Raw genomic sequence first — 72,089 nt, forward strand, 5'->3', positions numbered from 1 at the left:
CATACAGATGGTTAAGAGAAAAGGATAGAAGAAGGTCAGAATCAGGTACCTGAGGTTCATTTGCATGCAGGACCCAGGCCTCAGGAAGAGCTATACATAGCAAACATTGTAGGGAAAGAATACCAAGAACATCACCTGAATTCTCAGATTCCCTGAGAATTCGGCCTACACCCCATGCACATGGAGGTGGCGGCCCATGGACCTAGCCCAGCTGTCATTTGGAGAATTAAAGGTAAATGCGGAAGGGATTCTCCTGAAGGATCAATGACAGGAGACCTTGTGTTAAGCTGGGGGCCTGTATTAAAGTATGACAAACTTATCTGTCTGAGTATATCATTATTTCCCAGTGAAGTATTGTCCCTGGGGCAAGACTGCTCTGCACAGGGCTAGGAGCAATGGACGTACCCAACCGAGGTAGAGAAAGGAAATCATTGGAAAAGGTAGTTTATCAGTGGGACCAGAGAAGAGCAGAAACAGAGTAGACTAACCCATGAAGGCCCAGGAGGACATGAGAGGCAAAAGGGAATAGTACAAGACCTTCCTACACATGAAGCAAGGGACACAGAGCGTGCATGCTTGCCCACGAGTGCACATCTTATAAAGCAGACTCATCAAGACAGCAACCACATGTTCGCTATCAGATTCCCTTTACCTGGAATCTAGATTTTAATTTTTACGTGTGTGTCTGGTTAGGCACAGGTCATGAAACTAGGAACAAGACCAAGAGAATGGAAAAACAAATCTTAAGGGGAGGGACAGATGGAATAGATACGAAGGTTCACCGGAGGAAGGAGAGGGGCTAGCATGGGAGTAGCAAGGGAACAATGAGGAGAGAAGCAAGGGAAGGAGATGTGTGAAAGCGCTATAATGAAGTCCACTGCTTTACACGCTCAGCAAGTGTCCCGAAGACAGAGTCACCCTTCTATTATTATCATTATTATTATTATTATTCACTCGTTTATTTCTACAACATAGTGTAGACCCCTGAAAATTGTGTTAATTAGTATGCAGGGTCTCATGAGTTCAAGGGTGCCAGGCTACTGCAAACTGAGCAAACAAGAACAAATCAGCTATGGGGTGACAGCTATTCTTAGTTGTCAACCTGACTACATTCAGAATTAACTGAAACTTAAATGATTAGGCACACCTATGAGGTTTTTTTTTTTTTTTTCTTAATTAAATCTTTCGAAGTGGGAAGATCCATTTTTAATCTAGACCACACGATTCTCTGGAAGCCTATATAAATGACATGGAAAAGGTAGCTCTCTCTTTGTTGTTTTTTTTTCCTTTCTCTCTCTGTTTCTCTCTCTCTAGCAAGCCCATTCCTTCAATGGCATTAGATCCTTCTTCTTTTGGAATCTAGTATATACTGAAGAAAGACCAGCTGAGACATTCAGTTTTGTGAACTGAGAAACTACTGGATTCTTGGACCTTCCAGTCATTGTTGAATTAGCCTGTTGGTCATTCTCAGAAACCCGTGAGTGTGTGTGCGTGTGTGTGTGTGTGTGTGTGTGTGTGTGTGTGTGTGTGTGTGTGTTCTGTTATTCTAGAGAACCCTGACTAATATATATGGCTCCCTGGCATTTGGAAGTAGTGTGCTTACACATGGGGTGGCAAGTATTTCGCATGTTTCGATATTCTTCTTTTGAATTAATGGAAGGTTCAAATTATGTCTCTTTTTTTTTTCTCATTTTCAAAACAGAAAGCCAGTCTTAATGAAAGGCAATTACAGAAGAAGCCTATTTGTTATCCGATTAAATCCTAGGAGCAGGGTCATGATATGAATGAACAAAAGGAGGATGCTAGCAGGTACCCATGTGGAGGCACTTAAAGTGTAAAAGACCGAACAGTGCCAGGATTGTCAAAGACATGGTGCAACAGAAAAGCTTACAGGCTAGAGCACAAACCAGTTTCCCCCTGAGGATAATTTGCAACAAGGCAATCATACACCAGGTGGTGTCCTGGTAATTCTACCTTAGGTGCATGTGCAAGAGAAAGTGAGGCTGGGGAGTAGCTCAGTGAGAGTGCTTGCCCAGCATCCATGATGTTATGGGCTCATTTCATATGCTTACAAAATAATCGGCATGTGAGGACTCAGAAGAAACTGCATTTACAATGACCAAATGTATAATTACAGAAGAGAAAAGATTGTGGTACCTTTTATCATGAATATTGTATAACCCTTAAAGATATTATTTTAGGTAGGTATTTGCCTTAAGTATTAGATAAGTACTCATAACATTACAATTTATATTATATATATTCCATTACATAATATAAATAAGAGAACATGGATGAAATGCCAAAATATTACTACAGGATTCCATTTACATAAAGTTAAAGAAACATTGTTCTGAGTATGCTAACTTTCCACTGTTTGGTTTATAGTTTTATTAGGATACAAATATTCACCAAGCTTTACACTGATTCATCTAATTTGTCCTGAAATGGGAAACAAAGTGAAAAATAACAGTAATGTAATATCTATTTGGGTGTTGGAGAGTTTCACAGGAAGCAAAGAAAAGAAATGTCTCCTTGGCTGCTTCAGTTGGGTTTTGCTGCTTGCTCTTGTGGCTCATATGTAGATTTATGTTACATATACAATTCTCATCCTTTCCCTAAGTAAATGGTTCTTCTCCTTAGAATTCCAATAACACTAAGTTAAGACAAGAAGAGTAAAACATACAGCAGAAGTGTCTATCAACTTCTCCAAGCACAAAAATAGCTAACCTCAATAGTAGCGGAAGTATATACCCTATGAGCATACCAGGACAGAGGTGGTTTTCAGTGTCTATTCCTGGTATTCCTGGAAGAATTTCTTGAGATCATATCAAGGACTCAAAGAAAATGGTAAGGATTTAAGGACTTGAATTTCCAGTAATCCCTTTTTAAAACCATCATTATCATCATCACCATCCTCAAGGTTTTGTTTATTTGGTTTTTGTTGTAGTGCTCCTCATCCCCAAGGGATAGACCACAGAAGTCAAGTCAAATAAAAAGAAGGACTTTAAATGACTGGAAAGTGAGTTCACAGGTTCTACACAGAGGACATGAAATAGGAGGGGAAACTGATAGGAAACCGAAGCACAGACCATTTTGCTGATCACCCCTGTCTCTGCCAGGCTTCCCTTCAGATAACTATTATTCTCTTCCCAAAGCTTCCATGGTTGCACACAGAATTGTCATTCAGCATGACCACACTGTCATCCGTGGTATTGTGGCCCCTTCCAATCTATGTGTGGCTCTCCATATGTAAAGAGCTTACTCTTAGCCTTGGTGGGTCTAGTTAGTTATGCCTTTGACACAGTGCTAGGCTTTCAAGATCTGACTTCTGCGCAAATTGTCAGGGGCTACTGAAATGAAGTGTTAAGTTGAACACGGAAATAAAACTTCACAAACCTTTATATAATACTACCAAAGTAAATGTGCATTTCAAAGTCCTTATTTTTTAAATTTCCTTTGCAGACCCCAGGTAAAAATACTTGGGCCTGTAGTTCCAGGTCTGTGGAGGGAAAAAAAAAAAAAAAAACAACATATTCAACCTTTGGCCTTGCTAGCCAGCAAGTTTAGCTTTTCAGTGAGTTCCAAGCTAGTGAAAAAGAGACATTGCTTCAAAAACAAGATAGTTGCCACCTGAGGAAAGACAGCTTTAGTTTTCTCTGGACTCATGTATATGTACACCTGCATACACACATGAAGGTACACAATAACTTGCATATGAACATACACACATATACATGTATGAGATGTATGCAAGAAACAGAAATCTATGAGTAATAAATGTATACACACATATGTATTTAACTATGTGAAATAAGCCAATAAAGAGGATGAATGTTGTATAATTCCTTTTATATGGCATTCCAATGTTATAGAGACAATAAATAGATAATTTGAGGAATGTGGAAGATAGAAGCTATTAAATCAGGTTAAAGCACAGACTTTCTTAGGGTGGTGAAACTTTCCTACACAATAATAATGAACACATGCTATGATGTTTAATCTTAAGTATCAACTTGAGTAGATTTAAAATCACCATGAAAACACATGTCTGGGTATGACTATAGCAGTGTTTCCAGGAAGGTTTATTGTGGGCTGAAGACTCATTCTGAATTTAGGTAGAGCCATCCTTGGGCTGGGTACTAGACTGAATCAAAAGGGAAAGGCAAGCTGAGCACTAGTTTTTATTTCTGTTTTCTTTCCGAATATAGGCACACTGTGACCAGAGGCCTTGTTCTCCTGCCTCATAATTTCCCCACCCATGAGCCAAAAGCCTTCTTCAAGTTGCTTCTGTCAAGTATTTTCTCTTAGCAATGAGAAATATTAACTAATATAAACAATTGGTACTAAGGAGGAAGGTTGTGTGCACTAAGGATGTAAGAAGGAAGACTTGACTGTGTGTTTTATACATTTTTGGAAGTGGTTAGTGAGAAGAATGTGAAAGAGTTTGAATTGTGGGCTAGAAAAGCCCTAAAATGCCATAAGCAGAGCTTAATGGGCCATTCTTTTGAGAGTTTATTTAAAACAGGATAAGAAATGAAATGTAGACAGTGAAGGCCAGGCTTGTGAGGACTCAGAGGAGACTTAGGGCTCCATAGGAAACTGGCTAGATGGTGTTCACACTTAAAATCTGACAAAAGAAAAGTCAGACTTCATTTCTGCTTATATCCTGAGAACCCGAGCAAGGCTGCATACAGGAGGGATTTACTAATTAATCTGATGGAAGAAAGTTTAAGAGAAGATAGCATCCAGGCTACATCACATGGAAGCTGCGCTTTCAGCTTCACTGTGAAAGAGACAGAAAAGTATAAAAATAGGCCATTTGATAAGGAATGAGGTATTGGAAAGTTCAAAAATGATGCAGTTGTGATTGTCAAAGAGATTAGTGTCAGCAAGAAAGAACTTCATGATTTTCACTGGCCAATAGCAAAGACACGGAGAGGGCAAGATTCTACCCAGGGAGGCCTCTAACTCGGGAAAGTACGAATTCATTCAAAAAGAACACTGGTCTGAGAATGCCACTGAAGAGATTTCCTGCTAAAATATAACTCCAAGGCAAACACTTCCTGGGGTTGGTCCCAGAGGCCACTGTGACTGTGGTCCAGAGCAACCAGACTACATCTCAAGCTGTCAGAAGGATTTGGCAGTGCTGTCAATGTGGTACCAGTTTTACAGGCATGAAAGGTACAGGAGTTGGGGCAGTCATAGAAGCTTGCACAAAGGTTTCATATAGCTGTGGACGCCAGGCAACGTTGCAGAATCAAATTTCCTGTGGAGAGAAAAGCCATTGAATGAAGCTGTTAGAGGTAAAAACCTAAGTTGAAACCCTGGCATGTTTGGGACACCTGGACCATGGAATTTTCACTGAGAAAGTTTGTAGTTACGGACTGGAGCCAGCCAAAAAGAGATTATGTGTGCAATAAGTATATTTTTCTTTCTGCAAAGGCATGGGATGTAGCTAAGTGTAGTGTTTGCCAAATAAGAGCAAGGCACTGACAGATTTTTTTCTTTTTTCTTTAATTAATTAATTTAATTAACAATTCGGTCATTAATTCCCAGTACCATAAGGAAATGTGTGTGTGTATGTGTGTGTATGTGTGTGTGTGAGTGTGTGTGTGATTGTGTGTGTGTGTGTAAGAGACTATCAAATAATTGATGTAATTATTCCCTTCCTCAAGAAGATGGAAAGAATGGCCATCACATACTGATTCTTCCTAAAGAAGTTCCAAGTTGTACCTTTTGTATGATGTAATGAGAACATTCCCATTCCTATCATCTTCCATTCCAAACCTGTAACTCGGTCTGATTATCAAGAAAACACCACAGTTACAGTGCCCTCTGGGACCAACCCTAAGGAAGCATTTGACTTGAAGTTATTTTTGAGCAGGGAACCTCTCCAGTGGCATTCTCAGACCAGTATTCCTTTTGAATGCAGTCGTATTTTCACAAGTTAGAGGCTTCCCTGGGTAAAATCTTACCCTCCAGGTGTCTTCGTTATTGGCTAAATGAAGGTTATGAAGTTCTTTCTTAATGACACTGAGCTATTTAACAACTGCATCACTACCAAATAGTAGACTTCTGCCAGAACTCATTGTGCCCCCATCCTACAGGCCCCTCCTACCATGTCCAACCTTCCCAGCCAGTCAAATCCTGCACAACTTTCTCCAGGGTCTAGCTGGCTGACTTTGCCTGTTCCTTCCCTCCTCACATCTGCCCCACTTCCCAAATCTACCACCAACTTCATCTTTGGATCATGTTACTCATCTTTCACACCAGTTCAGTCTCCTCTGCCTCCTTAAGCCCTATGCAATCTCAAGGCCTTAGATGATCCCACATCTTCTCTTTTGCCCTAACCTGTTCTGTCCATGTCAGACACAGAAATAACAGAAAGTCCACATGCCTAACTATCAATACAAAATTACAAGCAATATGAAATATCAAGGCAGTATCTTCCTTCAAAAAGTCAATTTTCCAATGCTAATTACATACCACAACAAAGAATTTAAAAGAATGATGAACTACCTCAAAGAACTGAAGGAGTCTGAAGAAGACACAAAGAAACATCTATATGAAATTAAGAAGAAAGCTTGATTAGAATAATTACAATAAGAATAATCATAATAAATAATAAGAGATTAAGGAAAATAATAATAATAAGGCTGATGGAAATGACAAGGACAATCCTGAACAGAATTCAGTTAGAAGATAAAAGCATTGAAGAGTACTCGAGCTGGAATGAAATGGAATTTACAAATCTAGTCATCCAACATGAAAACTCAGAGGAAAGCCTTACAGGTAGAATGAAGCAAAGAGAAGACAGAATATCAAGATTCAAAGATAAAGTAAAGGATCTATATTTAAAAAGCAAAGAATAGGGAATAGATTCAAACACAGGATAAGAACATTAAAAAATGCAGAACACCATGAAAAGATCAAATAGAAAAGTTATAGGAATTAATTCCAGGGTAATGACATCAAGCAGATCATTAAAAAAAATCATAGAAGTAATCCAACATAAAAAAGGAATAACCATAGATATATAAGAAGCATACAATACACCAAATAGATAAGACCAGAAAATAAACTTCCCACGGCATACCATAGTTAAAACACTAAGCACATATAACAAAGAAAATGTATGAAAAGCCGAAAGAAAATAAAATACAAATCACATAAATTACATCAGAATAGCAGCTGATTTTGCAATGGAAGCTTTGAAATCCAAAAAAGCATAGAAAAATGCTAAAAGACTGGCCAATGAAACAAGCAAACAAACAAAAAACTATTTGTCATAGTTGAAGGAGGAAAAAAATTTCCATGACACAAACAGCTTTAATTTTTTTATACCCACAAAAAAAAAATGCAAAATACAAGAAGCAATATTTTGGACTGAAGAGAAAAGGGAAAGTAGCCAAGAGACTGTAGGAAGAAATACATACATACAAATACATACAAAGCTATAATTATTAAAACACAAATTACCACTGAGAAAATAATCAAAACCAAAAATCAGCAACACAAAGACTGATGTCAACACATATCTTTTAGTAATAACTTTAAATATTAATAATTTCAACTTTCCAATAAAAAGAAATAGAGTGTCTGGATAGATCAAGAAACATAACTCCTTAAAAAAACAAAAAACAACAAAAAAAACATAGCTTTAAAGAGGCACTTCTCTAGAGTGAAAGGATGTTTAAAAAAAACTCAAACAGGACAAAAGGAATAAAAAATAATAATAACAAGTGTTGCTATCCTATTATCAGCCAAAATAGACTTCAACCTAAAACTAATCAGGAATGATAAAGAAGATACTTCATACTAATCAAGAAAAGAGATGAACAAAAAGATGTTACTATCAAACATATATGTAGCAAACTCTAGTGCATCCAATTTCATAAAAATATAATACTTGAATTAAAGACATAGATTAAATCAGGTGTGGTGGTGTGTGTATTTAATTCCAGCACTCAGGAATTAGAGGCAGGAAGATCTTAGTGAATTCAAAGCCAGCCGAATCTACATAGTAATTTGCAGGACAGCCAGGGCTACATAGAAAGATCTTGTCTCAGAACACACAATCAATCAATAAACAAATAAAAAAATAAACAAACAGATTAACATCAACCCATAAATATCAGGTGATTTTAATTCCTGCTTCTTCCCGTAGACAGATCATCTGGGCAGAAAATAAAGCAGGAAAACATCAGAATTAAATGATATCCTACATAAAATATACTCAACAGCTATACCTATAGGATATTCCACCTAAATAACAAGGGATATACATTCTACTCATCAGCAAGTGGTATGATCATGAAACTAGGAAAAAGGGAGGCGTCTAATTAGGGAAAGGAGAGAACGATAAATATAAAAGGATGGAGAAAAGAAAAATAACAGTAAAGATGTCTTTAAAACTAATCAGGAAACATACTATTAAATATTTACCTAAAACTACATAACATATATGAGGCTGTGTGTATACACACACACACACATACACACACACTTTTTTTTTAATGAAATTTTCTTATCTGAGCTAATATCACTCCAACAAAAACTCCAACACCAGGCATAAGCAGCCCCTTCTTTTGAGTCATTGGTCAGAGTTGTCCAAGAGACTTTAAAACATTACCTTCTTTTGCTTTTGCCCTTGGTCCCCCTTACACCCTCGCCACTGCCACCCACAGAAATTGAAAGCAAGCCCCTAATTGCTGAAGGCACAGCATTTTTCAAACACAGGGCCTAGAGGTAACTAAACTGAAACTTACCCAAAAGCCTCCTCCGTGAGGTTTAGCTCTCATTGTACCAGAAGAGGCCACTCAAGCTTCCAAAGAAGTGAGGCAACCAATGCTCCACCCTAAGTATGACACCTATGAGTGACAGCAGAGACTAGCAGAATAGCAATAACCCTATCGTGGTGACAGCCAAGCACTCTTGTACATGAGGCCTACTCAACAGAAGGGAAGTCACTCTTCATACTGGACAACTAGCCAACTTCATAGTGAAAGCCAGCACCAAGGAAGTCATGGATCGTGGAAGAGAGCCCATAACAGCTACTTTACTAAACCATCATAATCCCCAAATACATTGTAAATATTTGTCTTTATGCCCACAGATAAGTACAGTTCTCACCCTTCATCAAGAAAACACCTCTTTGCAAATAGACTAAGACCATTACTAGAAAAGTACAAGTAATCAGAACGCAAGCCTGTGAAGCTCAGTCCGAGCTTCACTATAATACAAATCCTGTACATGAGGCTCAAGGATCAATTCAGGAAAAGTTGGGGGAGATTGTAAAAGCCAGAGAGTTTTCTGTCAGATTGTGTCTCCTAGAAATGTCAGAAAAGCTACCCTTATGAAGTCTTATGTTGGTATACATTATGCGAAGGTATGTCTCTGTATATTCAAATGTTGATTGATAAATCAGAAAAGAGTTAAGTTCTAGCTGGATCTTGTTATTTCTGTGGCCCATCGTCTGTCTCATGTTTTGTTGAGTATTCATCTGTCCTTAATTGTCTAATGGTTGCAATAAGAGCTGATAGCCAATATCTAGGCAGGAAGTGGAGGGAAGAACTTGCAAGAGATGGAGGCTGAAAGAAGAAGGCAAATTCTGGGAATTCGCCAGCAGACATGGCGGTGAATGAACGGACTGCACCCGAGCAGTGGCCATGTGGCAGGACACAATGCCAGGATTAGTCGAGTTAAAATAGGAAGATAGCTGGAGATTACGCAGCAAAAGGCCTAAGCTTTAAACTACATTAAAAGATTCTGTCATTATTTTTACTGCTATCTTATCCAAGACAGTCACACTGTATCTGGTGTACGGACATGGGATGCACGAATTCCTAGCTTAGGTGCAAGAAATTCATGCTTAGGGCCTGAGGAAAGTTCCAGACATGGGAGCCAAATGCGGTTTCCTAGCAGCTGCATGCTGCTCTGTGGTTGCAGCAGCAACATGCTACTCTGTGAGCCGAGGTCAAAGCAGGAGTCATGGTCCCTTTAAAAGCCCCTGCCACACAGGCACAGCAAGACTAGCCAGCAGGTACTTAGTCTGTAAGAGGCAGCATTCCTGGCAAAAGGCAGGTCCCATAAGACAACATGGTTGCCTGAGGAACCTCTACCCCTGCATTGACCAAGTGCTTTCCCAGAGCAGTGGTATGATTGAGAAGCTTGAGTTCCAAACCTCTGATCAGGTAATGTATGCTTGAAATGTGCACTCCCCAGAAAAAGGAGATACTTAGGTACAGAAATAAATACTAAAAGTTTGAAAGCAGTATAAGAGACAAATAGGTAGAATTGTTGGTGTATGTGCAGACACTAGCGAAAGGAGAAAAAATGAGTATAGAAAGAAATACTAAGTTTAAATAACAAAGTGAAGTCTCTGAAAGAAGAGAGTTAGCGAGATTAAAAAGAAAAGTATTTCCATGTTAAAATTAAAAAAAACCCACTATGGCAGAAGGCGTATAATTTTCATTGTATTATTTTTCATTTTGTTCATATAATATAAATTTGTTTCAATTACCAGCATAGAAATAATTATATGTTCGGTAATAATTGCAATTTTCTATGTCCTCCTTAAGGAAGATCAAACTAAAGCAGACTTAGATAAGGAGAAGGTTAAAAGATGGAATGCCAGATTATGTGCTATAGAACAGAAATTAGAAGATTCATTGGGTCAAAATGAATTCTTTTCAAGTTAACTCAGAAGAACCCAATCTAAAGTGTATGACACCACCTTCTCATGAGATTGCAGGATGGTAACCCATACAGATGCTAGACCTAAAGAGATTTAAAGAGGCTTCAGCTATGGAGGAACATAGTAAGACTAGATATATTTATATTGTCAAGAATCAATGCTAGCTAAAGGACATGGTAAGAACACAGATTCGGGGAGGCGTATTGGTCTGGTTCTGTGCATTCTTTTTTTTAATTAAGTTTTTATTTTTATATTAATCACAATTTATTCACTTTGTATCCCAGCTGTAGCCCCCTCTCTCATTCCTTCCCAATCCCATCCTCCCTCATCTCCTCCTATGCCCCTCTCCAAATCCACTGATAGGGGAGGTCCTCCTCCCCTTCCATCTGACCCTAGCTTTTCAGGTCTTATCAGGACTGGTGCTGTGTACTCTAATGCTAATCACTGGTCCTCAAGATCTGCTTGCCACCCAGGCAAACACATTCTCATGTATACCTGTCTTTGTTGTGTAAACTTTGCTTTACCTCATTCAAAGTAAATTGGATAATAAAGATGCTGAAGCCAGTGACTGGGCAGGTATCAACCCCCTAAGCTATTTTGCTGTTTCCATGTTACTTGCCTTAATCGGTCCTGACTGAGATGCTTCTATTCTATCAGGCCAACTCTCATGGCCACATGCTCATAGTCCATATTGCCCCATTCTCCCTGCTTCCTCTTCTCTTGCTACCCTTTCTTCCTCTCTCTCTCTCCCCATCACCTCAGACCCTATACCCAGGGAACCTAAATTCTGCCTACCTCTGACAACTATTTTATTTTTTCTTATTTATTTATTTATTTATTTATTTATTCATTCATTCAATCATTTATTTATTTATTTATTCATTCATTCATTCATTCAGTTATTCACTTTATATCCTGATCGCAGAGCCCTCCCTTATCTCCTCCTGGTACCAATCTCCCTCCTTTTTTCCCCCTTTCCTCTCTCTTATCCTCAGAAAGGAGGAGGCCTCCTTCCCTACCAACTGACTCCAGCTTATCAAGCCTCCTCAGGACTGCCTGCCTCCTCTTCCTCTGTGGCCTGGCAAGGCTGCCCCACCAGGGGGAAGTGATCAAAGAGCAGGCAACAGAGCCCATGTGAGAGACAATCCCTGCTCCCCTTACTAGGGAACCTACATGGAGACTGAGCTGCCTATCAGCTACATCTGAGCAGAGGTCTGGGTCCTCTCCATGCATGGTCCTTGGTTGGTACATCTGCAGCACAGTCCCCACCCACCCACCCACCTCAGCCCAGATTTTTTGACTCTATTGGTCTTCTTGTTGAGCTCCTATCCCATCCGGGTCCTTCTACCCTCCTACTCTTCTGTGAGACTGCCTACACTCTGCCCAAAGTTTGGCTGTGAGTCTCAACATCTGTTTCCATCCCCTGCTGGGGGAAGTCTTTCAGAAGACATCTATGGTATGCTCCAGTCCTGTTCCCTCTCTTCAACAACATCTGGTATCTATTCTATTTGTCCTTCTGAAAATTAAGCATCCTCCATAGGATCCCCCTTGTTACTTAGCTTCTTTAGGTCTGTGGATTGTGGTATGGTTATCCTATATTGTATGATGATTATCCCCTTATGAGTGAGTATACAACATGCATGTCTTTCTGGGTTTATGTTATCCATTTGCCTGCAAATTTTATGATTTCCTTGTTTCTAATAGTATTCCATTGTGTCGCTGTACCACAGTTTCTTTATCCATTCTTCAGCTGAGGGACGTCTGGGTTACTTCCAGTTTCTAGCTATAATGAAAGCCGCTGTGAACATAGTTGAAAAAATATCCTTGTTGTGTGTTGGAGCATCTTTTACGGTGGTATAGTTAGGTCTAGAGGTAGAGCTGTTTCCAATTTTCTGGAAAAATGACAAGTTGATTATACAAGTTTGTACTCACATCAGTAATAGAAAAGGGTTCCCTTTTCTCCATAATCTCACCAGCATATGCTGCTTCTTGAGGTTTTTTTTTTTTTTTTATCTTAGCCATTCTGACAGATGCATGATGGAATCTCAGACTCATTTTGATTTGCATTTCTCTGATGACTAAGGATGTTGAGCAATTCTCAATGTGGTGTTTCTCAGCCATCTGAAATGCCCAAAGAGGATGCATAAAACTGCAATCATCATTGAACCTGTCGTAGCTAACTCCATGACAGTAACAACTAGAACAAAACCACATAAGGACCAAGCTCCCTCTGTTATAGTGATTTTCATCCTTTGAATATTTTTTTTATGCTGCTAACTCTCTCCCTTTTTTTGGAGACTTGACCCTTTATGTACGCTTGTAAAACATCTTTACATATCTCCCTTTAAATCTCCTCCTTCGGAGACTTCATTATTTTTAAACCACACTTTCTTTCTATGACTATCTGTACACAGCTTTCTTTTTTTCTTCAGTGTCCGAGCATATTTTAAAGCATACTGTACCTGTTCAGAGTTTTAGGACTGAGTTCTGCATCCCACACTGTGGGCTATGTTTGCCCCACCTAGGCTAGAGTGTATTCTGCCACCTGTGCTGGATTTCTGTGTCGTACCATGCTAGGCTGAGCTGCCGTTTGTCCTCCTGTGAGAACCTCATGGTTTTGGGACCCGCTAGTGTTGCCCCTATCTGTTGTTCTCCGAGCAGTAGCTCACAGAATAGGGTGGTACCCAAACCTCATTGCTCTTTGGGAGCCCTAAAGCCGTCCTCCTGTCAGGCTCTGAACAGCTGAAAACTGTTGCTTGGGGGAACCTGCCTGCTGATAATCTCGAGCACATGAGGCCTTTTATGCCGGCCTGGGTCTCTCACCATGGTAGGATGGGACAGGACCCTTGATGTTCTTTCACAACCTTTTGCCCAGGGCTCTGCTCCTGGCTGTTAGCCCTCAGCTGCTTTAGCATATAGCCCCTTTCCCTGGAGCTGGCTTCTAAGGATTCTACTAGCCTTTGCATAGCAGGGATTTCTCAAAGGAGCTTGGCTTTTGTATGTTGAGAGCCTATTAGACTGGTATGCCTCTGTGATCCGGATGATCTTCACATTCCTGCCTGCTGCTTCTATGATTACCAGATGCTTGACCCCTCCCTCTGAGGGTGCACAGCTCTGTGAGAGTCAAGCTTGATGGCCGTGAGCAGCAGCCAGGAGCAGTGGTCATGAAATGCCCTGGCCCATGGAAGCATGTATGCCAAGCTAGCGTGGGACCAACCTTTTCTCCTGAAACACACAAGGTCTGGGATTTTTTAAATCTAAGTTTGGGTTTTATGTAAGTTTTTGCTTAACATTAATGTGCCAATATGCTGTAGATGGTGCCACCTTAGAACAATGTCTTATGTGTGTCATTTCGCAGGGTTTGGAAAATTCAAGTATGTGTATGTGTTAATATATCACATAACTGATAACTACTCAAGATTTTAATGGGCTTTTGCCTCGAGTTCTGAAAATGCTGATTCTGTAATAACATTTATTACAAGTGATGGTTATCGTGAGGACACCTTTACAGATTAAAGCTAATGTTGCTATGGCATATGCATTTTTTAAAGCATCATAACATAAAACATGTTACAGGCATACCTTATAATTCTACAGGTCAAGTTATTGTGGGAAGATTTAAATGAACTGCTCATAAAACAAAAGGGAGATATAAGGTCTCCCAGAGATAGATTAAACAATGATTTATTAACTTTAATTTTTTTAAATTGATACAGATAGCACAGACGCTATACACTGGATTTTAGAACACTGAATTAAATTAAATCCTCTATACTTTAAGGATATGTTAACCTCAGAATGGAAGTCAGGAAATGTGTTGCACTGGAGAAGAGGACATGCTCTTGTTTCAACAGGAAAGGAAAACTGTGGATTCCTTCAAAGTTAATCAAGATTAGATTTGACCAGGGGGAACCTCCTGAAAATCTTGGCTCCGGACATGAAAGAAGAGACCTGTAAGAACAACAAAACAGGTGACATGATGGCTGGCCCACTTACATGAAAACAGTTCAAGAAAATGAATGTCTTTGAAAAGCCAATGAATCTTGTTGGCTACAGAGTAGTTATGACTTATGATTACATATAGCATGGAGAGAGATTTATATTCCAATTTGGTTGCAGTCCAAATAGACTTATAAAATTGATACATGCTTTTCACCTGCTCAAACACAGAAGAAAGAATCATCATTAGCTGATTTGTGTTCACCGCATATTCCATACATGGGTTACTGCAAAAATGTGGTACTGGTTTGTTGCAAGAAAAAGTCTACAGTATCCTGTGGTGTCAGTCTGAGCTTTGTACAATCATGCACCATCCACTATGTTACTGTTTAGTGGATGTTGCCTGTAGGCCAAATGCTAAGAAACTAACTAACTCACAGGAGGGTAAATAAGACACAGTAAAGAATTCTGGAAGAGAGAAGATAGGTATGTACACAGGTTTGTGTGTTAAATGTAGCAATACTTCAACCTTCCTGGTATCTCGTAACTTTACAGTCTGTTTCACCTTATTCTCTAATGCCTTAAAAAAACAGACCAACCTTGCAACCATTTTTGGCCTATAGAGTTCAGTAGACTTACCAGTGTGCTAATTCTGAGCCTGTGCCTCAAGGTAATGTGTTTCTTCACTACTTCTTCCTTTTCCCTGGGAACACGCTCAGGCCGCCCTACTAGCAAATGAGAAGTCTGTCGGCCACCCCAGCAACAGATAGCCATAAAAGTGACTGCAACCAAGACCACCAGAGCCCAAGACCTTGGTTTATTATGTAAAATCTACAGGTCACACAGATGCCTCAGACACAGTATCTCCCACAACGCAGTGTGACCGAGGCCACAGAATCAATCAGCAGAAAAGCAACTCTGGTACTCACACACACTCACCCTACCATGTGGAGTTTGGTTTTCTTGGTTCTGTAAATTTCTAGTTCGTTCTGCCTGGTAAAGGCGTTGGTGGCAAAAGCTGTGCAAGGTGGTGACAGATGAAATCTCTTGCTTTCAAATTGCTGTAAGCTCAAAACTATAAACAGTAAGTACCATGAAGCCCGTCCCAATCCACAGCCCGAGGGAGCAGCGGCGCTTACACGTCCCACTTCCGTGATCTTTAAGTAAAGGTTGGCAGCACAGCCGTGGGAACATTTCTGAATGGTGCTTCAAGACAGGGTGGTCTCATGGGAAGAGTTGCCAGCCCCACATTCCCGGAGTTTGTCTGTGTGGAGAAGACTTAATGAAAAGGCAAGCTTCAGAGTTCGCAGGGGTGGCCACTCAGGGGCTAGCAAAATCAAAAGTTTGAAAACGTCCAAGAAAATCCGTGACTTAAAGCTGTATTAATAAAGCTTCTCTCAAAGCCTGAACCCACCTCCTCGAGCAGCATGCAATTTCCTTCGCAGTACATGCTCCCCCTACCTAGCCACCCGCTCCAGCCTTATGTGTGTGCGCACGCCACCCCGGTCCCCTGGGAGGAAGAGTTAGCACTCAGCCCACATGCAAAGGGACATCAGAGGAGCAGCTTAAATCCTTGGGAGACTCATGGAGAAGGAAGTCCTCAGGCCACTGTTTCCCAAGGCTGTTTCATGAGCTGACCTGGTATCAAGGCTTGCTTTCTGTAGTCAAAACCAAACCTGAATGCAGAGGGGAGATTGATTTTCCATTAACACTGCGTCCCCCTCAGGGCATTTTGAGGCTGGTAATGCAGTGTGTGACAGCCTTGCCAGCTCCTGTGGGCCCACACCAGCACCCTAGGCCTTCCTTCTACAGAATTCGCCTGGAGCCCAGTCCTGTTGAGCAGGGAGCCACACAGCTGCGGCACTGGTCACCTGTCCAAGGTCCACAGATGTTAGTTAGTTCCTAGTAGTGCAACTGCCAACAGAAAGGGCTGAGGACTCTGTCCTCAGAGTCCCACCTGCCTAAGCATATTTAAAGATTTCTTCTTTTTTGTTTTTAAATTTAATTCAGTAGGTATTAGAATCACATGGTTTCACACTAGCAAGTCCTGATTTGAAATTGTCTGTTTTTCATTTAGAAGAAATTATTATTATTTTTTTAGACCAGGTCTTGAACTAGCCTTGAATTAGGCTTATGGCTCAGGGTGAACCTGGACTCCAGGTCCTCCTGTCTCTGGTTCCCTTCTATTTTGTAACGATCTGCAGATTTCACTTTATGTGCTAAATGGCGCCATCTTCACCACAGGCAACGCAAACCCAAGCTTCTCTTTGAAGAAACAGAACCAAACATCCTATTAAGGAGATACAAGTTGTATCTGCCAGTGAATCTGACTATACTCATAGCTGTTTACCAGTTCCTGCCTCAGTTTTCTCATCTATTAAATGGGACTACTTAATTCATGTCTTACAGTCTTTTGTTTTAAGAGCATAACCTCTATTAAGTGTTTAAATCTGTTCTTGGCATATAGTAAGCCCTGAATCTCAGTTAGTAATTAGTATAATTATTTGTCTGTAAATACTGCTGCTGCTATTAAATCTTTTCTTTGAGTCACCTCTTAATTGATGAGCAGCAGGAAGTCTTTTCAGAGGTAGCTTGAAGTCTGTTACTATAAAGCAAAGCCTCTCTAGGTTCGTCTTTCTGCTAAATAGAGAAACTGACAAAGTGACAATTTTAAGTGACGATATTAGTAATAATAGACAGGAAGGCCTATTTAACATTGTGTGTGTATATCTGTCTGTCTCTCTCTCTCTGTGTGTATGTCTGTATGTCTATCTGTTTTTCTGTCTGTGGTCTGTCTGTTAGTGTGTCTGTCTCTGTCTCTGTCTCTGTCTGTGTGTATGTGTGATAGATACTAATTCTCTCTTAGGCCAGGGTGGGGTCAAATTTACTATGAAGTTAAAGATGATCCTGAGCCTCTTGAATGTGAACACTGGGGTTGCAGGCAGGTACCACAACTCCAAGCTCTTTTAATATAAAAAAGAAACAAAGGCATCAGGAAAGAGAGAAACCAGGGGTAGTTTCTGTATTCATTATCACACAGCTGCATTAAAGATAAACAGTAAGAAACATACACAGATATTTAAAATTTTGTAAATTTTTTTCTTAAGAATAATTAAGTGCACATATTTTAGTTCCTAAATATGACAGGCCTGTGAAACAGTTGCAGAAGAAACAAACAATGCAAGAATATGGTCATGATTATTATATAAAAGAAAAAGAATATATAGCAATTTTAAATGTATGCATCGTGAGGTAAAGGAACAGTGTGCAATGTGATTTATTCAAACCAATTGCTATAAAAGACACACCCTTAAATTCTTATTTCACATATTGAAGACTGAGAAATCCAAAGATCAACTTTTTAATTCTAAAACTTTCCACTTTTACTTGAGTATGTATCACTTTCTTCCATTATAGCCACTTAGAAATGCTTTCAAAAAATCTTTCACACTTTTTTTGGGATTATGCTATAGCAGAAGTATTTTTAATTAAAATCATATGAACAAGAAGGAAAGCTAAATATATTAGCCATGTATATAAATTACACAACTATATAAATGTAATGTTAGAGTCTACTGAAAAAGTACCAATTACTACAGTTTGGAATGTTCCTCCCAGGCCTATGCTCTTAGGGAATGCTGAACCTCTAAGGGGTGGAGCCTAACCAAAGGAAATTAGGCCCTTGGGGATGTGCCTCAGAAGCTCCATATTAACCTGTCCTACAGTCACTCTTTTTCCTGACCATTGAGAATGAACAAAGTCCTCCTCTGCCATGGGCTCCCAACAGGATGCATTATCCTATCCTAGACCCAAAGGCAGAGGGCCAAGCAGACAGCCCATGGACTGAAATCTTTGAACTGTCAGTCAAGATAAACCTTTTCTCTTTATAAGCTTATTTCTCAGATATTCATTGTAATGACAGAAACACTAACATGCTAAGCATTGCCTTTTATAGACAATAGTTTCATCCTTAAATCAATGAATAACAACTGAAAACTGAGGTTATAATAAAATGCAAGTGTACACGCTTGCAAACAATATTACCTACATAATTTCTACATCTGCGAAAACACCACCAACTGAAATATTTTATTTACAGCAATGAAAGAGTTACCTGACAGATGTCTGTTACCTGCCCCGTGGGACTTTGCTGTGGCACAGGTACCTTCCCTCCTGTGCCTCTCATTTACCTACTTGCTACTTTCATTAGCTTCTTATAGCAAACAGCATGTTTAATTCACCTTGGCACCACCAGCATATACACAATAGCTGCTTGGTAAGTGTTCAGTGTAGTCATTTAACTGATCAAGAAGCAGCATTACAAAACTATGAATGGCCTGAATGTGCAGGACATCTTAACTGGATACTAGGAAAAGTCCCAGGGAAGTTACAGTTAACAAAAGTATGAAACTAAAAACAATTAGATTTTATTTTTATGCTGCTTTATGTGTTAGTAGTCTATCATAGAGAGAAATACATCTGGGCAATGTATCTTGAGAGCCTGGACTTAGCATTTTTTTTCTTGGTTTTTATGGCAATAATTAACCAACAATAGCCTTTTATTATACTAAGTCCAGTCAATTTCCTTGACTTAATATATTATGAGCAACATTTCTGTCTTTTTTTTTTCTCACAATGTGGTACCTTTACAACCTAAAGAGTTTCCACTTTGAACTTGTGAAGGTTAGTTGTGTCTTCGTTAAAATGCAAATCACTGTCACAGGAATATAATTTAAAAAAAATCAGTTAAGAAATTAGCATCTATTCCAACCAAGGAATAACCTAAGACCCCTGCACAGATGTAGCCCATGGCAGTTCAATATCCAAGTGGGTTCCATTGTAATAGGAACAGGGACTGTCTCTGACATGAACTGATTGGCCTGCTCTTTAATAACCTCCTCCTGAGGGGGAAGCAGCATTACCAGGCCACAGAAGAAGACAAGGCAGCCACTCCTGATGAGACCTAATTGACTAGGATCAGAAGGAAGGAAAAGAAGTCCTCCCCTATCAGTGGACTTGGGGAGGGGTATGCATGCAGAGGGTGGAGGAAGGGAGGAATTGGGACGGGAGGAGGGAGGGAACCACGTGGGGGATACAAAGTGAGTAAAGTGTAATTAATAAAGAAAAATAAAATAGAAAAAAAAAGAAATTAGCATCATGGGGGAGGGGGAGTTCCAAGATGATAGCGACCAATGCGTGCCTCATCTAAGAAGCAGAAGATTAGAGACTGCAAGTAAACAGGTGGCTGGATCCAAAACACTGACTCTGGTACTTCCTGGACTGGAGGGGACACTCAGAAGCTGGGGATGCTCAGATTGAGGACCCCCATGGCCATCTCCCAGGTCCAGGAATCATGAACTGTAAGCCCACTGCCCTTTCTGCATACTTAAGCCAGTACAGGCCCCCAGGACTAGGGGCCCTCTGCTCCAGCAGCCAGACATTAGATCTCCTTCCCCATGATCGGGAAGGCAATGTCTGGTTCCTGGGAGAGCAGCCCAACCTCCAAACCACATTTCTATTGGTCCCCCTGTGGTGATAAGGTGGAAAATAAAATCATAGAAAATCTTGTTGCATGAAGGCAGAGCCCAGACAAATCTGTGTCCCAGGAATGCAGTGTCTGGTAGGCCTGGAAGCCTCAGCTCAGCAGCCTTCTGAGGAACCAGATCCCCCTCAACTGCTACCAGAGTCAGACACCCCACCCCCATTTTCCCCTGCAGCTGCCACCTGAGGCAACCATGCCCTTCCCCTCAAGACCTGTGCCTCTGCCCTGCCTTCCAAAATACATACCCCAGTGTAGCTGCATCCAAAATGCCAGCACCCGGTCATGTTCCCCTGGACTTGTCTCATCATCCTGAAGACTACTCCAGACTTCAGACTCCAGAGACAGGCAGATGCAGCCTTCAGGGCAGGTTCTAAGAACAAACAGCCAAGGCTACAGACAACCAGATGACTAAAGGTCAGAGTAAGAACACAATCAACAAAAAGCAAGACGTCATAGCTCTACCAGAACCACTCCCCAAAAGCAATCGTCTAATACAGCAGAGCCACAGGAAAATGACCTTAAATCTATGCTTATGCAGTTATTAGAGACATATAAAGAGGAAACAAATCTCTCAAAGAAATACAGGAAATTACAACCAAACAAATAGAAGTCATCAAGAACAGACAGGAAACCACAATCAAACAGCTGAAGGAAATGAATAAAACTGTTCAAGACCTGAAAATGGAATTAGAATCAATGAGGAAAACACATTGAGAAAATCCTGGAGATGAAAAATTTACAGAAGAGATCAGGAACCACAGAACTAAGTATCACCAACAGAATATAAGAGATGGAGGAGAAATTCTCAGGCATTAAAAATTCAATTGAAGAAATCTATAAGTCTCTCAAAGAAAATATTGAAACAGAAAAATATCCTGACACAACACATCCAAAAATTCAAGGACACCATGAAAATACAAATCCTAAGAATAACAGGAATAGAGGAAAAATAAGATTTCAGTCTCCAAGGTCCAGAACAATATTTTCAAGAAAGTCAGAGAAGGGCATTTCTACAATCTAAAGAAAAAGATATCTTTAAACATGCAAGAGTTTTACAGAACACCAAATAGACTAGACCAGAAAATAAATCCCTCCTGCCATATAATAACCAAAACACTAAATCTACAGAACAAAGAAAGAAATCTTAACAGCAGCAAGGAGAAAAGGGCAAGTAACATATCAATGTAGACCTATCAGAGTCACAACGGTCTTCTCAACAGACACTACAAAATCCAGAAGGGCCTGGGCAGATGTCATGCAGACACTAAGAGACCACAGATGCCAAAAGAGACTACTATACCCAGCAAAACATTTAATCACCATAGACGAAGAAACAAGATAGTTCACGACAAACCTAAATTTAAACATTATCTATGCACCAACACAGCTCTACAGAAGATACTATAAGAAAAACCCAACGAGGTCAAATACATCCAAGAAAACACAGGATATAGATAACTTCACAACAGCAAAACAAAACAAAACAAAACAAAAAGCACACAAACACATTGTCACCACCAACTCCTCAATAAAAGGAATTAACAATCATTGATCACTAATATCTATCATCAATGGACTCAACTCTCCAATAAAAAGACACAAACTAACAAATTGTTATGGAAACAGCTTCCAGCATTCTGGTGCATTCAAGAAACACACCTCAGTAACAAAGACAGACACTACCTCAGAATAAAGGGCTAAAAAAAGGTTTTTCAAGCAAATGGACTCAAGAAACAAGCTTAAGAAGTCAACCTAATATCTAATAAAATAGATTCAACCAAAATTAATCAAAAGAGACAGAGAGGGACACTTCATTCTCATCAAAGGAAAAATCCACCATTAGGATGTCTCAAGTACAAGGGCTCCTGCATTTGTAAAAGAAACATTATTAAAGCTTAAATCACACATCAATCCCAATACATTACTAGCGGGAGACTTCAACACCCCACTCTCACCAATGGACAGATCATTGAGACAGAGGTCATGAATCAAATAGACCTAATAGATATTTACAGAACTTTACACACAAACAAACAAACAAAAGAGTATTCTTTTTCTCAGCACCACACAGAACCCTCTTCAAAATTGACCATATAGTCAGTCACAAAAGCAAACCTCAACTGATACATGAAATTTGAATTAATCCATTGTTATTTACCAGATCAACATGGATTAAAGCTACACCTCAACAAGAACAGAAACAAAAAGCCTACACACTCATAGAAACTGAACAACTCCCTGCTCAGTAATCACTTGGTGAGGGAAAAAAATAAAAAAGTTAAAGACTTTCTAGAATTCAATGAATATGAGGGCACAGCTTACCCAAACTTATGGGATACCATGAAAGCAGCCCTAAGAGGAAAATTCATAGCACTAAGTTACGTTCATAAAGAAATGGGAGAGATTCCATATTAGTAATTTAACAGATTACCTGAAAGCTTTAGAAAAAAAAAAGAAGCACAAACACCCAAGAGGAGTAGACAGTAGGAAATGATCAAACTTGGGGCTGAAATCAATAAATTAGAAACAAAGAGAACAACGCAAAGAATAAATGAAACCAAGACTTGGTTCTTTGAGAAAATCAACAAGACAGAAAAACCCCTCATCAAACTAACTGAAAGACTTCTTTACCTACATTAACAAAATCAGAAATGAAAAGGCAGACATAACAACACTGAGGAAATCCAAAGAATCATTAGGTCTTCCTTCAAAAGCCTGTATTACACAAAATTGGACAATCTAAAGGAAATAGATGATTTACTTGATGATTTACACCTATGAAAACTTAATCAAGAGCAGGCAAACTGTTTAGACAGCCCTATAAACCCTTTTGAATCCCAAGTCAATGTTTAATGTTCTGTCTGCTTCCTGTATTTCTATGGGTATATCTTTCCAAAGTTTGGAGAATTTTTCTTCTATAATCTTGTTGAAAATCTGGTCTGTGCCATTGACTTGGGATTCTTCTCTCTCATTTGTACCTTATAGCTGAATGTTTTGGTCTTTTCATGATGCCCCCGTTTCCTATACATTTCTTTCCTGGATCACCTATTTTGTTACACTAAAATACATGCCTGCTTCTGTACTAATACCATGCTAGCTTTGTTACCATGGCTTTGTAATTTACCTTTAAATAAAATATTGTGATACAGTGATACTTTACACTTTTTTTTCCCTGAGGATTTCTTTGGCTATACAGGATCTACTTACAGATGAATTTTAAGCTTTTTTTTAAAAGACTTCTATAAAAATTAGCATTAGGCTTTTCATGAAGTTTGCAATGGGTTTATAGATTGCTTTCAATACTGCAGCTATTTTCACAATATTAATTTCACAATATTAATTTGTAAGCATTGGCAATTATGATGGCTAAACTCAATTGTCAACTTGATGAGATTTAGAACTAGCCAGGAGAGGGGCTCCTGAGCATGCCTAGGGGGAAGTATCTTGATTAAATTATTTGAGGTGAGAAGACCTGCCCATTGCGTGCAGCAACATTCACTGGTCTGGGATCCCAGACTATATAAAAAGCAGAATGAATTGAGCTAAAGCATTCATCATTCTCTGACCATGGTTAAAATATGACCCATATTTTATCACAGTAACAGTAAAAACTTGAGTTCTTTGTGTCTTCCAAAGTCTTCAGTTACTTTCTTGAGTGTTGACTTCTTATTGTAGAATTCTTTTGCTTCTTTGTTTATTCCGAGGTATTTTACTGTATTTTCGATGCAGTGGTGGATGGGATTATTTTACTGGTTTCTTCTTCAGCATGTTTCTTAATGATATGTAAGAAGACTACTGGTTTTTATGTGAATTTTCTATTCTGATAGTTTTCTGAGTATTTTTATCAGATCTAAGAGTTTAGTAGTGGAGCCTTCAAGGTCTCTAATGCTTAGAAAATCATCCTTGAATAAAGGTATTTTGAGTTCCTCCTTTCTGTTTATATCTCCTTCATTTTATTCTCTTATTTTATTGTTTTAGCTCAGATTTCCAACAGTATATTGAGTAAGAATGGAGAGAATGAACACCCTTATCTTATTTCTGGTTTAGAAGAAATGCTTGCAGTTTTCTTCCCCCTTTAAGTATGTTAACTATATGTCCATCATATATTACCTTGATTCTGTTGAGAAATGATCCTTCTATACTTACTTTCTTTACATCTTCTATCATGAAGCAATGCTGAATTTTGCCAAAAGATTTCTCTGGAAGGTAGAGAGATGTCTCAGCAGCTTAAAGCACTAGCTACTCTTCCAGATGACACAGGTTCAATTCCCAGCACACACATGGTGGCTTACAATCCTTTGTCTTCTATTCCAGGGGGTCTGATAGCCCTTCTGGCATCTCAGGTCACTAAGTACTCACCTGCTGCATAGACACACACTCAGGCAAACCTGCATAAACATAAAACAACAATAGAAAGATTTTCTGCATTTATTGAGATGATTGTGCAATTTCTGTTCTTGAATCCATTTTGTGATATATTACATTTATTTGAATATGCTGTAACTTGCATCCATGGTAATAAAATCTAAGTTCTTCATGGTGAATGAGTTCTTTGATGTGTCCCTCAATTTGGCTTGCAATCTTCAAAAATCCAGCTGGTTGAACTGGAATTCTTTTTTTTTTCACCTCCAACATGGTAACTTTAAATTAATACTATGTGTGGTGTCTGAAGCCATGACATAATGTATGTTTATAATCCTATTACTTTGCTGAGGCAACAGACCATAGATACAGCCAGCCTAGACTTAGCAAAATCCTGTCCCAAAATACAAATGTTTAAAGGCTGAGGATATCCCTCAGTTTGCAGAGTGCTTGCTTAGCCTGTGTAAGGTGCTGAGTTCAATACCCAGCCCTGCAGCTGGGAGGGCTGGGAGAACAGGGTACCTTAATCACAGGTTTTATAATCCTCATGTCTTCAAAGTGGAGCTGGCATCACACTGTTCAGAACAATGGCCTGGAGATTGTATGCTAGTATTTTGTGAATTGGGAACAAGGCAAGGGCCCACAACAATCTGAGAACAGGGTCCTTCCATCCTGGCCCACCATAAAGACAGCCTTCTGTCCTGCTGCCTTCGCTTGACCACGCCATTTCTGTCCCTGTTGCCCACATTACTTCACTCATTAATGCTTATCTGTTCAGACCCAAAATAAAGTGTTGAGTACCCTATAATATGTCAAAGGAATATGAACAAGAATGCAGTTTTCTTCCATTTCAATTGCTCTGTTTCAGTGTCTACTTGGAAAAAATAACACGTTCTTTGTACTTTGGTGAAAGGGAAATTTTCATAAAAATTCTTGATGTTAGGAAAAAAGTAACTTACGGAGTATGAATTGACTTCTTTCCAGCTTTTAAAAAATTTTTAACTCAGTTTTTGCTCAAACCTGCAACACTTTTAGAACTAGTCCTAGGAACATGCAGGGATCTGCCTGTCTTTTGTTCATCTCTCACATCAGAAGTAAGGTCTGTTCACAGTCTCTATTAATGTTCAAAATGACAGGAACTGTAAATGACAACAGTGTGAATCAGCGGGTCCATTAAGAAATGAATGATTGAGAAATATGTTCACATAAATGAGGGATCCATCCAGTTAGGCATGATGCTTACCTGTAATTCCTGTACTTGAGAGATGGAAGACAGAGAATCAGAGTCCCAAAGCATACTCAGCTACAGAAGACATTGAGGTTTACCTGGACTAAGTGAGATGCTGTAAAAAAAATGCATATAATAAAAGTAGATGCATAGAATAGAAATGAAGGATCCAGTTGAGTCCTAATAATATGTAAGTTTAGGGAAATAATTAAATTTCTGGGTCCAATAAGATATTTCAGGTCAGTGTTGGCAATTACTCAGACCATGTAGAAAAGACACAGGAACATCCCCTTTAGGAAAGAAGGAAAAAAAGCTAATGAGATTTTTGTTTGTTTGTTTGGTTGGTTGGTTGGTTTGGTTTTGGGGGTGTGTTGCTGTTTTGTTTATTTTTTGGTTGTTTTGTTTTGTTTATTTTTTTGGAGGATAAAATTTCAAGTCTAATAGTGTCAATATTACTACTTAATACCAAACAGCTAGTTTGGCCTACATGGTAAAAGATACATTCTGAGGATGGCTCGAGCAATGCAGTGACTCTAACATTTCCTCACTGTCTCTGTACTCTTTGCCTTTAGTTTTCAGAAGGTTACAACAGCAAAGTGGGTAATTTGTTTAATTTCCTCTACAGATAAGGCATGGTGACAATCTGCAGACAATGATGTTGACCTGACACCCAGAATTTAGAAATGGTGCAGACATATACCATGGACACAGAAATAAGAGCCATGGTTGAATGATAAATGCTGCCGGCCTCGAGGCGTCACCCCTATCCTAAGCTAGCACAGTGCCACACAGAGAGTTCATAGAGCCTTGGTTCCTACACTGGGAAGGGAACACTTGCTCTCTATACTATTTGGGGACTGACAATGCTCCCCCACCCGAAGAACCATAGACCATCTAACAGAACCCCAGTAACAGGCATGAGAAGCATTCCTTTTAAGTTATTGGCTACAGTTGTCCCCAAACTCCCAAAACATTCTAAGTTATTGCTGTTACCATTGATTCACACACACACACACACACACACACACACACACACACACACACACGAGGTGAAAATTAAGTCCCTACTGCTAACCAGAACATGCACTTCAAACACAGGACACAGAAAACTTGAGCTGGATCTTACCTAAAAGCCTGGTCCCTGAGGACTAACATTTATGGTACCTTGAGGTGCCATGCAAGCTTCCAAAGAGAAGTAACCAACAGTTCTACCAAGGTATGATGCCTATTAACCATGACAATGGCCAGCACAGCATGATAAGCTCGAGGGTGCAATGTTGTGAAGACCAACAGCTCTCTAATTAAGCCTAATACCAATTCAACAAGAGCGAAATTGTACATGGTACTAGAAACTTACTCAGCTACCTGGAGCTACTGAAGTCATGGATCTGGGAGGGAAACCTACAACTACCATGTTAACTAAGCCAACATGATCCCTAAGTTCCTTCTGAATAATTATCCTTACATCCACAGACAAATGTAGTCCTTACTCTTCATCAAGGAAACTTTCCTTGTGGTCATTACTGAAAACTCCAAGTGAAGAAAATGCCGAATTCTGGAGCCCCATTCCAAATGATACATCTACAACACAGCTCTCACACAAAAGGAACAGGAGGACAGACAGGGTGTAAGATTCAGAGGAACAGGACATTTTTCTGTGAGTTGTGTCTGCTAGAATTCTCAGGGAAGGTACACCTATGAAGTCTGGTCAACATGTCTGCCAAACATGACATGACCACCGTGATCAGTATGACACTAAGAGAGGTGATAACATGAAGAGGGCATAGATCATGAGGCCTCAATCATAGAAAAGCAACTAAAAAATACTGTGAGCAAGAGAAATTCTCATCTCCAGGGAAAAGCACACCAAATGATTCACAAATTATCAAATGGCCAACCCTGAAAACATACAATCAAGTAACATTATACAGATTAAGATGGTTGTATTTATATATTTAGGAATAACAGAGAGAGAAGCAACTAAAGAAAAACAGGCCAGGAATTTAAAAAAGAGTGTGTAGAAATGGTTTGAGAAAAGAAAGGGAATGGGAAAATATAATTATATTAAACTCAAATAATTAACCAATTGTTTTAAGAAAAGAAGCTCAAGAAGCCAGAGTGAAAGCATACAATTCAATTAAGGAATGAGCAAAAGACAAAGAGAAATTCATCAAAATAAGTCAGGCAAGTGGTCGGGATAAGTATTAAAAGTACTCAGCACCAATAATTATAAGAGAAATATAAATCAGAAGCCTTGTGACATATTACCTCATTTCAGTAACAGTGAGTGTTATAAAAAAGACAAAACACAACTTATATGGTTTGAATGAAAATGGTCCTCATAGGCTCATTTATTTGAATAACTGGTTCCCCAGCTGCTGGAACTTTTTAGGAAAGATGAGGAAGTGTGACCTTCTTGAGGGTGCTGTGCCACTGGGGATAGGCTTTAAGGCTTTAAAAGTCACATCCCATTTCTAGTTTTCCCCTCTGTCTCCTGCTTGTGGATCAAGATGTAAGTTTCAGCTGCTCCAAACAACATACCTGCTGCTTGCTAACATGGGACCCTGCCATGAGGGACTCAACCCTCTGAACGTGTAAGCTCAGTTAAATGTTTCATTTTATAAGTTGCCTCAGTGTTTTATTACTGCAATAGAAAAGTAACTAAGACAGCCTTGATAAGGATATAGAGAAAAGCCTAGTATTCTGTGGGTGGAATTATAGATAAGCATTACCACTGTGGAAAACAGCAAAGGGAAAGTTTCCTCAAATTATTAGAAATAGAAATGCTCTATGATCCACACTCTTACTAAAAACTATATTTTCAGAGGAAATTAAGCCAGTGTGTTGAAAAAAATAGTTATACTTCTTTGTTTATTATAGTACTATTTAGAATAGCCCAAACATAATTATATCCATCAGTTGCTAAATGGATGGAGGAAAATGTGATTTATATTCCCAGTAGAAAATTGTTTGACCATGAAAAAAAACTTGTCATTTGTGAGATTATTGAAATACTAGGAGACATTATGTTTAAGTTAAATAAACCAAGCACAGAAGTAAAATGTTGTTTGATGTCACTTGTATATATAACATTAAAGTGAATGAATTCATGGAAATAGAAAGTAGAATAAAGGTCACCAGAAGATGGCATGTCTACTGAATGGGGGGGTGGGGAGATACTGGACGGATAAACGTAAGAGGTTCATTGTATCATAACTACAATATATGAGAAAATATTTTTTAAAGCACAAAAAGTAGATAGGAGTTCTCACCACAGAAATAGCTATGTGAGGCGATGTCTGTGAATTAGTTATATTTTTCTATCCCATAGTGGATATGCATGTTTACATATCGCGTTGAACAAGAGAAGTATGGAAAACTTGATTTTTCAACTCAGAAGAAAAGAAGAAGGAAGAGAGAAAAGTTGGAGAAAGAATAGAGAAATAAATGGATATTGGCAATATTATGGTTCAAATTGGGCAAAAAAAGTCAAAAGAAAAATTTATTTAATGCCTTCCATTGGCATGTAACACATGCTTTAATACTCAGGCTTAAACATGCTTCAGAATTACCTGGAGGCTCACTAAAACCCAGATTCCATGTGTTGCTGCAGATATTTTGGCCAGTAAACACCAGTGTGGCCTGATCATGTGAATTTTAAAGCGTCTCAAATAGCGATGTGCTCCAGACTTGGAGCTGCGCTTTGAGAAGTGTCACACTGCATGGCAGAAGACAGCCTTGTCTGTGAGCCCCGCCTTGTGTTGCCTAACTGAAGTCCTACTCTAGCTTTGAACAAATGTGTGCCAACAGATGGTCAAGGCTGCCATGTCATACCCACTTCTTATCTGGTATGAGCTTTTGTGTGGAATAAAAACCACACACGTTACATAATTATTTTGATTTATTTCTCCTTTGCTCCCAACGAAAAGGTTGTAGTAATGCTCATATTAAATGATAGGCATGTTAGAACCAGAACTGGGAGTTGGAGAAAGCATGTTGAAAGAAAAAGAAGGAAAATGCATTAAGAAAGAGAGGGGTCTGGAGAGATATCTCAATAGTTATTAGTGTTTTCAGCTCTTATACAGAACCTCGGTTCAGTTCCCAGCAGCCACACTGCAGCTCACAGTGACCTATCTTACAGTTACACAGCTCATAACCACTTATAACTCCAGTTTCAGGAAATCCTTGCCCTCCTAGGGCCTCTTCAGGCTTCTACGTGCACACAGTACACACATACTCATGCAGGGGTACATGAGTAAACAAACAAACAAACAAACAAATAAATAAGTTCTTTACAAATAAAAATAAATAACAGGACCCTAAGAATCTGTATCATTTTCAGTGCTAATTTTTTTTTAAGCAACCGAAGTTAGAATGGTGGAAATATGAGTCCATAATTATCGTCATATAAAATACGCATAGGATACTCTTCTCCAAAGACCCACATATGGGGATTTAAAATGATGAGGAAAGCAAAAATCAGTTGAAGAAGGAGGTGTCATATGACTAGTAACTGACTAAGAGTAAAGACGAAGAGGTATGTTTGAGCCCAGAATGTGGCTGTCTGTGGATAAGACAAAAGTCATTTTGAGAAAGAAAAAGCAGGACCCCTGGCACCCAGTGGTGTTAGCTCTAGAAGATCTCAGGCCTTCGTGCTCGTCATATGTCACATGCTGAGCTGCGCTGTCTCACTAAGAGGCCAGTTTAACCTCCTGGCACGGGTCATGTGCACTCATAAAGCAGTAGCTGGCCCCTGGTCTGGAGAAAGGCCCAAGGGAAGTCTCTGAGAACTTGCACAAGGTTACCTGCCATAAAACAAGCATAGACGCACTTATAAAATGCTGCAAAACCCACTCACACGAACTTAGTTCCCCTGGTATGCCCACAGGGCTTGCAAGGTGTCTTGTGGCACCAGTCCACACTCCTGTCATGCGGTCAGACTTTCCAAACTACTAAGACATTTGGCAAAGCTGGGTCTTACATCTTCTGTCGAGGGACTCTCTCCTGCCAGGAAGGGTGGAGAGGCTGAAAAGGAAAATCTGAGGCGGTCTGCTACAGCCCAGTTTTGCGGTCTCCTTTAGGCTCTTTCCTCTCCCAATCCGCTGTGAATCAAAACAACTTCAACCACGCATGTCCCAATGCACCACATGTTGTTCGTAGCATCTTAGGAAAACAAAACAAAACCAAAAAAAAAAAAAAAAAAAAAAAAAAAAAAAAAAAAAAAAAAAAAAACAAAAAACAACTAAGTCTGCCAAATAAACAGCATTTGGTGGCGTTTGGTTTGCATTTGGTAATCCAGACGAGCTTCAGAAGTGAAGGTATGAGGAGGCAGCTTCCCTCAGCTGGGGCTTACGGTTTATTTTTGACTTGCCATCAAGTCCATCCTGAGCACCTCTTACTACCTTTCCCACAATTGCTCCAGACCAAGCGGAAAGGACAACGTGCCTCTGGGTTATTTAGCAACTTATTTTTTCAGGGGCCCCAGTGCTTCTTCTCCACTCTCTTTTATGAACATCTCAGAGATGTGCTCCTGTGGCTTAACAATTTGCAAAGATACTCTTTGTCCTCAGAAAGGCAAAACAAGATGGACGAGGTCAATGGGGGATGTGAGTTATCTTGGATAATCAGCTGAAATATCCACATCTCTAATTCAAGGCTTCCTTTGATTTATCAATGTCATATTTCACATTAAGGCCCCCAACATCCATTTTCTTCATTTCCTTTCTAATTATTGCTTCCCAACTCAATAATTTGCTGTTACATCGCTTCTGACGTCTTGCATCTAGTTTGTTAAGCACCTTGGAATGTGATGAGAAAAAATGGGCTCTCTGTTAGAAAAGCCATGTGAGTTTTCTGCTCTCTTGCTTACTTTTCCTGACCTCTTCCTCGTCTCAGTAATTATGTCCAGGCCAGTGGCTAAGGATGATGCAGGAAAAGTAAATGGCTTTCTGAGGTCACTGGGAAGGGGTTGTAAAGAATAAAGGCTCAGAAGTCAGAAGGCTGGGCTCAGATCAGTTTTACCCTCGACAGGGGCAGAAACTTAAACAAGTGCTTTCAAGAGTCAGTCATCCCATAAGTGTGTTCTCAGAGACTTCACACTGAAGGATGCACACCTACAGCTCACCTAGCTGAACTATTGAGGGAATCAGAACAAATGGGCGGTGATTCCTGCTCCTCTCTGTCAATGCAAACCCTTACTGTCTTCTTGGATTCCCGGAACAACCCCCAGAACAGCTCTCCTTGCTTATACCCTCCCCCATCCCTTTCTTAGAATGGCAGCCAATGAGCCTTTTAGAACATAAATCAGACCATGCCATATTCTGACACTCTGCAAAAGCTCCACATCTCATACAGAAATGGACAATTGTCTTGATGGTCTGGTTGGTAGCATAAAACAACTGCATTGCCTCAGTGACCCACACCCCTGCTTCTCTATTTCTTGCTCATTACATTCAGTTACGTTGGCTCTTCCCTGCCACTTGAATAGATTGGTTATGCTCCCTCTGGGGAGCCTTTGCCCTGACTGTCGGCTTAGAGGGACTTGTGCAGTTGTTTCGTCCCAGTGGAAACATTCCCTCCTGGAGAAAAGAGACATATGTAAGGCTTGGGAAGCCAAGGAAACCAAAAAGGCTCTGGGAACTCAGAAAGGTACAAGATTTACAAGCCCTTCTCCAAGTTACCAAAGCAGTAAACAGTTGCTGGGAGGAAAGAAACTATCCAGTGGAGCTGACTTCAAGGTAGGCTGGGAGTTGCAGGAATGCAGCTTTCGTGAGTCTCTGCCTATGCCTGAGTGGGCTGCCCAGTTATTGAGCTGCCTGTGAGGCCCCTGTGTTCCTGTAAAGAACCACAGCAAATGTTCTCAGCACTGGAGGGAAGACGTCTCAGATTAAAGCATCTGTGGGCTTGGGTTCTCCCAAGGTCTCTCTTGCCAATGGCCACCCACAAGAGTGTCCTCCCAAAGTCCATTTTCTGGGCATACTGTTTGGTGTCTGTTCACTGGACAAAATTTCCTCTTCTTTAAAGACATCAGTGTGAGTAAGGCCCATCAGTATTATTTGCCTAAACTTTCCTTCTAAAGACTCTATCTACATGCAGGTGCAGTTGATTTGGGAAGAATGAGAAGCTGGAAATTCAATATATGAATTGAAAGGGTCCTGGGTCAGCAGAGATAGAATTGTGCTGGCATGGTATTGTCTGGCTCTCATGCACCTCTCTCTGTACTCTGTTCTCCAAATTCAAACCTTCTCTAATAAAGGTACGTAGACTCTTCTGAGGTCCTGAACAAGTCTTTTAGCCACAGTATGGTACTGTCACACACTGTGTCCTCTGACCCGATGTTGCAGCCTTTTCTTGGTGAGCACAGGTCAATTGGCACGTGCTTACACTACCAATATCCTCGCTTTTGCTTCCTGTGGCTCACCCACTGCATTGCTCTGTGTCCATGACATATCATGATAACGTGGGCAGAGCCCCTGTCCTTGCTCTTTTCTGTCATACATGAACATATCTGTTCTGACATCTCACAGAGAGGGAGTAGCATATATTTTTCCATAATCTGCTGTTCTAAGACCCACTCACAGCCTCAGAGATAGACCCTAGGAAGCAGTCAAACTCTTTACCCTCATCAGGGCAAATGCTCTTTCACCAAAATAACCTCTCTTCTAGCTCCCTCTTTACTATCCCTCCAAACACCCTCATGGCTCATAATCACCTCACTTTGAAATTTTCCCTTCACGTGAAAGAACTAAGAGTTGCAAAGTCTTCATCCAATAATATTTTAAGAGTGACTACAGGCTATTGCCAAGGCTTCTTGTTACCCTCCATAATTTGACACCATATACTTCAGTCATAGAACATGAGATTCCAGGTATTGACCTGGAAACTTTATCTCTATTGGCTAGGTTCCATGGTGCCGAAATGTACTGTGCATGCTATCAGAGGAGCAAAGCAAGCATTCATCACAGCTAGCTATGAGCCCTTCAAACTAAAATAACGGCTAGGCTGACAAGACATGCCAGCTGATGCAGTAGTGGTGTGGACATCATGGCAGTAAACAGTTGGTTGCTTTCTGATTGAATTTAAGTCCTGCTCCACAAGATAAAATCCATAGCTGGCCAAATTATTGGGCTGAGAAACTATGGCTAGGACGGCCATAGGCCCTATTTACTTCCTACTATTATTCCGCTGCATGAACATAAATTTAAACCAACACCTAATGATTTATCATTTTACTCATAGTTTAGTGCACCTTTCAACCTTCAACAGAGAAGCTTTTATTTGCAAATGGTGATCAGTATAGACACCAACAACTGGCCAAGGTACAGAGCATTAGAGACTGCAGAAAGTTCTGCCCTAAATTGTGTGTGTTATGTTTTTATGCATATACATATACATACATCATATACATACACATATACAAATGCATATACAGATACATATATTACATATATTTCCTTGCAAGGCTCTTTGCAGGAGGGTGGGAAGGAAAGAGTACAAGAGCTGGAGATGCTCAGTATTACAAAGAATCAGTGTTTCCTGCACATAGAAGAGCAGTAAGAACTGCATTGAAAACACAGAACTTCATGTAAAAACTAACAGCAGTTGTAGCAGGAAGCACAAGACCTGTACAGCTCAAGACAGACCAACACCCAACAAGGAGAGGGAAGTTGGGCATGAAGTTCTACCCCTAAGCCAAAGGATGATTAACAATTATTAGTCTCTGAGAAAGGAATTATCAGTTTTCTCTAAAAGTACAGCCCCTGCTACCTCAACCATGCTCCAGTAAAAGACCACATATCCAAGAATATTTGCGAAGCACAAACTGACCTTGATTTGGGGAGGGAGGAGAAATAGACATAAGTTGGGTGGGTAAGGTAAGTGGGTGAGGATGAAACTGGGAAGAATTAAAAGAGGGAGAGAGAATATGAGAAAAACACACTGTACTGAATTATTAAAGAAATATATATTTTTTAAAATATATTTTAAGAATGGCTCCTTCAATAATTCAACAATCTCATGAGCGCTTCAAACAATTTACATTATTAAGCTGTTTAACATGCTCATTACATCATTTCATCTTTCAACGGTTCTGGAAGAAAGAAGAGAGCATTTCTTTATCTCAAGAAGAAAACTAAAAGGTAGCTTCCCCACCATGACTTCTGCCATTTTTCCCAAGCTATCCATAAATATATTTTAAATTATTGGAGTGTGAGTGTGTGTTTGTTTGTGTGTGTGTGTATGTGCAGGCATTTTTGCTAATTTTCACATGTAGAGGTCAGAAGACAACTTTGTGGAGTCAGTTCTCTCCTGTGTTTACGTGGCTTCCAGGGATTGAACTCGAAGCAATAAGCCTGCACTGAAAATGCTTTTATCCACTGAGCCATCCTACCTCCTCCAATCCCCTTTTTTCTCATATGCCTAAAATTGACCTTGAACTCACCATGTAACCAAGAATGACCTTGAACTTCTGATTCTCCTGCCTGAGATCCCTAGTTCTAGGATAACAGGCCTGTCACCACCTCTCGGTTTATACGGAGTTGGGAGTCAAACCCAAGACTGTATGTAAAACAAGCATTCTGCCAGCTGAACCCAAAGATTTTGGCAGTCCTATGCCAGGAAACAAACCTGAGCATCAGGGTAAAAACCATATATCCTAACCCCTACACTAATGGTTCTCAACCTTTGTAAATGCTGTGACCTTTTAATACGGTTCCTCATGTTGTGATGACTCCAACCATAAAATTATTTCATGCTGCTTCATAACTGTAAGTTTGCTGCTGTTAGGAATAATAATATATAAACATATGATGTACAGAATATCTGATATGTGACCACCAAAGGGAATGCCACCCACAGGTTGAGAACCATTGATCTGGAAGACATTTCTTAGCACCTGGTACAAAATTCTTGCTGCAGAATCCACGTGCTGGAAACTCAGTCCCTAAAATCATCTTCAGTGGTATTTGCCACTGAGACTCTGGGAGGTGAATGTGTTCATAGGCCCAAGGACAGCATCCGTAGCTTGCCAAGATGAGGGAGATGTGAGCGAGCATCTCTGCCCAGTCTCCCTATGTTATATTAACCAACACCTTCAGATGCAGATCCAGAGCTGTGATGTCAGACCTCCCAGATTCTTGAGCTGTGATCTAAAGAAGCCCCTATATTTTATAAATGACCTCCACTGTGAGCGTTTTGTTACAGTAAGACAAACTGTACAATCTTTAGGTTAATCCTTATGTAAAATACCTGGGAAATAATATATAACAAGTAATTGAACAAATCCTTTCCACATTATTTCTTTAAAATAAACTCCATTCTAAAAACCTCAGGTGATTCTGTTGGCAACCCTGTGAGCTATTATGTTCAGTCCCTAGAGCTGCTATAACAAAATACCATAAACTGGGTGGTTTTAAACAACACAAATTTATTCTTTCACAGCTTTAGGAGACGCTCTAAATGGAAGTTTCGGAATCTTGTTCTCTTTTAAGGCGCTAGGTGAGTTTTTCTTGTCTCAGCATTTGGTGACAGTGACTGATGTCAGGTAGAACTACCATGCAATCTCTGCCTGCATCTTTCCATGGCTGCTTTCGCAGAGTGTCCCCCAATTCACGTTGTAGGGGTACGAGTCATTAGGTAGGGTCCCACCAAAATCCCATATGACCTCATGTTTACTGTGTGCATTGAGCCTGTTTCCAAATGTTCACAGAGCTAGGATTTGAGCATATAATTTAGGGGACACAGTGCAATCCCCACTAATATGGCATGGACATACCTATATTCCACAGAGGACAGTGAGGCTCCAGAAAGGCCCCCACCTCAGATGCAGCGAGGGGATGTAGGACTGAAATTTTCTGGGCTTCGCCACACAGGGCTTTGAAATAGGAACCCAGAGTCTCTTCATTGAGATACTTGATTCTAGGAGCAGCTGTATCAAAAGGGCCCACAAGAGTTTTGTAAACAAGTAGTAGAAACTTGAAATGGAAGAAGCTGAGCCTAGAACTTATTTCCTTAGGACACTGCTTTCATTTGTGTGGAAAGAAATTGGTTCTTACCCAGTACCTGCGGCATCTTCAGATTCTCACATTTTACGGAATCTCATACCAAATTTCTCAAAAAAAAATTATTTTCAGACATTCATTTTAATTTTAGGCATCTCTTCCTGTACTATGACACTGATTTTTATCCTGTTTGTTCTTCAAGCAACATGTCACGCCAACAATCCTGTATTGGAGGGACACTCTTATTGTACCCAAGAGCAACTAGGTCCTGAACCAAGATCAGTAACAGGAATTGATGCGCCCTGTGCTAATCTGCCTCTATCGTTCCTGGGTGAGCCATTGTCAGCTCCCCTCTAGGATGAGGCTCCTCTTTCAAATTCGCACTGCCTACAATGACTGTCCACCCACTCTTGCCTCCTCAGTTCCACCCCAAGCTCCTGGCCCTGATGATTCCTACTCTCTGATCTTCCAAATACATCCATTTGGACCTCTGACATGTACTATTGGATCATATCATTACTTGTGAGCAAGAACAAGACCGTGTTCCCATCACTCATCCTACCAGGTGGGCAATGGGCACAAACAACCATAGCCTGATGACTAAACTGGCACTGACACCCCTGTGTAGAGTGCCTGGCCTATAAGGAGATACAGAGGTCTGCCAGTCACCTTGTCTCCATATTTCTAAGAATTTTGCCTAGGCACATCAGATCACCATCCTGGCCTGCCTGACTCCCAGTTCCACCGCATCGTTTCGGAAGTTCCATCCAGGTTTAATAGCCTCTGAATCTAAGCCCTGCTCTGTGAAGGTGCTCCTAAACTTCCAGCCAATACTGATTACTTCCATTCTTAATTAAGCTCATATTTCAGTACTAAAAATCTGAACATATTTGACAGAAATATTTTGTACTACTTCTGGACTTAGGAAGCAATGAAATTGTAGCTTGAGGGCCAAAGTGGTGTTAAACTCCGGCATGTCAGCAGAGAAAAAAACTGACACTATGCCCTAGCTTGTCAGCATTTGAAAACAAGAAAGATATGGGCTGTGTTCACACCTCTAGATACACACAAGCCGTTTATTAAATCTTTTGTAAATTTGTATATTTTTCTCTTTCCTATATTGACAATGTTTATAAATCTTAGTTCCTTCATCAGGCAAATTCCCAGAGATTAAAACTATTCATTTATGTTTCCCCATAGACCTTCAGCAAATGCAACCTCATAAGAAAAGCCTAAATATATGAAAACAACAGAGCTATAAATATAAACGCTTCATATGATTACATTTGGCATGTTTGATGCATACAGTTAAACAGAACTTCAAGAAATATTTCATGCTAATTTAATTCCGTTTCTAATTCATCCAAATCCACTAAATTATTGTTGTGACGTTTAGTAGATCACATTAAATATGAAAACTTATAAATTAAATTCACCTTTTTCTTAGTAGTTACAATAGACTTGGTTATATAGCTAACGGATTAGTGGAGTTAAAAAATCTATATTTATAGATTCACACAGTCATAGAAGGCTCCTTCTCAATGCAATCTGGTTTTAAAATTTGAGAATTCAAAGAAGCAGAAGCATTCACCTTTCTTGTTTCATGATAAGGAGAATGGAAGAGAGAAACACAAAGCAAATCAAAGTCAAAAATGAGATAAAATGAAGGAGGCGGGGCAAGATGGCGGTGCCAGGAGGACTCTCATTCTGACCAGCAGCACAGCAAGATCGGCACAGTGACCAGCAATCAGAACTCGCGGCCATAAAACACAAGTGATTGTGTTTCCCAGGTGAGAGGATACCCCACAGTGGAGGATTCATTCAGCTTTTAACTCACCTGGCTAAACCTCAGAAGAGATCCTGGTTCCGCCAGACGCTCGGTCACCAGCCCAGAGCAACACGCCAGTGTTCTGTGGTCATGGTCCCAGACTGAACTGTGCTCACCACAACATTAGAGACTGGAATCTCCAGTCCAGAGATAACCCCACGGTGCAGGAAACAATTGGGACCAACCTTAGGTCATCCAGACATCCCCTGGAAAAGACTCAGGTTCCGAGTGTGCCCAAGGAGCCAGCCCAGAGCCAGAGCCGGGGACCCAGGCTCCAGCACAGAGCCCTGGCTGCACACTTGATTTGCTGCCTCAGATAGAACTGTGGGTACCAGGGCACCAGATACTGAGTTTCACTGTCGGGTGCAAACCCACAGGGAGTGAATCGGCTGGTCTGATCTCAGAGCACTCAGCCGACACCCCCACCCAGAAAAGGCCTCCGGAAAATTTCCCAGTTTAGGCAGATGCCCAGACTCCCAAAGGCCAGAAAGGCAGAGCCAAACGCGTCTGTGCCTGCGGGTTCTACTCGCCATCCCAGATAGAACAGCAGTCCCCAATCTGGCCCAGAAGGGGACACACACTGCCAGCCCAGATCAGAGCGTAGAGCCTCTGGACCACAGCAGTGCCCTCAGCCACCATCCTAGACCCGGGTGCACAGAATGTGGACTAGAGCAGTGCCCACAGCTGCCATCCCAGACAGGGACACACAGCTTCCGGCACAAAGTGAGGCGCCCAGCCTCCTGACCAGAGAGGAGCCCTCAGTTGCCAGCCTAGAGAGGCGTGCACAGCATCCAGACCAGAGCGGTGCCCCCAGGTGCAAACTCAACCTAGGCACACATTCTCAAGGCCCAGAACAGAGCACTCAGCCCATGGCCGAGAGACTTGCTGGGTGCTCCTCTCACCTTCCCGGACAGAACTGTGTGCCCCAGGATAACAGACTGAGTTTCCCTGTTGGGAGAAAAACCCACAGCTAGGGAATCAGCAGGATCTTCAAGAGGGCTGTACCTGGAAAACAGTGTAACAAGAACAACAACAACAGCTCACTAAAATCAGAACAAGAAACCCAGCAGTGGGGCAACTGTCTTGAGAACTTCTACGGTTGAAAGGAGAGCCCCCCTATCTAACAAAGACCACAGCTACTACTCAGGTCTATACACCTGAAGTGAGCAGTGGCAATTCCTGAAAAACACTGGCCATACAGTGATCATACCCAAAAAGCAGAGGAGGACTCCTTCAGGAAAAATCGTCTTCCGGCCAAGGGGATTCTCCCTACCTCAGGACTCCAGGAAGCACAGAAACTAACAGCCAACATCTAAAACAGCCCAATGGGTAGAGGTCAGTGTAAAAGCCCAACCAACAAAAGACAGAGCAATATGGCATCTCCAGAACCCAGCCAAACAGGGGCGAGCAGCCCTGGACAACCCAGCATAATAGAAAATCAAGAAGATGACCTTACATCTACGCTGATGAAGAGGATAATAGAGGAAACAAATAAAATTCGTAAAGAATTAGAGGAAGATAAAACCAAACAGATCATGGCTATCCGTAAAGAAATGGAGGAAGTTAAAGACAAACAGATTATGGCCATCTGTGAAGAAATACGGGAAGATGCAGCCAAACAGTTTGCATCCTTCAGAGAAGAAATAATTAAATCACTGAAAGAAATAAAAGAAACAGAGCTGAACGAACTAAAATAAAAAGAGTAAAATACAATCAGACAGGTGAAGGAAGTAAACAAAACAATACAAGATCTGAAGATAAAACTGGAAAAATTAAAAAAAACACAAATGGAGGAAATAATGGAGAGGAAGAATTTAGGGAAGAAAACAGGAACTACAGAGGTAAGCATAACCAATAGACTACAAGAGATGGAAGATACAATGGAAGAAATCGATGTATCTGTCAAAGAAAATGTGAAATCCAAAAAGTTCCTGACACAGACGGTCCAAGAAATCCAAGACAATATGAAAAGACAAAACCTAAGAATGATAGGAATAAAGGAAAAAGAAGATTCCCTTCTCCAAGGCCCAGAAAATATTTTCAACAAAATCATTGAAGAAAATTTCTCCAAGTTAAAGGAGAGTCCAATAAGAATACATGAGGCCTACAGAACACCCAACAAATTTGACCAGAAAAGAAAATCCTCCCACCACATAATAATCAAAACACTAAATATACAGAACAAAGAAAAAATACTAAAAGCTGCAAGGGAAAAAGGCCAAGTAACATATAATGGCAAACCTATTAGAATCACACCTGACTTTTCAACAAAGACTATGAAAGCCAGAAGGACCTGGACAGATAGCATGCAGACCCTAAGAGAACACAGATGTCAGCCCAGGCTACTATACCCCGCAAAAGTCTCAGTCCTCATAGACGGAAAAAACAAGATATTCAATGACAAAAACAAATTTCAACAATACCTACACACAAATCCAGCATTACAGAAGACACTGGAAGGGAAAATACAACCCAAGAAAATTAGCTACTTTCAAGAAAACACAGGAAATAACTAACCTTACTGCAGTAAAACAAAAAGCAACCAAGCACATAACATTATGACCACAGCCAACATCAAAATCAAAGGATCAAACAGTCACTGGTCATTAATCTCTCTCAACATCAACGGACTCAACTCTCCAATAAAAAGTCACAGACTAACAGAATGGATACGTAAACAAAACCCAGCAATCTGTTGCATACAAGAAACACACCTAAGGCACAAAGATAGACATTACCTGAGGGTAAAGGGTTGGAAGATGACTTTCCAAGCAAATGGATCCAAGAAGCAAGCAGGAGTAGCCATTCTAATATCTGATAAAATAGACTTTCAACCAAAATTAATAAAAAGAGATGGGGAAGGACACTTCATACTCATCAAGGGAAAATTCCACCAGGAAGACATCACAATCCTGAACATCTATGCCCCAAATACAAGAGCACCCACATTTGCAAAAGAAACATTGATAAAACTTAAACCACATATAGATCCCCACACATTAATAGTGGGAGACTTCAACACCCCACTCTCAACAAAGGACAGGTCAACAAATCAGAAATTAAACAAAGAAACAATGTCTCTAACAGAGTTCATGAATCAAACAGACCTAACAGACATTTACAGAACTTTATACCCAAACACAAAAGAATTTACTTTCTTCTCAGCACCTCATGGAACCTTCTCCAAAATAGACCATATAGTTGGTCACAAAGCAAGCCTCAGCAAGAAGATTGAAATAATCCCTTGTATCCTGTCTGATCACCATGGAATAAAGCTGGACTTCAACAACAACAAAAATAGCAAAAAGCCTACATACACAAGGAAACTGAACAACTCGTTACTAAATGACAGCTGGGTCAGGGAAGAAATAAAGAAAGAAATTAAAGTCGTCGTAGAACTCAATGAAAATGAAGACACAACATACCCAAACTTGTGGGACACAATGAAAGCAGTGCTAAAAAGAAAAGTTCATAGCACTAAGTGCCTTCAAGAAGAAATTCGAGACAGCTCATTCAAGCAACTTAATGGCCCACTTAAAAACCCTAGAAGAAGAAGAAGCAGACAAACCAAAAAGAAGTAGACAGCTGGAAATAATCAAACTCAGGGCTGAAATCAATCAATTAGAAACAAATAAAACAATTCAAAGAATCAATGAAACCAAGAGCTGGTTCTTTGAGAAAATCAACAAGATCGACAAACCCTTAGCCAAGCTAACTAAAAGGCAGAGAGACACCACCCGAATCAACAAAATCAGAAATGAAAAGGGGGACATAACTACAGACACTGAGGAAATCCAAACAATCATTAGGACTTACTTCAAAAGTCTATATGCCACAAAATTTGAAAATCTAAATGAAATGGACAATTTTCTTGATCGATTTGACTTACCAAAGCTGAATCAGGACCAGGTAAATCAATTAAATTGTCCTATATCCCCCAAGGAAATAGAAGCAGTCATCAAAAGTCTCCCATCCAAAAAAAGCCCAGGACCAGATGGTTTCAGAGCAGAATTCTACCAGACCTTCAAAGAAGAGCTAACTCCAATTCTCTTCAAACTGTTCCACAAAAGAGAAACAGAAGGAACATTACCAAACTCATTCTATGAAGCCACAGTCACCTTGGTACCTAAACCTCACAAAGGCTCAACAAAGAAAGAGAATTTCAGGCCAATCTCCCTTATGAACATTGATGCAAAAATACTCAACAAAATACTTGCAAACCGACTACAAGAACACATCAAAGATATTATCCACTATGACCAAGTAGGCTTCATCCCAGGTATGCACGGGTGGTTCAATATACGGAAATCCATCAATGTGATCCACCATATTAACAAACTGAAAGAAAAAAAAAACACATGATAATCTCCCTAGATGCTGAAAAAGCATTTGACAAAATCCAACATCCATTCATGTTTAAAGTATTGGAGAGATCAGGGATACAAGGCACATATCTAAACATAGTAAAGGTGATATACAGCAAGCCTATAGCCAACATCAAACTGAACGGAGAGAAACTTAAAGCAATCCCACTGAAATCAGGGACAAGACAAGGCTGCCCACTCTCTCCATATCTCTTCAACATAGGTCTGGAAGTCCTTGCTAGAGCAATGAGACAGTTGAAGAAGATCAAGGGGATACAGATTGGAAAGGAGGAAGTCAAATTATCACTATTTGTAGATGATATGATAGTATATGTGAGTGACCCCAAAAACTCTACCAGGGAACTCCTACAGCTGATAAATACCTTCAGCAAAGTGGCCCGATACAAAATTAACTCAAAAAAATCAGTAGCACTCCTGTATACAAAAGACAAAAGGGCTGAGAAAGAAATTAGAGAAACAACACCCTTCACAATAGCCACAAAGGACATAAAGTACCTTGGTGTAACCCTACCAAGAAAGTCAAAGACTTGTATGAAAAAAATTTCAAGTCTCTGAAGAAAGAATTAGAAGAAGATATGCGAATATGGAAAGATCTCCCATGCTCATGGCTTGGCAGGATTAACATAGTAAAAATGGCCATCTTACCAAAAGCAATCTACAGATTTAATGCAATTCCCATCAAATTGCCAACACAATTCTTTACAGACCTGGAAAGAAAAATTCTCAACTTTGTATGGAATAACAAGAAACCCAGAATTGCTAAAACAATCCTGTACAATAAAAGATCTTCTGGAGGTATCTCCATCCCTTATCTCAAGCTGTACTATAGAGCAACAGTTTTAAAAACTGCATGGTACTGGCATAGAAACAGAATGGTGGATCAATGGAACCGAACAGAGGACCCAAAAATAAACCCACACACTTATGGACACCTGATCTTTGACAAAGACGCCAAAACCATACAATGGAAAAAAGATAGCATCTTCAACAAATGGTGCTGGTCCAACTGGATGTCTACATGTAGAAAAATGAAAATAGATCCATACTTATCACCCTTCACAAAACTGAAGTCCAAGTGGATCAAAGACATCAACATAAAACCAGACAGATTAATTCGGCTAGAAAAATAAGTGGGGGAATACCCTAGAACTCATTGGCACAGGGGACAACTTCCTGAACAGAACACCAACAGCACAGGCTCTAAGAGCAACAATCAATAAATGAGATCTCATGAAACTGAAAAGCTTCTGTAAATCAAAGGACACCATCATCAAAACAAAACGACTGCCTACAGATTGGGAAAGAATCTTCACTAACCCTTTATCTGACAGAGGGCTAATATCCAGCATATACAAAGAACTAAAGAAGCTGAAAAGCAGCAAACCAAGTAATCCACTTAAAAAATGGGGAACAGAGCTAAACAGAGAATTCTCTGTAGAGGAATATCGAATGGCAGAGAAACACTTGAAGAAATGTTCAACCTCATTAACCATTAGGGAAATGCAAATCAAAACAACCCTGAGATTTCACCTTACACCCATCAGAATGGCCAAAATGAAAAACTCAAGTGACAATACATGTTGGAGAGGTTGTGGAGAAAGGGGAACCCTCCTCCACTGGTAAGAATGTAAACTTGTACAACCACTCTGGAAATCAATCTGGCGCTTTCTCAGACAACTAGGAATAGAGCTTCTTCAAGATCCAGCCATACCACTCCTAGGCATATATACAAAAGAGGCTCAAGTACACAAAAAGGACATTTGTTCAACCACGTTTGTAGCAGCTTTATTTGTAATAGCCAGAAGCTGGAAACAGCCCAGATGCCCCTCAACTGAAGAGTGAATGCAAAATTGTGGTACATCTACACAAGGGAGTATTACTCTGCAATGAAAAATACAGAAATCATGCAATTTGCAGGTAAATGGTGGGACCTGGAAAGGATCATCCTGAGAGAGCTGTCCCAGAAGCAGAAAGACTCACACGGTATATACTCACTCATATAGACTTAAAAGATAAATCTAAAATCTGTCCATCTAAAGAAACCAATCAAGAGAGAGGACGCTGACTAAAACGTTCAATCCCCAACCCAAAAGGCAAAGAGGATGGACATCAGAAGAAGAAGAAGAAAGCAGGAAACAACCTAGGAACCTGCCATAGAGGGCCTCTGAAAGGCTCTGCCCTGCAGACTATCAAAGCAGAGGCTGAGACGTTATGGCCAACTGTTGGGCAGAGTGCATGGAATCTTATTAAGAAGTGGGATATAGTAAGTTATGGAGAGGACAGGAACCCCACAAGGAGAGCAACAGAACGAGAAGATTTCAACACAGGGGTCTTCCCAGAGACCCGTACTCCAACCAAGCACCAGGCATGGGGATAACCTAGAACCCCTGTGCAGATGTAATCCATGGCAGTTTAGTGTCTAAGTGGGTTACATAGTAATGGGAAGAGGGACTGCCTCCTACACAATCTGATAGGCCTATTCTTTGATCACCTCCTCCTGAGGGGAGAGCAGTCTTACCAGGCCACAGAATATGACAATGCAGCCACTCGGATGTGATCTGATAGACTAAGTTCAGATGGATGGAGAGGGGCATACATGAAGAAGGAGGAGGGAGGGTGGGATCGGGTGGGGACGAGGGAGGGGCGTGTGGGGGGATACAAAGTGAATAAAATGTAAAATAATAATAATAATAAAAAAGGAACAAAAATGAGATAAAACTCCAGTGGCAATAGAAAGAACCCCATCTTTTACAATAGTGTGTTTTCACTAGATACACAGTAATTTATTCACAAAGATGCTATGACTGGGTATAAAAATAGTTTTATTGACTAGAATCATCTCTTATTCCTGTATAGTTTAGGACTCAGGCAAAGGGGTTTATGAAGGTAATTCTTCAGGGTCCTATGCAGGTGTCATGTGGTTTTATTGTGCATGCTACAACACCTACCTATTAGACAACATGTGCCCACTGGTGTAATAGTGGCAAGACTGTTTACGGGGGTCACTAACTGCTTTCTTGATTGGATTTGAGATCAGATTCACAGGCTGTAATAATGCCTGATACTATAAGTATGTTCAAAGCCTATGGCTAGGAAAGACATGGATCATAGGGGAGAACATATTGATGTATTTTTTTCTAATGCTCATGATGTCAAAAGGCCTTCTAGATATTTATGTTTTTACTTTGTTTGTTCTGAGAATTTCATCCATCAGTACTGTGTTTACATTTTTTCCCTCTCCCCTCTGCAACTCTTCCCATGATCCTCCTCACACACATTTCCCTCTCAAACTTATGATCGCTTCTTTTTAATTATTTCTGCATCCATGTGTATGTGCATACGTCATGTACAAAAGACATTATCTCACAGCTTACTCCATGGTCCTCTGGCTCTTACAGTCTTTCAGTGGTTTTTCCTGGGGCTTATAGGTAATAGTTGTGCTGTAGGGTGGACATGTGCTGTTCGGTCAGCATTCTCTGCAGTTTGACCAGTTATAGATTTCTGTAATGCTCTCCATCTGTTTTCAAAAGAAGCGTCTCTGAAACATGAGATTACCCTTATCTGTGGGAATAAGGATAAATGTTTAAGGTGAAGCTGGGAAGTACACTGGTTTAGGAAAGTGGCAGTAATAGGGTCTCCTCTTAGAGCCATGGCCTCACTGGTCATAAATGGTTGGTGAGGTTTATAGTACCAGGTCTGAATTCCCCCTTATTGAGCGGACTTTGAATCCAATTAGAAAGCTATTGGTTGCCCCCAACATATAATTCCTACTATTGTACTTTATCTTGCTATGCTTGTCGTTGTTGTGGTTTATTGGCTTTACAAATGGGTAGAAATATTGACTGCTTTTCTCCCTTGGCCCTTGCGTAGCACCATCAGATACTCTGAGAGCTAGTCCTCAGGGAGGAATCTTCCATGTCATTTCCAGCTTGATTCCTCCAAGTCTATTGTCTGCAGTGCAGTTTTTACACCAATGTAGTATTTGCAGCAATAGCCTCTTACCTTCAAGTTCTGGGAGACAATCAAGGGCAATAGGAATAGCCTGTATTTATTTCATAGTCTATTCCTCTTTTCTGACCAACAACTCTAAGATATATTGTCAACGCCCAGCACTGGAAGTTTTATTAGACAGCATGGTGGTTTGGATGAGATTGTCTACTATAAGCTCATGCATTTGAACACTTGATCCAAAGATGGTGGTACTGTTTGTGAAGGTCTGGAGAGGCAATCTCGTTAGAGAAGGTAATCACTGGGAGCAGGCCTTAACATTTCTAGTGCTGGTGTCATTCGCAGTATTCTCCCTCTCGCTCTGCTTTGTGCTTGTGGTTCAAGAGGTGAGCTTTCATCTTGCTGCACCGGCCTACCGCCATGATGATGCTGGACTCCTATCCCTCTGGAGCCATAATCCCAAATAAAACCTTCTGTCTATAGTTGCCTTGGTCCTGGTGTTTTATCATAGCAATAAAAAAGTAACAATAAACATAGTCTAATTCTCTTGGTAAATGTTTGTCTTTTTTAATAATTTTTATTTTTTTCTATCAATCACAGATTATTTACTTCATATCCCAGCCATAGCACCCTTCCTCATTCCCTCCCAATCCCACCATTCCTCCCTCATTTCCTCCTATGCCCCTCTCTAAGTCCACGGATAGGAGAGGTCCTCCTCCCCTTCCATCTGACCTTAGTTTATCTGGTCTCATCAAAATTGGCTGCATTGTCTTCCTCTGTGGCCTGGCAGGACTGCTCCCCCACCAGGGGGAGGCAGTCAAAGAGCCAGCCACTGAGTTCATGTCAGAGACAGTCCCTGTTCCTCTTACTAGGGGAACCCACTTGGATACTGAGCTACCATGGGCTACATCTGAGCAGGGGTTCTAGGTTATATCCAAATATGATCCTTGGTTAGAGAAAAAGTCTCATAAAAGACCCCTGTGCCCAGATATATTTGGTCCTTGTGGAGCTCCTGTCCTCTCCAGGTCATACTAACTCCCCTTCTTTCAATTGATTCCCTGCACTCTGCCAAAGGTTTGGTTATGAGTCTCAGTGTCTGCTTTGATACACTGCTAGGTAGAGTCTTTATACCACTCCTAGGCATATATCCAAGTATATCACAAGGACATTTGCTCAACCATGTTTGTAGCAGCTTTATTCATATAGCCAGAACCTGGAAACAACCCAGATGTCCATCAACGGAGGAATGGATACAGAAATTGTGGTACTTTTACACAATGGAATATTACTCAGCAATTAAAAACAAGGAAATCATGAAATGTGCAGGCAAATGGTTGGATCTAGAAAAGATCATCCTGAGTGAGGTATCCCAGGGGCAGAAAGACACACACGAAATATACCCACTTATAAGTGGGTACTAGACCTATAAGATAAGATAAGCATACTAAAATCTGTATACCTAAAGAAGATAAACAAGAAAGAGGACCCAGAGTAAGATGATCAATCCTCACTTAGAAAGACAAATGGACATTGGAAATAGGTGAAAAGTAACAGAAAGGAGCCTACCGCAGGGGGCTTCTGAAATGTTTGTCTTTTTTTTTATTCTTTATTAATTACACTTTATTCACTTTGTATCCCCTCTGTAGTTCCCTCTCTCCTCCTGTTCCAATCCCTCCCTTCCTCCACCCTCTGCATGCATACCCCTCCCCAAGTCCACTGATAGGGGAGGTCTTCTTTTCCTTCCTTCTGACCCTAGTCAATTAGGTCTCATCAGGAGTGGCTGCCTTGTCATCTTCTGTGGCCTGGTAAGGCTGCTTCCCCCTCAGGGGGAGGTAATTAAAGAGCAGGCCAATCAGTTCATGTCAGAGACAGTCCCTGTTCCTATTACAATGGAACCCACTTGATATTGAACTGCCATGGGATACATCTGTGCAGGGGTCTTAGGTTATCTCCATGCATAGTCCTTGGTTGGAGTATCAGTCTCAGGAAAGACCCCTGTGCTCAGATTTTTTTGGTTCTGTTGCTCTCCTTGTGGAGTTCCTGTCCTCTCCAGATCTTACTGTTTCCCACTTCTTTCCTAAGGTTCCCTGCACTCTGCCCAAAGGTTACCCATAAGTCTCAGTATCTACATTGATAGTCTGCAGGGCAGAGCTTTTCAGAGGTTCTCTGTGCCAGGCTCCTGACTTGTTCCCTCTTTTCTCCTTCTGATGTCTATCCTCTTTGCCTTTCTGGATAGGAACTGAGCATTTTGGCAAGAATCCTCCTAAAAAATGGAGTGCAGAGCTAAACAGATAATTCTCAATAGAGGAATATTGAATGGCAGAGAAACACTTAAAGAAATGCTCAACCTCATTAGCCATCAGGGAAATGCAAATCAAAACGACCCTAAGATTTCACCTTCCACCCATCAGAATGGCTAAGATCAAAAACTCAAGTGACAACACATGCGGGAGAGGTTGTGGAGAAAGGGGAACCCTCCTCCACTGCTGGTGGGAATATAAACTTGTACAACCACTCTGGAAAGCAATCTGGCGCTTTCTCAGACAACTAGGAATAGCACTTCCTCAAGATCCAGCCATACCACTCCTAGGCATATACCCAAAAGAATCTCAAGTACACAATAAGGACATTTGCTCAACCATGTTTGTAGCGGCCTTATTTGTAATAGCTAGAAGCTGGAAACAGCCCAGATTCCCCTCAGTGGAGGAATGATGCACAAATTGTGGTATATCTACACAATGGAATGTTACTCAGCAATGAAAAATAAGGAAATCATAAAATTTGCAGTTAAATGGTGGGATCTGGAAAAGATCATCCTGAGTGAGCTATCCCAGCAGCAGAGAGATGCACAAGGTATATACTCACTATATATGTTTGTCTTTTTATCCACAGATTTGTGGCACTCCCAAACTTGGTCAGAGAAGCTTATTACAGTGGGTAGCAGTTAACACAGAGACTCATTACTGAGTCTAAGCACCTGTGTGTGCTCAGCCATAGAAGGAACATCTTCAAAATTCCCTTCCCTACTCAAGGCTCAGTGAACAACTAGAAAGAGGGGACAGAGAAGATATAAGAGCCACAGACATGCATGTAGGATTGCTGTCCTTGGGACATGGCATTTCTGTTGCACATATAAATTTAAAGCCAATATGGCTACCTATGTAACATCTGTACAAGATCAAGCAAATTAAAAAATTCTATCACAGAAATGAAAGGGTAGGACAATCTCCCCTACTCCCAGCCTGATGAACTATTAGCAGTTGATGATAAAAAAAGAAAAATCACTTTCTTAGAAGAATAGTCACTGGTAGGTTCCCAGTGACACAGTAGGTAACCACCATGTCTGTTCACATATAACCAGTATGAATTAGATTCATTGTATTTAGATAGGTAGATAGACAGACAGACTGATAGATGATGGATGGATGGATAGATACATAGACAGACAGATAGATTGATTGACTCATGAGAAAGACATGAATTTGTAAGGTAGATATGATGAAAGGCCTTGGGGAAATTTGGAAAAGAGGAGGGTAAGGGATGTATATGGTCAAGATACATGGTATAGATTATGATATTTTTCGAATTAATTTTTTAAAGGAAAGTTAGTTACTCTTTTACTCATTGAGTGGCATGGCACACACCTTGTTTGTCCCAGAAACTTGCAGGCTTTAGGCACTAAAAATTTGTTCACTGTATTTTAGGAAAGCATGAGATCCGTATTGTGTAGTTTCTCATGTTGCGTTGCCATAGAGAAACCGAGGGTCTTTGCACACCTACAGAGAGAAGTCAGCTCTTACTGTTCACATATAAGGCATGTATACATGACCCAAACACATGGACTAGTGAACCGAACACTGATTCTGTCACAGTGAGCAAGGGGACTGGGGCTGAGTGCTTAGTGTGAGTAAGCCTCGGTTTCTTCTTCTACAAGGATAATAACACCTAACTGTAGGGTAGCTATGCTCGTCTACAGAGCATTTTGTGATTGGTCTGACATGCATGGTATGGTTATCTGACAGTGTTCAGAATGATGACCAAACCCAGGAAATTTAAGCTCTTATTATGAAACTTTAGCTTCCTTCCTGCCCTGAACTAAGTTCACATCCTATTAAAAGTCTACTGGTCGCTTTCCTGGTATCCTCCCTTGATGGTCATTCTAGAACTCAAATTCAGTTAAAAATGTCCATGTTGGAACAGGAGTGATTGCTCAATGGTTAGAAGCACTGGATGCTCTTTCAGAGGACTTAGTTTGGTTCCCAGAACCCACAAGGTGGCACAAAACCACCTGTAACTCCAGTTCCAGAGGATCCAATACTCTTCTGGCCTAAAAAATTAAAAATAATAATGATATTTACATATTATTTATTTACATAATAATATTTACATATGTAAATAAAATGTCTACCTCCTCAGACTTTCTGGCAGCCAGATACTTAATTCCTTCTGCCTCCCTGGTAGGTAGATACCCAGCCTGGAGATGGAGGCTCCAGCCTGAAACCAGTATCCAGGAGAAGAGGATAATTGTGGAGAAAGTTGAGGGGATCAGGCAACCGAGGTCATCATCAGGTTTCTCCAACAGCCAGTGTGGTTAAACCCCTGCTTCCCTGCACATCACTGAATGGAGGACTTCTCTGGTACTGCTTTGTTCTCTCTTGTGACCTTCTACTTCGTTACACTCAACTGATGGTTTCGATAATCACTTTGATGCTAACATCTCAAAAACTCTTCATTTCCTTGCTTCTTTTTCTTCGCCCACATCCTTTATGACAGTCTTCAACATGTATGTGTCATACTCTCTAAATTCATCCAAAGAACATTGATTCTCACCCGCACCCCCACTGCCAGAGTTAAAAATGGAAATCAAACGTATGTTAGGTACAATGTGCAATATCTGTGCACTAATTCTAAAGTGGTCATAATTTTCATTATGTGCATCTGCATTTGGTCCAGTTTAGTTAACAAATTTCATATTTTGAACTTTAAAACGTAGAAAATTTCAGGAAATAGTCTATTCTTTTCTTCCTCCCAATTAAATGTTAACCAAATGGAAAAACCTTGACATGAAAAGCTGTCAATTTCTTGGCCTACCCCAAGGTTTCCCCACAAGCTGACTGCCAAGGCAGGAACTAATCATTACATTAAATTTCCAACTCTCTTTCCAATAACTGTGTTCTCTACGGGGCACCAGAGAGTATTATAAGGATAATCATCTCAGAAGACTGCTCAGTGGCCCAGAGACTTCCCTAGTTCCATAGTATAGTCTGTTCCTATGCTTCCCCAGTTCCTAGCTGGCGGACAGGCGATTTGACTGTGGCCAACAACTACAGCCTTGTCACCTACCCAGGGACTCTAGTCTAGCCATACTCACTCTCTCTCTTGCCAGGACACACAGTTACATTTCAGGTTGCATGCCCTTGTCACGAAAGCCTCAGGGAACACTCTCTCCTGTCCAGCAGTTGCCCTGAGACTACTTTCCATCTCAGATTTGGCTTCCTGAGCTGCTTCAGCTACACTGACTTCTCCCTGCAGTACAATTGCATTCAGCACTGTTCTCCTTGTCACCTGGTTAGGAGAAGACTAGTCCTTAGTAGAATATGATTTGCAGAATACCTGCTTACAAAAGTACTGCGCACTCTATACATCTCAGATTCTTTATACATACACAGAGAAATAGAGAATAACTGAAGAGAAAAAGTTTTACTCTTATGTTCCAGATTATGTCTGTCTGTCTGTCTTCTCTGCCTTTAAGGAGCTTCCATTTCACCTGTACACTGATGTAACATCACTAAAGGTCAGGACCTCCTTCTCTGGCAGCCATTGATGGTACCATAGAGCATCCTAGACTCTACACAGACAACTCTGCGTCATCACTGTTCAGTGGTAGCCACACTATATCTTCCTAAGGTATCATTTTCAGTTGACGCACAGTGCTGAGTACCAGCCTCTTCCTTCATTTGGTGTGTACCTTAGGCTTTCTTTTTCCTGTTGCTATGATAAAGCACTCTGATAAAAGCAACGTAATAAAACAGTTTATAGTTCAAGGCTATAGACCATAATAGTGGGGAAAACAAGACAGCAAGAGTTTGAAAAAGCTGGCCACATGGCATCTGCAATCAGGAAGGAGTGAGCGATAAATGCTTGCTTCTGCTCTGCTCCCTTTTTCCATTCACACAAGCCAGGATCTCAGCCGAGGGATAGTGGCAACCATGGTGAGTGGGTCTTCCTACTTCAACTAATGCAACAAAGACAGCCCCACAGTCATGACCAAAGACAAATCTTCCAGGTGACTCAATACCACATTAACTAGATACCACACACACCAAATCTAGTCCAACTACTTGTTTTTCGTAATTCAAGATTTTACTGGAACTTTCATCAATGCTCTCAGGTATATTAATGTGGTTCCTCAATTTTATAAACGTTGCTTTATTTATTATTCTCCCTAGCAACAGAGAGGTGCTTTCATGATAAATGAATAAACCAAAGAGGCTTACAGAAAATGAGTAACAAATATTTGTGATTAGAAGTTTGGTAAGAAAATTTCCCTCCTGCTCAGGAATGGTTGAAGTATATCCACAAAGTTACTTCCTGTTTATCTGCAATCGATAGACTGGTCATTGCCTACAAACCATCATAGCTAATTCCCCCACCAGGGAAAAATGGCCAGCTTGAATGTCATCAGATGGACACAATGTCTCAATAAATTATTGACTGATTACCTCCCATCAGCCAAGGTGTTTTAAAGAATAGATATTATATGGTACAGATAACAATGCATATTTTAAATCCACGGCTCAAACAAGGCAGACATTTATAAAAGTAACTATTGTGCGAAGTTCATAGGAAAGGCTGTTTTAGTAGTTTCCACAGGTGTGTCATCTTTGGCCAAGTGACCTGTGGCCCCAGCCTTCCCTACCATGTGGATTGCTCTCCTAGGACATTTCTAGCATATGGCTTTCTAGACTAAACACCACCTTATGGTTCGAAACAGCTCTTAGTCCAGTTATTATTTCAACTCACAGGTTTTTTTTTTTTTTTTTAAGGCTGAAGTGGGAGAAAGGGTTTCCCTAGATGAGTCCATGCCCTTTAAGAAGCTTTCTAGGAAGTAACTAACTACTTAATGTCCCAGTTTCTGTATCAGTCAGAGCTTTCCAAAAAAAATCCGAGCCAACAGAATATAAATAGGTATGTAGGTGGACAGCAGAAGGACAGATTGATGTGATGTGATATGATATGTTTGATAATGAGACGATACTTACTATGGAAATTGCCTCATGTATTATGGAAAGTCTCACAATGTGCTGATAACAGACTGGAGAATCAGGAAGCCAACAGCATGGCTCAGTTTAAGATCAAAGGCACTGGAATCAGGAACCTGATGATGTAACTCTCAGAACAAGGCATTGGACATGAAGACCCAGGGGAGGGTAAACACCCTTAGTCAAAAGGCCGGAGAAACTGGAACTCTGAGAGGTGTTGGAGAACAGTATCTGGCTTCCTTAGAGAATGTGTTTCGCTGTTCTGCTGCCTCAGTGCTCCCTCCAGGCCCTCTGCCAAGTATGTTGTGCCCACCCACACTGAAAGGATGGGTCTTCTTAACCAGACAACTGAATCACATACTATGTTTCTCGCCAGCTCTAGAGCTCCCATAATGCAGTCAAGTTGAGACCTAAGGCCAACCAATGCAACTTTCCCCTCTTGGTCCAGGATACAGATGCAGTTATAAGGGGAACTGCAAGTTATTGTTTTCAGCCGGGAGCGAGGACTTAGGGTTAGGAATCTGCTGCAGGGAGAGGCAAAGAGCGATGGGTACCTCACTCCCCTCTGCTTGCTTTCAGGAAGAATTGATTCTGACTCTGACACTTGGTCAACAAAGTACAGAACAACTAAAAGCTAACAATGGTTATGCTTGTGCTCATCATCTTACTGCACGTCTCCAGGGGTGAAACCCAAGAACTCCGGTAACTTCCAGAACCCACAGCTGAGGTAAGAAACTGTTCCCTGCCTCTCTTTTAGGTCCCAGAAAACAAAGTGTAAGAAGCCCAGAAGGACAGGTACATTTTGAATTTGGATGTCTCCCATTTTGTCCTTGTTTGCCTCGTTTGAATTGATTTTCTCTGAAACTCTGCACACTGAGGACAACCTGGAATCCCAAACACTCCCAGAAGCCACTTGATGGCTTCATCAGCAAGCTGAGCCCCATTCCCATTGAACATATTGGCTGTGGAAATAAGGAACTAAAGTAGACTCTTTAGCTAAGGCAAGACTGCTTGCAGGCCAGGAACCCTAAGAGGAAGGCTGCTTGCTTTAACGCAGACATGCTAGACAACCTATCATGTGTGTCTTTTTCTTCTTTTGAATACCAGAAGGAGTATTTTAAAACAATAAAAATGAAGGGGAAAAGAGCCTCAAGGAACCAAAAACCAGAGGCAGACAGAAGAGGACAATACCAGAAGAAGCTACGTTCAACTCCCTCCTAACTATCAGACAGTTCCTTAGAGATGTGTGGTGAGAATTTTTGATGTCTTTTAAAAACCCAGTTCTGTTCTGTGAGTACAGTTTTGTTTTAATCCTAAGTGTGGGATAAGGCACTACTTCAAATTGTCCACAGCCACTAACTATAATTTGTCCCGTGCCCTAGGAGGGGTTCTGACGTGGCAACTGCTGCTCCCCCTGCTGCTGGTGGTCCCCGCTGCTGACTTTGCTATTGTTGGATTTCTGGGTTGCTGGATTTCTGGATGTTGTTGCCTGGACAGCTGGTCGCTTGTATTCTGATGACAAAGAGTGAACTTGCCCCAAGAAGCTCAATGTCCTTGATCAGCAGGAAGAGGTTCCTCTCTAACCTCCTTTGTTGCCTACCTGGTGTTGGAGGAGTGGAAAGAATTGGGGTGGTGAAGGGTGGTATTTAGAGGAACCCAAATCAGTAGTCAAAAGGCACAGTTACAGAGCTAGAGGCAAGAGCCGCTGGGATGTGTTCAAGACAGATGTAGCCAATGGGAGCAGGGAGTTTCTCACTAAGAGCTCCAGCCTCTGCTTCTTCCCTATACCTTCCTTAAACCTTAGGCCCTTTGCAAGGAGCCATCAGCAAGCCCTGCTATAGCATAGGAACGGGGCTAAAACCCCACACATGTCCAAATTTGCCTCCATCTGTCTTCCTGTAACACTTAAGCCTTGGGATAGCATTGCTTCCTGTCACTGCATATTGCAACCTGGCTTTCCTTACTGCCTAATAACAATAAAAAGGAAAATAGGAACAATTATACAATGCATCCACAGCAACGCCTAATGTTACTTTCCAGGAAGCTGTACTCTCTGCTTTGATAAATTCTGTTCATTTTCCATGTGGCAAACACACTTTAACCCTAGTTTAGAGGTTTTGTATCAGCATGCTAACAAGAAACACTAGCTTTATGACCTACAGATATTAGAAAACATTTTCTTATGTGTATTCTTTGGCCAAGTGACCTGTGCCCCAACCTCAGCCACTACCATGTGAAGTTCATGGCACTGGTCTTCCACGACATAGTTATGCTTGCCTCTGATAAGACACAGTCTGGGCCATGTCTATAGATCCACTGAGCTATATTCTATAAGCTCTGCAGTGCTCTGCTCTCTCCAAGACAGCACAAGACTGAATGAGTACATCAGCTAGCTCTCTGTCACTGACCTCAGCACAGGTTCCAGACCATGGCAAGCAAGCAGTATGGAGACAGTCCTAGAGGACAAGCCCTCATGTCAAGAAATACCAAACCCCAAACAAGTCTCAACTCTGCTCCAATAATGTTGAGCACAACGTGGTTACCTCAGAGATAGCCTCCATTTGATGTCTGGCTCCTCGTAAATAGGAACTAAGAGCCCAGTCCTACAGCAAGTAAATTACCTGTGTTCAATTATAATTGACATGCTTTGCTGCAAGCATTGCACTTGGAAAATTATAGCTTTATCGCAATGAGGTGCCAGAAAGGGTTAATTTGCCTCCAAAGGGAGCATAATTCACTCCTTCCTCTCCGGAAGCATCAGATCAAGAGGTAATTACAATGACTGACAGCCATATTTATATTTTTATTGGATTATTATTAAGCATTATAGTATTCATCCTCATTACTCTAGCAATTCCACTTTAGACATATTTTGAGAATGAGAATTAGGAAGCCATAGACTAGAAGCTTCTTTACAAAGTTTAACATTTTTAATGGATGAAAAGCTCAATTAGTGAGAGGCAGAAAAAAGAAAAAGAAAAGAAAAAAAGATGTTTCCTGAGTGCAGGGCAAAAACTGGCCACTGTTATTTAGACCATGGTAGTAGGAACATAGCAGGGTCTTAAACTCCCATACAAGCTTCCTTCAGGAGACAGCAGAAGTACTTTTGCAAGGCTCCAGGGTCACCTCAAACTGGTATTAAAAACTGCATCCACAGACCTGAGAAGGGATTGAGCAGTTAAGATTGCATACTGTCATTACAGGGGATCAGAGAGTTCATTTCTAAGCATCCATTTAATGGCTCACAGGCTCCATGACTCCGGCTCCAGGAGACAGAATACCTCTGACCTCTGACCTCTGACCTCTGACCATAGGAACCTGCATTCGTGTGCACATATGTATATGGACAGACATACACTCATACACACAATTTAAAGTAAAATAAATCCTTAAAAACTACATCTGGGCATGGAAAGAAGCATTTGGCTTCATGTCTAAGAATTTATAAACTATAAAGATCTTTGTTTTATACCTACTAGGTAAAAGTCAGACATATATCCTGTCCTGAGTAGCTCAAGTTGCAATTTAATAACAGTAACGGCCTGAAAGGCATGTGTTACTACTGTGAAAAGAGTCATGAAAGGAGCGTGGTGCGGTGGCGAACAGTAAAGGGGCTTGGGAAGCATGCTTGGACAATGCAGTCAGGGAGGGGTTCCCGGAAGAAGTGCCATATATCCACCCCCGAAGGTCACGAGGGAGGCGGGAAGCACACGTGAAGACTTGCAGTAGGAAACACGGAAGTCCACCTCCTGCTCTATCTGAACAGATTGCTATTAATCAGACTCTTAATATACCCCAAGAGAGGCTTACTTCACGGTCCACCACATTCCGGCTTCGATAGTGAGAGCTAGAGCCTTGGAGCCGAGGACAGATGTGCCCTCTCGGTGCCCCAGCCTGGAGCTTCTCATCTCGGGCCTAGCTCAGCAGCCCCACCTTGCCTCCTAACATCTCCTCTTCTCTCTACTCCATTCTCCACACGGCAAAAGACACGCTTTCCAATCCAGACTTGATTCAATTCCTTTATGTTAAGAACGGAGGGCAGGTAATGAGCAGCCTCTTCTCGGGTTTCTCTCTTGCTGGTTTGTGCTCTAGTAATTTAAACTACTTCAAATCTTCCAAACTTCACTTCACCCCGTCTGGTCTCCACATCACTTCTTGTAGGCCTCCTCACCTCCAAGATAGATTTTGCTCCCTACAAAAGATGCTCACAGCTCTACATCTGAACGTCTCCGAAAACATTTCCAGTTTCATCCCAGCCTCAACTGTGACTCACCTGCTCTCTTGGTCACCTTCTTTACAGGCACGCACACAGTTCCTAGTGGCTCTATGGACCACGACTGCCGACCCACAGTCGCAAGCCTTCGGTTGTAGGTTCACAGTTGCAATCGTCAGAGGCGTCGCTGGAGTGGAAAGTGTGTTGGAGGAGAGTAGGCAGATACTCATGCACAGCATGATGTCCTGACTTGGCCCTTTATTCTGTGCTTCCCTCTGCCTGCAGGACCCTTCCTTCATTTCTTCACAGAGCTACCTGATTTGGTTATTTGACCATCAGTTTAAAACGCTACTTCCTTTTGGGACCATACATAAACAGCCAGTTTGAGCTCATTCTTCCTCTTTTTCAGTACCATATACAGGTGTGTGTGTTTATGTGTATAATGTATGCACATGTGTATGTGTATAGACACTCAGCACATACACATTGCAAATGTCTGCCTATATTAATACGTAGATATAATACTACATATTGTTTGTTTCAAGGAAATTCAAATTCTTGGTACGCACATGTCCCCTATCGTCCTTCAGAACCCTCCAAGTTATTACGAACTTGGTCAGTTCTTCATATAGTCTTTCTTCAGTCTCTTCCTAACATGCGGTAGAGGCCCACTAGATGTTTGTGTGACTTGAACTGAGCAAAGAAAATAAAAGAGTTGTGAAGCCCAATCCCAGACTCTCTAGACTTCCTAATGCTGTGTGCAATCTGTTGGCCTAACCCATATGATCCATGAACCAATCAGGGGCCCAGTATTGGTTCGGTGGGAGTAGGATGCTGCTCAGCTTCGTCTTATTGGTAATTAAGAACCCATTCTTAATTCTCATAGAACTTCATAGCTCTTTATAACTACAGTGTAAAGTAAGTGGTTCTATCATGCACATAGTGAGTATTCCATAAATTATTGGTAAATAGATGTCATCAGTGGAAATACCAACCCAGCCGTATCCTCCTCAATAATGTATAATGAATGCCAATACATTGCATTAGGACTAAGCACGACAGTGCCAAACCTCATACAATGGTGGCACTGTAAACAAACGGAAGCCTAAGAATCACTCAGTTTTCAATACACTTAAGTGTTGGGTATGTGGAAATGTTTTTAAGTAGTTCAGCTTAGGGATATATTTTAGGCCACTGACATATACTGATTGATTAGAACTGAACAATTGTATCCAGTTATACCAATGTCGTAGTTACTGTAGTAACCAATACTCCCACACATACATAAAACTACTGTAAGACTCAGATCATGTAAGAATCTATTCAGCCTAAGAGTCGAGTTAGGACAGGAATAAGGGAAGAATGTATCTTGGTGAGATTTCTAAGCACATACTTCACTTCACACTACAATAATATTAATTATGACCTACATTTCGACTTACATAAGACTTGTCGTCTGAGGCAGTTACAACAGAGATGCAAATAACCATGTAATTGCTCTAATGTGAGCTTTGTTTTAGCTGCCACAGCAAAGTTTGATCTTGAACAATTCACTAGACTAATAATCAAAAGACTTATAAAGTGGTATATTGGACGATTAGAACCCACCCTGTTCTTGGTAAAGACAATAAAATTTGGGTTTCAGACATCTCAACCATAAGTAATTTCACATGCTTCATTCGTAGAAAACAATATAGAGCATAGATCAAAATAAAATGATATTAAATTTTGATTTTTAAAAGACAGCGCATTAGTTGCGTGAAAAAGAAAAACATTCCCTGGGTTGTGGTTATAGAATAAATAGTTGCCTTGAAAGCGTGCATGTATTTCAAGCATGTCTCCCAAGATGTTGCTGGTTCATAACAGTTAATAACACTGTTTTTCCACTTTAAAATTTTATGTGTATCTATTTATCATATTATATATCCTGTACATGAATCCATTTTTTAATATAATCTGTAGCAACTTGCAGTGGGTATTATTTCTTCTATCATATTGCTTTAATCTTTACCTTTTATTCCTTTTGGTCTTTGGGTTTTTGTAAATATTTGTTCATTTATTTTTTGTTTGTTAATTTAATTATTCTTTTCCTGGACAAAAATTGTCTCCTATACTCTTAGGAACCTGACGATTTCGGAAATAAATACTCTTTAAAGTCTCACTAGTAACTTCCCCATATCTCCCCTTTTCCTCAGAAAAGGGGAGCCTACCCCACCAACCCACCCTAGCACATTAAGTCACATCAGGACTAAGCTCATCTTCATCTACTAATGCCAGGCAAGGCAGCCCCATTAGGACAAAATGATGAAGAGCAGGCAACAGAGTCCATATCATAGCAGCACCCACTCATCTTGCTAGGGAAGCCAGATGAAGATGAAACTGCCCATTGACTACATGTGGGTAGGGGGCCTAGGTCCAGACCATGCATGTTCTTTGGTTGATGTGCTTCTGCCTGTGCAAGTCCCCATAGGTCTAGGTTAGTTGACACTGTTGGTCTTCTTGTGCCATTCTTGTCTCCTCCCAGTCCTTCAATCAAATGCAGTTTTAAAATACACCACTGTACATTTTTTCTCCAGAAAGGAAACAAGAGTTTTGAACCTTTACCAGTCTGAGATTGTAAGACTGAGAAATGAGCACTATTAGCTTTCTGGATCTCTTTTCTTCCTCTTGCTTCTGCTAAAGTAGCAGAATAGGGGATGTTGCTGATGTTTTCAATAATCCCACACTTATAATTGTTTGCTTATATTTTCCTTTTCCTTTTTATTTTGTTTCATTTTATTTTGGGTTTTGCATTTGAGTGTCTAATAGCATTCACTTCAACAGATAACACTTATCCCGTATTTACTATCTGGTTTCCATACCAAATAGTATGGAAACCATACTATTACTCTCCCACTTCTACTGATTTATTTTAACATATTTACCATTCAGTTGTCACATGCCTGTGAGCATTTGCAGAATGAAGATGGACGTGGTTTCCTGATTAACATTTCCTACAGTAAATCTCCTATATCTCGACATTAATGATTTATTTCTTTCATTTTTCTCTTGGTCCTGGAGAAATTTCCCACTTTTCCTCATGCTTGAGTGATCAGAGTATTCTCTATATTGAAGCTTCCCAATATTTATGGCACCAGGGAATTACTAATCGCTTGGTTCCTTGCAAGAATCATATGCACACAGATTCTTCTCTGCTCAGAAATAGGACACTGCTTACTTTGCACAGGTCCCTGTAGAGGTGTGGCCTTTAAAGATCAACTCTACAGAATCACGCTGCAGGTGATGGGGTCTGATTCCCAAGCCTAGCTCTTTATACTTATGAACACAATTCATTTGAAGATATTTTATAGTCTATATTTCTTTTCAGCTGAAGGTTTTCACTGTAATTTCCCATGTGCTCTTGCCCCTGTTTTTCTTTCTTGTACATTTATCATTGTTAGTATGTAATGCATTTGCATTCTGACTGTTGTGTAACTCAAACAGTATGCCCAAAGTGGAAATCAAAATGGAAGTGGCAATGAAAGAGTTTGGGTGGATAAAATAACCTAAGCCAAATCAGAAAGCAATTGTTTCGTCATTTAACTGGGGAAGGCTCTAGAATTTGGAAATGCGTAGGCCAGTAAGATGGGGTAGACATTTCTAATGCCTTTCTTTATCCAGTTTCTCTACCTCAAACCTGTCCAAGATCAAGTTATTGGACATCCTTCCCGGCTTCTTGCACTCGATCAATCTATGTTTCTAATCTCCAGTACTATAGAAACTTTCATCCGGAAGAGTCATGGGGAAGCAAGCATGGGAGCTGCGACATCCAGCTGAGAACTCACATGTCGAACCAGGAAGCAGAACACAAACTAGGAACTGGTTATGGCTTTTGAATCCTCGAAGGCGGCCTCTAGCGTGGCCACCCTTCTTAGACCTGCTGGGGTCAGGTGTAAGACATTCTCATGCAAACCACCACATTCCACACCATATCACAATGCAAAATTTTTCATAATCTTTTACTGTTTCAAGACTGTTTAAAAATCCAAAGTCTCTTCTCTGTGCCCTTTAAAAAAAAATTACATGCTCTAACATATAATGGCATAGAATGTACGGTACCATTCCAAAGGAGAGGGGTACTCTGCCATACCACTCCTGGCCTCAGTAGCTTTCTGAAACAGTGGAGGAAGATTCCATTACTTTTTTTATTCTTGAATCCTTGCCACATAGATGACACTGACAAGTTCAGCTGCCAGCTTGGGATAAACCCTGGTCTTCTTTAACCACATCAGTAGGTTTTCTTTCTTTCTTTTTTAATTGCAGCTGTTTTGGGGAGAAGAAAAGCCCTTAGGTCTTTACTTTTTACAAGTGAGAAGGTGAGCTGGGTCTTGCCCTGAGGGCTTTATTCCAGTGCAGGTCTTGTAGCTTGTTTTGTTTTGTTTAAGACAGAATTTCTCTGTGTAGCCTTGGCTGTCCTAGACTTGCTTTGTAGACCAGGCTGGTCTGGAACTCATAGAGATCCCCCTGCCTCAGCCTCCCAGAGTGCTTGGATTAAAGGTGTAAGCCACCTCTCCTGGCTCCAAGTATCTAATAAAAGTAACTTCCAAAATAATTGCGGCCTCTCTTTCAGCACAAACTTTTATTGTAATATTAAGCTTGTTAGTGGTCCTTTTCTCTCCAGACTATACAATCTGTATTTCTTTCTGCCTCATTTATTTGCCTTTTTTATTGTAGCCCTGAACAAGAGTGGTTAGTAATAACCACAGAACAAAGTCAATATTAAGATGTTTTGAAATCTCCTCCATTAGAAAATTGTTCTTTTCAATTTAAGTTTTAAAATTTGAACTTAGCCTCTGGCAAGTTCTTAGGATATGAATAAAAAGTAGCCATATTTTTTTTTTGGTTAAAATACCACAAGAATAATCTCTAGCTTAGTTGTCAATACTGTTCTTTTCTGAAACCTCTTGAACTATACCTCCACAATCCATGTAACTCTCAACACTACTGTCTTCCAAGCTCCTACTGCTATGACCCATTAATGCTTATAATATTCAATTGCTTTTCTAATCCAATGTCCAAGTCTTCAACATTTCTCAAAGAACAAATAAATAAACAACAAAACAAAGCAACCAAATAAAACAGATGTAGTCAGGTTTGTCACAGCAATAGCCACGCCCAAGTACCAACTTCTGTATCACTTACTCTCCCATTGCTGTGATAATAGCAAGGCAGCTAATGGGAGTGTTATCTGAGTTTATAGTTCCAAAGGTAAAAGGCTTCATCATCATGGGGAAGCAGGCCTGGTAGCTGGAGCAGCAAGCTGAGAGTTAACGTCTTGAGCCACTAGCCCGAAACAGAGAGAAGACTAGGAATGGCATGTGGCTTTTGATATCCCAAAGCCTGCCCAAATGACATACTCCCCCCACCCCCCAGCAAAGCCACACATCCTAAGCCTATACAAACAGTGCTACTAACTGAGGATCAAGTACTCAAATGTCCAAACCTATGTGGAACACCTCATTTAAACATGAGACCTTCAAGGAAAAATGACATAAAACTGTCAAAATGTTTGCAATAGTACCTGGTCCTGGGTGAGGCTCATTAATGCTAATTTTTAGACTTTCCAAGTGCCTCTGGGAATTTGATGGCAGATGGGTCAAGTAGATGGGAATTATTGTAGCTGCATAACGACTAGAAACAGCTGATATAAGGATTCCGTGAAATAGGAATAGTAGCTGTTTGGAAATCACTGTGTTTTCTGGAAATAGCCAGAGGTTACTATATAACAGACTTATTAACTGAACACAGTGGGATCGGGACAAATCTAGACTAACCCATGTAGTCTAGAAGTATCTTGGAAGTAAAGAATAAATCTGAGTAGAAAAATTACAACATTAGGTCCAAAATAATAAATTGTTCTGTGTGGCATATTTCTGATGATATAGTGGTAGGCCCTGCCCAACACAGGTGATGACTCTTCAAAACTGGGATCTGTCCACACAACACACAGCGAACTCAACTGTCAAAATACCTTGGTCTTTCCAAACTGGTCTTTCCCCAGTTTGGCTGCTGAAATTCTCCACCCTCAGCAACTGCTTACTCCTTTTTAACCAGTGCTGGATAGGGTCCTCAGGAATCTTGTAATTTTCTGTTCTCTCAGGCATGATATTTTGTGACTTCTGAGGCCCCAGTAGCTTTCTTTCTTCCTTGGAGCAAATGTTTCAATTTGGAAGAAATGCTGCAAGGCCTAGGAAAACGCCAAACAACAGCTCTTCTTCCTAATTTCATGCTGGGATTTCAGCTAATTTGGTATTGCATAGGTCTTTAGCATAGAGTCACACCACTCTGAATCCACCGTATAACATCCTGTTATGTGCCTCTCTTATATGGTAGCTCTATTTTGAACTCTGTGTGTGTGTGTTAGGAAGTCTCAACAACAGTAGTTTTCATGTGGCTCTTTCAGATGTCTTTAATGTTAATTATCCTTCTATTACACTCCCTCTTCTTCACAGACCACCCATACCTTATCCCTTATGACAGTCATTCTCAACCTGTGGCTTGTGACCCTTTCACGGGGGTTACATATCAGATATCTTGCATATCAGATATTTACATTACAATTAATAACAGGAGCAGAGTTACAGTTATGAAGTAACAACAAACATAATTTTATGGTTGGGTTCACCACAACATGAGGAACTGTATTAAAGGGCTGCAGCATTAGGAAGGTTGAGAACCGCGGCCTTCTAACTTTCTTTACCCGATTATTCACTTTCCTCCCTTCTTATCACCTGAATTCTATCTTCCTTCACTTGCAATACACCAATGGCCCTTTACGATTGTTCTGACTTTTGTGAGTACTCTAAAGTACATTTAAACATTCAAAGCTAGCATCCACTTATGAGAGAGTCAGAAATTCTTCTGTCATGTTCCAGAGTCATCAGATAGAGAGACTGCCCAGTTGCAAGATAATAGCTGAGCGACAGACTGTATCAAAAAAGAAACAACCACAAGTCAACTACATAAGATTTATCTCAACACATAAGCAATACGGATTCCTATATTTCCTTAGGCTTCTGAGGCCATCTTTTGGGCCATCTGTTTCTATTGTTATAATAAAACCTCATGACCAAGCCAACTTACAGAAAGGGAATATTTGGACTATTAGTTCCAAAGAGTTGAGTCTGTCATGGTAGGGAATTATGCATGGCAGCAAACAGCTGGCATCTGGAGCTGGAAGCTAAGGGTTAACATCTTGAACTGTAAATATCAAGCAGAGAGAGTGAACTAGTAAAAAACACAAGTCCTTAAACTCTCAAAACCTGCCTCCAGCGAAACACTTTCTCCAACAACGCCACAACCCTTACGTATCTACAAAAAAATGCCTCTAATTGGGGACCAAATATTCAGATGCCTTAGACTATGTAAGAAGCTTATTACTCAAAACATTGCATTCTATTACCTCATCTCCACACTCTTATGGTCATATCATAATATAAAACGCAATAAGACGTTGGCATCTGTTAACAGTCACAGTACTGTTTGATAGTCCAAAATCTCTTCTGAGACTTAAGTCAACCTCTTAAGTACAATGCACTGTAAAATCGAAAAGCAAAAATGTCCTTCCAACATAGATGACATAGAATACACATTATAATTCAAAAAGTGAGGAAATGCTGGACCATTGCAAAATTGAAACTCATCAGGAAAATATCAGTTATCTAGATCCAGGGCCGATGCCAAAGGGTTTAGAAAGCTCTGTGCCTTCATCTTTGCTGACTATAACACACTTTTCTCCCTTGCCCTGGTTCTACTACCTGCATGCAGCTCCCTTTGGCAAATATCTCACAACTCTGGCATCTCCCACATCTTGTTGTTTCCAACAGAATCCAGACCTCCCTCCACAGCTTCACTCTACTCTTAGGACTTCTTGCAAAGACTCCCTGTTCTGGGCTCAGCATCTCACTGAAACCTCAGAGGAAGATTTGACAACCCCTTTGCTTGTGATTACCACAGGACACAGTCAATATTAGGATATATTAGGATATATTTATTATTAAATAAATTCTTAAATTCCTTGTAAATTTAGCCCCAGGCAAGTTCTTAGGGCATAGGCAGAAGGCAACTTCATTCTTTGTCAAAATATCATGAGTGGTCTCTATCTCAGTTCCTATTATTGTTAACCTCTGAAACATCTTGAGCTGGGCTTCTACAGTCGGCATAAGTCTTAACATTACTGTCTTCCAGGCTCCTAGTAGGATGGCCCACTAAGCTCTGCTTACAGTGTTCAATCATTTTTCTAGTCCAAAATTCCAAAGTCTTCCACATTCCCCCAAATATCTGTCACAAAAACAGCCCACTCCCTGGTCTGTATTCATAACTTTTCTATTGCTATAATAAAATGTTATGACAAAAACACCATACAAAGAACTAATTTGTTTGTGCTTATGGTTCCAGAGGGTTGGAGTTCACAATGGTGGAGTAAAAACTGTAGAAGCAGGAGCAGGAAGCTGAGGGCTCACATCACTGTAAGCATGGATTGGAGAAAAACTGGAAGTGGGGAAAGAGTCTTCAAACTCTCAAAGCCTGCCTCAAGTACTACCCATCCGCCAGTAAGGCCACACTTCTGTGTGAGCTTCTCCAACAATGCCACCAGCTGGGGAGCAATATGCCCAATACTACAGGTGATATTTATCATTCAAACCACTGCAAAGGGTTAGCCTGATAGGAAGGGAGGATGCAAGAAAGAGAAGGGAAGATTAGCTCAAACCTGTCTAAGCAAAGCTTTACTTTATTCTCCCAGACATTACCTGGGCTACCAGCCATAAGTCAAACCTAAAAGTCCTTGAGTCCACAGAACATGTCACCCTGAACCTCCGACTACATTTAACTTAGCACAAAGCTCATTACCCCTTGCTACTAATCCCCAATTCTCTGCCTGCTGTCTTAATGAGGCCTTAGTCATTAGTTCATCTTCACATGTGCCAAGAGCTGCACCCATGATCATAAGCTAAGAGCCTATAGCTTACCTGGGGAACTGTGCCAAGCCCCACCTCCAGTCCACAGCCTGTCTGCTCCAGAGCCCTGGGGCTAGGGCTGATACAAGGTCCCTATTTCAGCCTTTGTTTGGTAGAGTTACAAAAATAATTACAGGAATAAAACCAATTCAGTTCTCAGCAGTCCTAAGAGGATCAGAAAAAATTATCTTGGGCTTCAACATTATGGCATGGCTCAGAATTAAGCTCTGAGACATAGCCAGGATCCCTTAGCCAAAGGGCCTAGGGCATCAAATACATTATAAAACCTCAAATAGCTGTTTAATGAATGAAGTTTGTTACGTTTCATGTCACAGGCCATTGTCCCTACCACATGGTGGTGGCCCAACATGTGAGATGGGCCTCTGTCTCTCCCTTGTATGTGGTATGCTATGTTTTTCATGTTCTCTAGAACAGATTTCTTCTTAAACTCTATGCTAAGGTGCTGACAAGCTTTTCTCTTCTCTTAGAAACTGCTTCCCATACTATCTGCTCACAACCAAACTGAAGAGGATTACCTGAAGCCGGGATCAGCAAACATGTTCCATAAAGGGTTTGTGGGGCGTGCAGCCTTTACCATGATCTCTCAATTGTGCCCTTGCAGCATTCAGGCAACCAAAGGGTATAGTAAAGTAGGTATGGTCACAGTCAAATGAAGCGCCAATAAGCAACAGAGGCAGGGACCTGGATTTGACCTAGGCCAGAGTACCAATTCCTGGCATATCAGTTAAAGACAAAAGCTCTAATGACAGGCTTCAGAGTTGCCTAGCTGCTCAGCCTTAGGCAAACTGCCTCCTAGGTGTTGCTATTATCTGCCTCTCGCTCTTCTAAGATTTAACACCTAGAAGCAACATCAAGAAGCTAAAGAGATTTTCTACACATCATCCCTGTCACCTCCAGGAGTGGTAACTGGGCCCAACACTTCCTGGCAACGGGCAGCTGTTTTCCTCTGCTTTCCAGAGGGTTCTGTGTGCTGGCCATGACCAAGCCCTCACTTCCTTTACTGCATCCTGTGAACTTTTTTTGTTGGCGCCCATCCCGACTGAATCCATCCACTGTGTTCTGGACTGCATCCTATGTCCTACTGATGGCTCAGCCACTTGGTTCCAGTGTTTATCAAGCATCCCACATCCTTTACAACAACCTGGACCAGTGAATAGGGCTAAATTGGTTATGCTATCACCTTCCATGTTAGTATTTCCTGATGGTGTTCTAGGGGCCACTTATTCAATGTATGTGTGTTTGCAAAAGTCAAAGTTTCTGTGGTCAAACAACTTGGAAGATCTCAAAGATGAAGACAGTATAAAATATTCTTTCTTGTAGGACCGTTAACAAACTTTTATACTTTGTGTATCTTCAGGAGAGAAATCAAAGCATTCTTCAGCAATTCCAAAAATTGTTTTTACTACAAAGCAGTTTTTGAAGGACATCACATACTAACAAGAATGTAAAGAACATGAATAGGAAACTCAATTTAGGACAAATGACATGAATCATGAGCTCTGAGTTGATTGATGGCAAATGTTAACCATGTGTATGTGTTAGAGAAATCTTTAGATTCATTCCTTCTTGATTGTTGTCTTTGTGTTCATTTCTCATCACAGGCTTTGTGGTACATTAGTATTTGGGGGCCTTCTTGTCTGGCTTTAGAAGGTGGGTTTTCTAAGCATAAGGCCTTACAAACACTCTGCCAGGCAGACCAGCTGGATCTATAAAGATCTCCTGGTTAGTGAAATACAATGCCCTTCCTTCCTGAAGCCACTGGTCTCCCAAGTCAATCAAGCTTTTTCTCCTCTGTGACTCTTAAAAGAAGTTCAAAGTGGCCTACAATTCATGTCAAAGGGACTGGCCTGCAGCTTCCTAGTTTGTCCCTATGGGCTCCTTTATAAAACCATGGCTTTATTGGTCTTAGTCATCCCATCTCCTTAGGGGGCTGCCGCTGAACTCCATGAACTTATTTAAACTTCCCAGGGGCTTCTCCTATTTCCCTCAGCCTCCTTTCCTGAGCCCAGAACCTGGTGAATTGACCTGAGGAGGCATTGTGGAAATGCTAAATCTTTCCAGCAATTCCCATCTTGCTGTTTGCATTCCTCTCCCTCCATCTGTGTCCACACAGCCTCTGGCCCTGCCCTGGCTGCTCCGGTTGGAGTATCTTACTTTGTCTCAGCAGGAGCCCCATGCTCAGACCCCGACTCCCAAACAATTCTGCTCCAGCGGCTGCGCTCATCAACAAAGGGCTTCTCTTCTTGTTTCCTTCATTGTAAATCTGGGGGGAGGGGAGAAGGGTTTGCAATCGAACAATGCCTGGGAAGAAGCTTCAAGTCTCCTGATGAAAAGGTGTTACATATTATTATTTCTGCAAACAAGAGCAATAATAGCCTGTTGCTTCATCTAATTCCCCTGAGTAGGCTCGGGCTCTGTAATTATCTGGTTATAGGACACTTGCTTAGAAGGCTGCATCTGAAGGTATTGGGGCCACATGGCCCCAACAGAGTTTCACAGCATGTGCCCTGAGCATTCCCTCAGGTATGTGTGCTACAAGGCCCACATGGGGGTTGGAGAAGGTTTAGGAGGGTTTTTTTAATATGTGGAAATTGACTTTAATAGAAGGATCTACAAACCTGTGAGACAAGTTCAAACCATGTCCCAGGCACTCCTGTGGAGCTGTCTTTCCCAAGCAGGGTTTGACGCCCCAGAAAGAAAGCCTGAGAGAGCAGGGGTTCTCGCTAACCTGGGCTTGATCACTTTCTTTCAGTCCTCTCGCTTTCAAAATGAGAGGGTAGATAAAGCCCTTCATGTCTAGAACATTTCTCCGGGCTTAGGATGTAGAGGATGTCCTATGACCAAGAGGCCAGCAGGACACCCACTGAGACCAGGGCCAAGGGTGTGAGGCCCCATTTCATTCAGATCTGTTCCACTCAGGCATCTGTGGCTTGCCATAAGATTCTACTGGGAGAAGTTTCTCCTCTATGAAAACGATGCGGTTAAAATACCAGTCATAAGATCTTTTCCTGTCATGTACTTCATCGCTAAGTTTAGAATGTCAACTGCAAACCTAGCTTTCACTCTCTGTGTTTTCTCCCATATTTATCCAATGGTCTGAAAACGGTTGGGATGTTTGTGGGAACGGAATAAGAATATCTGTTTTTAATCTTGTCACCTAGGGGTTTAGAATTCCATCTTTCAACTGGGTTGCCAATTGCATCTGTTAGAAGGTTCTCGTTGCTGTTGTTTTCAGGCTTTTACACACACACACACACACACACACACACACATACACACACACACACACACCATCCTCACAGGCAGGCCTTGGGCCGGTTCCTACTAACCTAACATAGGTGTTGACACCTTGCCCAACATGGAAGCCAGAGTCACTGGCCTCTTTTAGCCTCTACCCAGTGCCTTAAACTTACTCACACCCTTCTGCCCCCAGAGTGAGTGGGGAGGGGCAGTCATATCAGCCACATATATGCTTTTAGTGTCCTCGGTGCCCAGAGACCCCACCTGAGACAGCCAGCTTTGAGTGGATGGCTCAGCCATTTCAGAGGGACTGCAAACATGGAAGGAGGTAGATGAGCTAACCACATAGTTGGTGTTTCAAAGAGAGATGGCTTCCTGAGCAGTGCTCACCTTCTGGCCTTCCTCATGGCTAAAATATTAGCATCCCCCAACCTTGACACTCCATTTTCCCTGCCCTCGACAGCCAGCCTCAGTCACCAGGCACTGGGGAAATCACATTCCTCGCCAAAGCATCATTCTGGACCTTCTTGGACAATTCCTGGCTGTCAAAGTCGCCCCTCACACTTTGACATCACCTCCTTGCATCCATCCCAGCTTCAGGGTTCCACTGTGTGGATTCCTCACCCAGCTGAGGGCTCTGCAAGCAGAGCTTTCCTTCTGGTTCCCTTCCTAGAGCAGGGCCCACCACAGCTCACAGCAGTCGGGTCAGCAGCATCTGGCTTGGGTTGGTCTGTGCAGATCTGGAATCCAAACAGTTTAAAGAGTTATGACTCCAGGAACTGTGGATGGCAACGTTTTCTATTATTAACAGTTCCAACTTTCCCATCTGGCTGTTTTCAGAGTGAAAGCTGGAGATTACTGTCAGCATTAATTACAATCAGGTGCACTTTTCTTCTGCTCTGTGTTGTCCTGACGGTTTCTCACACAGCAAGAAATCCTTAAAATGCATGTGCCTCGAAATGTTGCGCATAAATCGTGCTGCTGCTGAGAGCAGTTGTCAGCCTGCTGAGCTCTCCCTGGACATGGGTGAGCCTCCCCAAGGTCACAGATACTTCCTTAGGTGGCAAGGTCCACTGGAGTCCTTGGCTCTCCACAACAGGAAATGTCAAGGGAATCGGTTACTTTGTGAGATTTCTGGCACTTCCTGCTTCTTGTCTCACCAGAGCAACTTTCACAGTGTGTTGTGTGAAATGTCTGTCTTCAGGATCTCAGCTTAGGCTGAGGGCAAAGTCACCAAAAAACAGGAACACCAAACAGACATGAAAACAAAAAGGTTTGGTCATGCCTTGGACCTCACAGCCCCACCTGCTCATAGCCTCACCCCTTTTCACTCAGCTTTCCCTAGTTACTTCTAGCCAGTGTGTAAAAAAAAAAAAAAAAATACCCCATTTTGAAAGAGCTCTTTCCTTTTGTGTCCTTCTATGTATAT

The sequence above is a fragment of the Psammomys obesus genome, unplaced genomic scaffold, assembly GCF_907164565.1.
Source record: "Psammomys obesus unplaced genomic scaffold, mPsaObe1.curated_primary_1811, whole genome shotgun sequence".
Lineage (NCBI taxonomy): Eukaryota > Metazoa > Chordata > Mammalia > Rodentia > Muridae > Psammomys > Psammomys obesus.